Consider the following 72,089-nt stretch of genomic DNA (forward strand, 5'->3'; position numbering starts at 1 on the left):
TTTATAATTTCAAATACATCAAAATAACTCATATTCGACCTTATACAATGTCAAAGTAAAATGACCCATCACTGAAATTTGTACAAACTCAAGCGACTCATAAATAAACATTTATTTGCCAGGAGGTTCTTTTGACATTTTGAACAATAACAGAGCTCTAGCCGGCGAGTGCAGACTTCCAACGACGACGAAAGTTTCTGCAAGGAGGTTCAATGGTGATTACTTCAGTAGGGATTTTCGACAGAGAGGAACAACGTGTGAGAGGACAAGGTTTGAAGAAATAACCAAACCACAATTCGGATAATGAGTTTTATTATAGTTTTGTTTTATATTTGGGTTTAATTAACTTTAAGTTATTTTAGTATATAAATAAAAATTTCAGGCAAATGACTTGACATTTTCTTTGTACGGACCAATATTTTAAAGTATGTAATTAGATAACGTAAGTTTATATAAAATAACGAAAGTATATACTAGACTTTGAAAATAAAGAGGAATTGAATTTAAATGTGTTTTAAATAGAAAGGTTTAAATCCTCCAATTTAAAATTTATATTAGATTAATCTTGATAATTATTTAATAAAGACTCAAAAATAAAAAAATAAAGGGTGACTTTGATTTAAATCCCTGTCAGATAAAATACATTTAAGTTCAGTCCCCACAGGTAATGTTAAGATACTACACTACCTGCTTTTGTAAAATGTTTACAGATAGCTCCCTACTATCCATTTTGCCCCTGAATAATGCGTTTATATAATAAATATATTATATACTTCTGTTTAATTTACGTAAACCTATATTATCTACTTATATACTCTAAAATGGTTGTGCTATATAAATTTAATTGCAAAGTGATGTATCTTGGTTTATTATTTACATACTATAATCATTATAAAATAAATACACAAAAAATATCTGAACCTAAAAATACACATGATCTCAATAACTTTCTTTGTCTTCATAAACCTTTCTCCTCCCACTTTTCGGTCGTCGCCTCCGGCTGTCATTCTTGAAATCATCACCGCCGCTGCATTGAAAGTTTTTTAGATAAAAGACCAACCGAGATGATAAAATAAAAGTGCACAGTTTGTTCAAAATATCGATGAGGGTCTTCTTTCTCAAATGAAGTTCAAGAAATCAGTTAAAATTTTTGTATTTGAAAATATCGATATTTCAGTTTTGTGCTTTCGAATTTGGAATATACTCTAATTTCTTTGTCTTGTGTCTTTAGTTGATTTGTATAAGTTTATGTGTCAGTCGAGCTTACTTCAACATCATAACTCACCATCGTCTCAAATATAGGTTATTTTGATGTATTTTAAATTATAAATAACATTATTGTATATAGAAGTATCTTATTTTCATCTTGCTAAGTTTAATTTTATAGTAAAATACTTACGATATGAGATGGGTAAAGTTCGATTTTTTTTTTTTCAAATACTGTTGGTGCCAATTTCTCATGTGAAGTAACTTTTTAAGTACTTGAGGTGTTTGTTGACATCTGTATCATATTGTTAGTTTTTTATGCATCTATATTTTTATTTATAAAAATTCTGTTTGTTTTAACTAGTGTGTGTTAATACCTCCAAATACTTTTGGTTACAACAAATTGTATAATATGTGCTCTTATTTTCAATTGGCGTTCCTCTATAAGAAAGTTATAGACCTATATATATATCTATGTCATAAACTTGAATTGGTGTTGTATATACTTTTGTAGAATTATGTTTTTATTTTAAATATTGTCAAGCCCAATGTGAGAGACATGATTGTGGGTCGCTAGTGTGTATGTTCCCTGAGAGTTACATTTTATGCAACACGAAACCTACCTGCTTAGCAGATGAGTTAACGAATTCAACGATGTCAAAATATGTCGAGCAAAAATTATTGTGAATATTTTATCAAGAGACCTTAGAGAGGTTGTCTAGTATCATTTATCGGATTTGTATATTGATTTTTATGCATGAATTGGGAACAAATTGAGGTTTAAAGCATATAGTAGTCAAATTAGGGTAGTTAGTCATTGATGTTATGCTTTGTAAAACACTTCTAAGAATTATCATAATTTCTAATTTAACATATGACATATTTGGTTCTCCATAAGTATATATCTTGGTATTGGAGGTACGTACACACAAAATTATGAAATATACTTCGGTGCGCAAAATTTTATGATTGAGTGTGAAGAAACTCCGAAATTTGAACAACATACCCCTAATGAATATATACGTTACTCATTTAACTAACTTATATACTTCTGGCACGAATGCATGTACTTCTATTAAGGAATAAGCTTTATAAATAACAACATAGATATTCGACATGTAATGAAAAGATGTGTACTCACTATATTGTCCTGAAAGCACCGATGAACACGTACAATGTTCACCTCAATGGCAAATGTTTACTTATAGTTTTGATAGTCCTAATATGTCTCATGTATAATCTTTACTTCTTATACCTTCTAACACATTTGTTTGTTGTGGATGTTTTCGGAGTTTACAAAATGTTGATATGGACAAATCTCTTACCATGATCCATAATATCATATGTTAGGTCAAATTTATCGTATGTGACATTATCATTCACCCTTGAATACATGAACAAATAATTTCAATGATCGTTTCAATAGTATTAGTTGATAGACACCAATGTTCAATAAAGTTGCAATAATATATTCAAACTATAGTTGTCTAAACTAGCCACAATCATGGCTAGGTGTCGAGGGACCTCAAAGTAGAAGCCGCATACCCTCAATTATGATATTTGTTCCTCTATTTCACTAAGTTACATATTCCTAAATTGATTAAATGTACTCATATTGAAGAATAGGCTTTAGAAGTAATTTTTACATATTCGATGTATATTGAGAAGATCTGTACTCACCAAATATTCTGAAAGCACTAATGGGTACATTCCATATACACATCGATGACTAATATGTTCACTATAGGATGAGAGAGTCCAATATATCTCATGTGTAACATTCCATATAAACAAAAGTGTATTCTTTCCAATTATATTGACCATCAACGTAAAAAACACAACTTAACCTCTAGTAAAATTATTCCCAAAATTTTATCATTTTCTACATACACTGTTGGAAAACAACAATATTTTAATATTATCCAATATATAAGCACATGAAATTAATATCAAGGTTCATAAATCAGTAATCGTATTATATATCAACAAAAATCAGTGTATTTTCAAACAAATACAGCATACAATATCAGAGAATATGGGTATATTATTAATAAATACAAGTATATTACACCAAAAAAAGATTTTCCATAAAAATAAGCACGCAAACTAGCCTAAAATTGCAACAACCTCCATAAAGTTTTTCATATGTGTACCATTCTATCAAAATATCTTATTGCTGGAAAACCTCACTATTTTGTCTATACCTAAAAAAGAATCTCCAGGAATCAAACAAACAATCGATCACAAAAATTTCTTTTCAAGAGTAAAATTACTTATAATATCAAATAATTGTGAAGATGATCAATCATACGTGATTTTCGGTCTTCATCTTCAACAGAACGAGAGCATATTTGGATTTGACAAAGAATGATCCTCTTCTGTGAAAAAACCCCTAACAACACTTCCATAATCAATGCGCAAAATTATCGCACCAAAATTACATCGCAGTCTAGAATCAAACATTTGTCGTCTTACCTGTTTCTCTCTCGTGCTTGGGATTTGGATTCATTCTCTTTAATCTCGCACGAAAAAAAACTGAACACACAAAAAATTGGAGAACAAAATTGATTTTGGTTTCAGACAAGAGTAATATTGGAAAGAATAGAATGGTAGGGAGTTAATAGCAAATATTTTCATAAAGTGGGGAGTGCAGTGTTCATAAAACATGGGTGGGGAGTGAACTTAAACTTAAAAATAGAGGTAGGTATTTAAATCCAATTGTCCGAAAAATAAATTTGACGGACAATTGGGGATAAATCCCTCTGTCCATTTATCAATTGGGATTCAGTCCCTATTGATAAAATCTTTGTTTGCACTCCCCCGTTCTCATTTTCTTTTTTTTTCCCCCATTTTCTCGATTCTTCTTTTCCTTCCCTTCCAGACAGTTCTTTTCGCACTGAAAAAATCCTCGTCCGTTGAATCTTCTCCCATTAGGTCGGAATCAACCTCTCCTCACCCAATTTCCGGTGTGAAAAACTCCCTCCTCTTCTTCCCACGGCTGGTTCGTTGTTCTTTCTCAGATATTCCATCTGGTCAGCTATCCGTCCTCCCTCTATACACCCGGTTTGACATCGTGTGAGGTCGCACGCTTTGGTGGGAGAAGCTTCTCAGACCGTCGTCCGAGGTCACGCTTTGGTGAGAGAATTTTCGAAGACCATCGTCCGAGGTCGCGCAATTTTTTAACATTTGGATTAGTAAGAAAATTGTTATTTTAAGGTTTTGGGGAAAGTGTTGATGCTTGTTGAACTAGTAGAAATTTATACATGAAGTATGAGATTTGTGTAGTGGGTAATTTTTTGGTGATTTTGATAATAAATTTTGTTGGTAGCTAGTTTGTAAATGCTATATTTGTGAATTGGGTAATTTATTGTTATTTGAGAATCAGTATATCCATAGAATTCTAGGTTAACATATGATTTTAGTCTATTTTGTGTAAGATTGTCGAATCGCCGATATGACCTAATATAGTTCATACATACATTGGTTGGATCGTAGTTCCGATGGACATGGAGCAAAGTAGTCTGAAATTATTAATTATTTGTTCGTACGAGGTGAGCATCATGTAATTGATTTAGAAGAGGGCACCATGCTGGAGGATCTTTACCAGAATCTACTGAAAAGATGGAATAAGGTGAGTGTTGAGGCGGTAAAACTCTAATATATTGCACCTATTCAAAAAAGCTACGTGACGTTATTGTGTGACGATGATGTCGCCAATATGTGGAGAATGCATATCTTGTTAAAGGTAATGTTTGTGGATATGATTGCACGGTGTAAGAGCGAGCACCAGAGCGTGCCTCTCCAAAGCACGGTTGTACATTACTCATCTTTCGTAATTAAGTAGTCTTTATTCAACTTTGTTATAGAATGCAGTCACAACTGTGCCTTATGAAAGAATGCATCCGTAAGCGCTTATATATATTCATGTTCAACACATTTGAAAGCATGTTGTTTATACACAAACTTATGCATATACCTTGAATTTTGATATATTGGTAAGAAGCTACCTACCTTTTATTTATCGGTTACATTAGTAATAATTCTTTTATGATATTGGCATACAACAATACCCTCGTATTTTGTTGCGATGTTGTCTGTAAGTAGAAAGTATTTGCCTCCGCGATTTTGTACTAGCACGGTGCCGAACAAACCACTGAAGAGATTGTAAATATATGTAGTGGGGATATGACGTCTTGAAGGTATTTAAAGATGTTCACTCATTCTTTACATGCGACTATCAGTATCCTCTAACAATCCGGTGTAGGTAGGTGTACCATAATCAATATGTTGAAATTTTCGTAGCCTGTGGCATTTACTGCATCATGTAGCTTGCTGCGGTGAATAGATGCAATTGTTCTTTTGAGTACCCTGGATGACATGATAGGTAACCATATACACCGTGGACATACTCGGTTGAGTAAGATGGGTACCCATGTTTTTTTATTTACGAATAAAAGATTTATTATCATATAGAATTAGAATTATTTACATCTGATAGAATTTCCATTCTTATTATTGTATTTGTAATGCAGTGGTGAGGCTGAATGTTCAGGATTGAACGAAGATGGAACATGTGGTATCTTTATTCCCAACGAAAGTACTAGTCTAATTGCAATGCATAGATGCATTGTAGGGGAAGGTCAGACATTTGAGGGACTACAGGAGTTTAGAAAGTTATTGAAAAATTATTCTATTGCCATTCAGAAACACTTCAAGTACCAAAATAATGATTCGAGCAAATTACATCACACGTGTACTATGAGTTCATTGCAATCAAGAGATCATCCAGCAGCCGATGCGAACTGGATTTCTGAAGTCTACAAATATAAGAGACGCTCTAAGCCAGCGTATAAGGCATCCGACATCCGGGAGCATATCCAAACAGATTATGGGATTGACGTGAAATATCATAAAGGATAGTGTGGCAAGGAGAATGCGATAAGGGCAATTAATGGTGAAGGTAGAGACAGTTTCTCACAACTTCCGTGGTACTGTCATGCACTTCGGGAGTCAAATCCATGAAGTATTATAGACTGTGAGTTGAGCAGGCAACCAAACGTTTCCAGAGTCTTTTTGTTTGTTTAGGTGCATGCCGGCTGGGTTTTTTTAGGGGTTGTAGGCCCCTACTCTTTCTTGATGGGACGCATATAAAAAAACAAACACAATGGGTGTCTGCTAAGTGCAATCGTAGTGGATGGGGATGATGGGATGTTTACTTTAGCATTTTCTGGTACATAATTTGATATTAGCTACGGTTGTCATTTTGTTAAAATGTTGGGTATAGTTGTTCGTGTGTGTTGTTTTCCATGCGATCTCTTGTTTGTTAAATATTTACCTGCAATATTGTTTCGAATACCCTTAGAGCATTCCGATATGCTCTCTTTAGTCACATATGTACCTTTATACGCTGGAAAAATTTGTAGTTATTTGTGTTCTTATTTGTTGACTTGCAACGGTGTCTACGGAAAATGATGAAGATTGGGAGTGGTTTTGCTGGAAGCTGCGAACTGTTTTAGAATGTGAGAGACGAACGGATTGGAAACAGTACACATTCTTCTCGGATCAGCACTCGGGTTTACTAAAGTCAATCCCGTGCGTCTTTCCCGGAGCACATCATGCATACTGTCTTCGACACTTAGTGGACAACTTCCGTACCCAGGTATATGTACGCCAATATTAATTTGTGATGAACATCACTGGTTATGATCAACCAACAAATGTCTTTTTTTAGGTTATGCGGAGATAACCAATGCATAATAAGAAATGATCGACTGCTGTCTTCAACAAGGCCGCCTATGCTCCGTTGAGGAGAGATTTTGAAAACCACATTAGTTTTGTGGTCGAATCGATGCCATTGGCCTGGGACTTCATTACCTAATCACACCCATAATGTTGGGCAAATTCACTATTCAGAGGCACTCGTTGGGGAATAATAAATAATAACATTGCTGAGTCATGGAATAGTTGGGTGAGATCTGCGAGGTCAATGCCATTCGTTGGGATGTTGGATACCATTAGAAGGCAAGTGATGGTAATGATGAATGAACGCTGCAAAAAGTCGGAGATAATGCACGGGAGGCTCTGCCCAAAACAGGAGAGCAAGTTGGCACTGTCGTAGATGGTGTCTCAACGGCTACAGTGCAGTTCATCCTCTAGAACTATATTCGAGGTAACAGATCGTAATGAAAGACACGCAGTCGATTTGGAGGCGCGAAAATGCTCGTGTCGAGAATGGCAAATGTTTAGACTACCCTGAAAGCATGCCTGCACTTGCATTGAAAAATGCAATATGTCAATTTATGATTTTTGCTATCTTTACTATAGCATTGAATGCTACAGAAAAACGTACCAGGAACCAATAAATCCCGTACTGACGCATGATATGAATGTGATTGTTGAAATTTAGACGGACCAAAATCACCCTCTTCGGTCGTCCGTCCAACCAGGCCGACAAAAGAAGCGAAGGTTCGAGTCCCAGCAGGTAAAGAATCCACAAAAATGTGGTCGTTGTGGGCGTCTCGGACATCATAGAAGAAGTTGCAAGCAACGAATAGATTAGTGAACCTCTTTTTCATTGTATATCTTTTTGGCTTCCAAGAGTATATATTAAGACAATATGTATGTATTCAATAGGTATATTGTAATTGTTTTTTGTGTATCTAGGATGTAACTGTTGGATCCACCGACTTATTTGCAGTAGTAAGTGGTATGTAGCCCTCTCATACAGGTATATAATGAAGTTGTGGAGGTTCGTAGTTATATTTTGCAGGAATATTTTTCATGTACTGAGGCATTTGATGATGTAGCTCTGTAGGGACGGATGGTCAATGTAATATCTAGTTGTTTCGAAGGTACATGCTATTCTATTTTTTGGTTATTACTAGGAGTTATGGTTGTTGATTAAATCTCGTCGTTGTTGCTATGTGCAACCAGTTCTTACACATCGTAACCACGTACCCGAATAGGATTGAGCCATGTATAAAATAGTCTGGCTTGTATTAAACTCGTCATACTAACTAACTGCATATGTCATACAACTTAAGTATTTGTTGATGCCTTCTTTAACCATCAGTAGTAAATACATGCTATTTCAAATAAAAAAAAAAAAGACCGTTTCCCCAGCCACAGGTAACCAGGGCATACATAATCGCAACTGAAGTATAATGTCACAGTTATTGTAAATACGCAGTAGCTTACGGAGGGTATATACGTTAATGATTCCAACATATAAGGTTGTGGTCCGAGTACAAACCAGATCTCATGTTGTTTCTACGGTATTTCAATTGTATTACCGTGTAATAACTTGGAGGTGTAGTATTGATTAAAATTCGGCACATAGCTAAGTATCAGACTTCCACGTGCCACACAACTATATTGTGGTTATATTACCATGTCTATTCCAATGCGTTCTAATTCAATTAATGGGTAAGCGTTGTAAGTTTTATCTGTGGCCTAAAACACGCCATTCAAGATTATGGGGTTGACGAGAAACACTACCATAGTTTAGCTAATACACTCCTAGCATCATTTGGTGAATATTTCAAGAGAAAAGGCCGAGTCCCCACCCACAGAATACTAGAGCATTTGAAATGGTAACGAAAGTATAAAAGCTATTGTCATAGGTACATGATAGATAATATAAGGTATTTGTATTAATGACTTCATCACGTATGCATCTGAGCCGAGTACCGGACTCGCTGAACGAGGTACACAGATTGCGTACGTAGGTATCTGTGTTGTAGTTGTAGGTATAGTAGCACTTATCTATAACCACGTGTTGTTTAGCACTCTGCAGGAAATAGTTTAGTGTAATATGGACTTACAATTGTTGATTAGACGTTGGCACACACGCAATTACCAGACACCCATGTCCCACACAAATATTTTGTTGTTATATTATCATGTTGTTCTCATAGTGTTTGATTTCAATTAACAGGCAAACCCTTGCAGTTTCACCGGTCGATTAAAACATGACGTCTAGTAGGGTTTCACGAGAAACGCCTACACGGTTGAACTGATTCAAAGTGAACGCTATTTCATTGATCAATGCAAAAGAAAAGGCCGGTCCCACAAACGCAGGTGACTGGAGCATGTAATATATAAATTGAAGTACATACTAGTTTAACGTAGGCACATAAAAGCTATCAACGGGTATCGCCACACAACGCAGGTATATAATGAAGATGCCAAATCAATCCACATAAAAGAGATTTACCAATTCCATTACCTCGACACACAACGCAATAACTTCACAGATCAATCCAAATTGAAGACATTAAACAAATCCATCACCTCACCACACAACGCAAGAACTTCCCAAAATCAATCCAAATTCATTACATGTGTTAACCTGCCCTGTTTTTCCATCGGGGTCTACGCCTCAGAGGGGGGACCTTTCAATATCCTCGCTGCAATCGTGCCTCGGTAGCTCTTGGCATTGCCGAAGTCCTCACCGAGGAAGCCCACGAGATTGACATCTGGACCCGCCCGCGCATAACACTCTGCAAACATGCATACTAAAGGTCCACAGTCCAGCGTTTCACCCTGGTGTCGGCATCTAATGTACTCAGGCATGTCGCTGACCATAGGCCATAGTTGTGACGCGTTCATGTACAACGATAAAAATCGCGTATGAACAAATAACGTTACTCTTTCGTTAAGGAATTCAGCCTACCCATAGGCAATTAATTATAATCATTCCATAGACGTACCAATTTTTTTGCATTCCCCTGGCCGAAGTGGTCGTGCATTGAGTTACACTCCAGCACAACGCGTTTGACGCTATCCAATATGCAGAGATGTCAGTGGAACCGGGTGTGTACTAGTAGAAATATATACCGGCACCCAGACCGGATTTTTTTCATGATTCCGGCGATCTCTTGGCCTACGGTCACTTCCAGCGAGTTTGCAAATGCGAGCACATTACCCCTATTGATGATCGGCTTTTTCGCTCATCTGCTTGGTCGTGATAGCGCGTCGTTCACGGCTTTTTGAAAATCAAACAAAGCAATAATAACAGTGTGATTTGTAATATTAACCGTATAAATTCCAAATAGGATACTCACCGCTACGAACCATGGCACACAACCACACCGCACCTGCGGATTATGTTGGAGCTGATATTTATTGTTGCATAGATAATGTAGGTATGCGTCGATGACTTCGCCTTTCACAGCTTCATCAGATAGTAGTTCTAGAACAACATCGGACGAGATGGACACGATGCCCTGCTGCCATACAGTGTCCCTACAAGATGATAGCCGCAAATAGATAAAAACATCAATTGAGAAAAATATATAAAGCCTTAATAGTGAATAGCAATACCGGACGGCGAATGACGCGAGAAATTGTTCAATGGTGTTCGTCTCATCCTCAGATAAGGTACCCTTCCCACAGTAGCTGTCGTTATTGCGATATTCCTCCCACTTTTGTACTTCAGGGTCTGCTCCAACAGTAGCATCCGAGTCCTCATCTGCGAGCTCTAGCTAGTCACGAACCGTTCTCTTTACAACTTCGTGGCCTAAGCCTTTGAAGAATCGTCCTCGGGCTTGCAATAATTGTATTCGCCAACGACAAATGGTTCCTGAACCAACAATGAAGACAATCATGTTTCCATAGGTATTTGTATTTATTGTACAAGTATTGACTCAGAAACACTGGGTATTTAAGAATCTATCCGAAGTATTTTAAGCCAAACGACTGATATTTGTATCAAACTACGTACTTGCTCATTATTGACGTCGGCCGCTGACTTTCCTTTCGCCCTCCGTGATTTTCTTACTTTCTTAATTCGCGGTGTCGACACAGGTGTCATGAATTTAGGCTTCTTCTTTCTCTTCCGATCCTTACGTGCCATTACAACACGTACGATCGATGAATCTACGGCCCTGCTACAAGTCTCACCGCCGGACTCATCGGCCGGCTACGATTTCAACAGAGCAAACAATCATTCAACAGATAGACAACTATGACCTACAAAATGTACTTACTATATTAATTAACTTACCTTGACATCTATCGGTGCAATATACGGAACAATGTCCATCAGTTGGTTAAACTCTTGCAGGCTACCAACCCCTTCATCATCCGACTCGTTTATCGGATCAATTTCGGCCAAAAGGATGTCCATTTTGTTTTTTGCTTCGTCGCTCGGTATTCACTCGCTCTTCCGCTGCCTCATCGGGATGCTCCTCAGCCTGACTCTCCTCCTCCTCAGTTTGCTTCTCCTCCTCCTGACCCTGTTTCTCTTCCCCGTCGGCCTGCTTTTCTTCTTCCTTACCATGCTTCTCTTCTTCCTGACCCTGTTTCTCCTCCCCGTCGGCCTGCTTCTCTTCCTCCTCACCATGTTTCTCTTCCCCCGAGTCCTCATTGGTCTAATCTTCCTCATCCTCGTGCAGTTGTTTCCTCTCTGACTCCATATCCATCCTATCTGTTGTCTTCTCCCCATAGTTTGCGTCACCCTCCTCGTCCCCATCACTCTCATCCTCACTCACCTTCATTGTCATCATCGACAATACCAGCTCTAGCTCTTTGCAATTTTTGAACAAGTCTGGCAATTGCAGCGTCTTCCTTCCACAGCTCCACCTTCAATACCGCAATTTGCTGAGTTGCTTTCTGCAACATATGTTAATAATGTCATATAAGAAATTATTTTATCCAGTTACAATGGTAGCAATATTGAATAATGCATTTACCTTCGAAGCATAGCAAATTGCACGAACAAACTTCTCTTCGGTGCCTATTCGATAAAATTCTTGAATATCTGACCGCTTCAGGGATGACAATTCAGTCACTGCATGAACCTTGGACATCGGACCAAGGCTGTTCAGCCACCGAAAGAGCCGCGGTACCTTTGGAAGGCACCGTGCCTTGTCCAAAGTTAGGACTCTTTCATTGAACCAAGCCTGTACATAATAATAATCTCATTATTGCTAACAATAATAGTAATAGACATATTGTGCAATATACCAAAATAAGTAGAAAAAATTAACAAATCTGCTATTACATTGCTTACCAACAAACCGACTGTGCAGCCTGTCAAATATTTCTTTCCGAACTTAAAGTCTCTTATAGACTTCAAGAGATATCGGTGACTTGCGGATCCCCACGCATAGTCACCAATCGCAATCAGGTCACCACATACGGTAACAAAAAAAGGGTACATAATAATTCGCAGAACAAAATAAAATGTTTGCAAAAATAGGCAAAATAAAGAGACGGGCAACGTCCGCAACAGATACAGGCTCCAGCCTCTGCAATAGAGCCTTACGCAGCTTCTGCAACACCTCGCCACGGGTTATAGAACGCGGCTTGCTCCCAAAAATCCGAACAAACCATTCGCTTTCAACTGATGTGTTGTCGGTCACGTAGACTCCTTTCGCATGTAATCCTAAGACTACATAATATTCCTCAACTTCAAACGGAAACTTAATGTCACTTCCGATCTTGAACGACATAGACTCCGAACTAAAGTTATTAACGAGGGCAAGAAGGCGGTGCCACGGAAACTTCATTTTCGGGCAATCCAAAAAATGCCCGAATAGAGTCATTTTTATGGCTGTGATGTGTTCGTCCATCATGTGTTGCTTGAGTTTTCCCACCTCATTGTGAAAAAATGGTAATGAAAATTGGCTGATTACCGATTTGTACTCTTTCCCTGGCTTATAAGTAAATACCATCAGTCCACATTATCCAAATATCTAATTTAGTTAAAAATTTATCACAATTTATCAGGAGTACGTAAAAACATATTCCGAGTATACAATAAGTATATTACTTAGCAAATTAGACCAAACAAATGAAACTCTTGGTACTTAATAATACCGCATTTGTCAACACACAAATATGACTAATTACCGAACAATCCAACAATAAAACTAAAATATGCAACTTCGAGTAACTAAACAAAATATACATCTCCAAAATTAACAAAATCAAAGATAAAACAAATAAAATCACCCAAAATCGGTGCCAAAATAGAGCACCGAACCGGGTTTCCTGGCTAAAAATTTCGAACAATTTCAAACCCGTTGAACAAACACAACACCGAACACCCAGGGCTCCTCATCACCGAATTGAGGCATACAAATACGGGACCAAGACTTCTACCCCAAACAATCGAATAAACTACGGTATAAAATTCGATTGTCAACAAAATCATAAATCGAAAAGGGCTTCGACCAGACATTTACTTCTTTGAACTTGTCTTGGGGGATTGCGGCGGATTGGCTATTTTCCTCACCATTTCGCTGAACGAATACTTTATTGCTTGATCGTCAAGAGATTCGCGAGGGTCGATTAGCTTGAAGAACTAGGGCTTGGACGGAAAGTGAGGAAAATTAGGAGAGGTTTCAGCCTTTAAATCGTGTGTCTTTTTTTTTAAAAAAATCAAAAAGTAAAGTACGCGGTATTTAAATGAAAGTATCTAATCGTAATACAGGGGTAGAGCAGAAGGTAATATATGTATATATTATAAAGTTGGAAGTATTTATTAAATAATCGTAAATATACGTTGCATATACAACTGTGATTGAGTAAAAAATACAAAACAAAAGTTATAATATATCTAATTAATAAAGTAAGAATCGCAGACCAATTAATTTAAAATGGAGACTGAACTTGAACTAAATTGACATAATTTTAGTCTAACTCTCCCTAAATTTGATTGAGAATATTAGTTTTGATCGCCATATTTCTACCCGCCCTCTATACTTCAGTTTTTGACATAAAACCCTACGCCCTTCCCTCTCCCTCTCTTCTGCCATTTGTATCTCCAATCCATGGAAACCCTTTTGCTCTGATTGCACAAATTGGTGCAACGCGCTTCTTCCGTCGGCACGACCTTCATTAGTTGAGAAAAAAACAACGGAAAAGCTTGAGGAGAAGGTACAGGATGAGTACGGTCGATAAAATGTTGATAAAGGGCATCCGGAGCTTCGACCCGGAGAACAAGAACGTCATAACTTTTTTCAAGCCATTGACTCTCATCGTTGGCCCAAACGGTGCTGGAAAAACGGTAAGGATTTACATGTCCATGTGTATGTGTATCTATGACTTCGAACTTGGAAAGGAGATAATGGCTGAAAATTTGTTTGTGCGCGGGGACGGAGGGAAGTGTGATCTTGTTTGGGCGTTTTTTTATGTTGCTACGTGTGTTTTGAAGGAGAGTAGCCTAACGAAGTGAATGATTTCTTTAAGCTAATTATGTTTCGTCAGGAATTATAAACCAGTATTTGATGGTGCTTTCTTTTCTCAAATGTTTTTTAGACTATTATCGAGTGCTTGAAAGTGGCCTGCACAGGGGAATTGCCTCCAAATGCACGTTCTGGTCATAGCTTCATTCATGATCCCAAGGTCTGTACAATATTTCTTTCTGTATGTGTTTCGGGTTAGAGAAATGGGTGTAAGTATGCGTTTTCATTTTGCTGGAAATGGAGCTATTAGGTGGCTGGAGAGACAGAGACAAAGGGTCAGATAAAGCTGAGATTTAAGACAGCTGCCAGGAAAGATGTGGTCTGCATTCGGTCCTTTCAGCTCACTCAAAAGGCTACCAAGATGGAGTACAAAGCAATTGAGTCTGTTCTCCAGACTATAAATCCGCAGACTGGAGAGGTAAATCACTAGGCATTATGACTAATTGAAAGTGCCACTAACACCCACTTTTCTGTGATATCCTTTTAATATTTGATCTCTCTATTGTTTAATGGAGTTTTATACATGTGATCATATCTATAGATCTGGTTTATGTTTGCAAAACCTATGTAGTCGAGCAACTTCCTTTTTATTTTTTCATTGTAAAAAAAGTTAGCGTTGGTCGAGGGATTTTGTCTATGCATGCATTGCTTGTTTCTATGCTTTTAGCCGGTTTAACGCCATGCTGATCTTTAAATTGCTTGGATTTTGGATTATTGTGCTATTTTTAAACGTTAATTTTCTGAAATAAATTCTCCCACATGCCTTGAGATGTGGCATCTCCGACTATGCATTAAAATTTGAACTTTATTTTAATTTTTTGATTGTTATTTTGCATAAGACGACGTATTGGGTTGATAGACTATGAAAGGGGGAGAGTTCTTCAACAATTAATAAATCGAACTATGGGAACCCATAGCATAGTGGACAACCAAGACAATTTGGATGTTGTAATCTGTTACTGGTTTTGGAGTGCTTTTACTGTTTTGAGTTCAGCCTGTTTGCGAATCCACATTTTTACGAAGTAAAACTTTGTAGAAAGCTGGCAATAGTGTAAGGTAGGCATTGAAATATTGCTGAGATATGGACATTGATCTGATGTTAAAATAAGCTACGGTGACAAAACTCTGGTAGCACCTTTTATTAACAACAAAAAAAAAGTAATATCCTATTCCATTTGGAGAAAAAGCAATTTATTTTTTACCAAGGGTACAAGAAAGTGATACGAAGTTTCCATAATGCTACCTGGTTAGCTTGCTTTAGGTGGATAATTGTGACCACTATTAACTTCTGAAGCAAACTGCGATGGTGTTCTGAAGAAATTAAGCAATTAAATGCATCTTTAAATTTTAGATGGGGATGAGAAAGATATTGTTTTGGCAAGGGGAATTTAAGTTAATGTGCCATTAGAGATTGCAAAATTTCAAGATGACCAGACAATTAAAAATAGGAAGTTTTATATATTGTACATTATAGAACATTCCTTTTCTTTTGTGAAGCTGGTGTTGGTTCTAAGTTGTAACTTACTGAAACTGTATTTCTGGTTAAACTGTTGCCTCTTTGAACATTCAAACATTTGGACATTGTTGAGCGCTTATTGTGGACATCTAGATGGATCCATATATTATCTTTGAACATCAGGTTAATAAATAAAATTTTGAAATATTGACTTGTCTGTCAATGGAGCTGGACTAGTGAATTTTAGGAAGTCTGTTGTTTGGTTTCTTATCTTTCTAGCTGGAAATGGGTATTAATAACTATCACTAAAGCAGCTTATAACCTATGAATGGACTTTAATAGATATGAAATATGCCTTGACTTGTTTTTCTCTATGTTTAGAGGTTAAAACATACCTTAAAAAAGGAAATGAATCTAAACTATGGGATGATCAAATTATGTGCTTCAGATGTCCTTTCAGAGTGGTAAGTGACAGACGTGAGGAAAACCTGGTACTGTTCAGCAGTAATTGGAGGTTCAGCAGTGGACGACATACACTTCATCATCTAAGACCACAAAATTATGTTATCGGTAATTTATGTTGTGTGTAATAAAAATTCAAACCTCGAGGCTAGTAAACATGCCAGGATTTTAACGTTAGTTAAATCTGCTAAGGTCAAACTAAATGGTAACTTCAAGGCATTACATCTTGTTGATTGGTTATAGAGCATATAAGATGTTAGAACTTTAAGGAAACATCATAGAATGTGATAAAAACTGGTATTGGATGTAATGTACTTTAACCTAATTTTTGTTGTCATTGTTCATGTGGCATTTCCTCAAGATATCCATTCCAGTGTATCTATCTGTTATATTTGCCTTTTCACTACACAAGTGATTTTTCTCCCCATTTTTTATTTTTTAAATTATTATTAAACTACTTTATCTTCAATGTCCTCAAAGTAGTTCATCTTTTTGTTGACCTGATGAATTGTATCCCAAAGCTTAGAGTGGTTGAAATTGTATCTTATGGCATTTATAATATTTGCAAGTGACAGAAAGTTTGTCTAAGTTATCGTTGTGCTGATATGGATCGAGAAATACCTTCTTTGATGGGTGTATCTAAGTCTATTTTGGAGAATGTTATATTTGTTCATCAAGATGAGGCAAATTGGCCGTTGCAAGATCCATCAACATTGAAAAAGAAATTTGATGATATATTCTCCGCAACTAGGTATGTGGCGTTCTATGATAAAGCAAATAGTTTTTCTTTAGATGATCGTTATGATTATTATAGCTGGAGTCTTTATTGAAGCTAAAAAAAAAAAAATCATTCTTAAATGATGAGTGATCTTCCTAATACTAGAGATAAATGTAGATATCAGGGTAAGCAAAATAAATTTAAGGCTGTGTTTACTAGTGTTTCTATGTCCATGTTTGACACCATTTAATCTACAGTAACTTTCATTTTCATTCCAAGCCATTGCATCCAACATCTATTTTTATTCAAAACATCATATCCAACACCCATGTTCACCTCAATATTTTCAAAACTAAGAAAAAAAGGGGATTAAAAAAAAAACAGAAAACCATATCACAAGTCATACAGATCCCTATTAACAGCAAATCCATTTTCTCAGATAGCTCAAGTCCCTATGCTCAGCTCCTGTACTTAGTATCAGTTCTTATTATTTCAGTCCCTCTATGTGTCTCTATCTATCAGGAGTTCCTACCTCCTCATATTGTAATGTTCATACTTTATTATGGCTTTGTTGTTATTGTTGTTGTTGTTGTTGTTGTTGTTGTTATTACTATTATTATAGGAAATACACAGGGTTTGTTCACCCATTCTATTTTTGAGTGGCACAATTTTTCATAAATATTATAAAAAATAGTTATATACATATTAACACAATATATATATATAATATATATACTCTATTTACCCACAAAAAATCAAACAATTCAACACAAATATTATTTTTTATATTATCTGTTGAGATATTTTAGATATTCGGTTTTAGATTTAGTAAATTTATATTTAGAGTTGGTCTTCTCTATATATTAGATTACTTAGATTTGAGTTTATCGAGTCCGTTTTGTATTGCCTATATATAGACCTCTTATTTTGACAATAAATAAGACAATTTCATTATTTTTTCCCAAAAATTTCTAACATGGTATCAAAGCCTATTTTTCTCATGCCATAGATATAGCCTACCAACCCATGTTTCTCTAGGTACATTCAGCCTACATTGTATCGGAGGTCTTGTGATTTTGAGATCATGCTATCTGCCATCTATCCGTTGCCTGCGTGCAATCTAAAATCTATATGCTATCTACCATCTGTCCGTTGTCTGTCTGTTGCCTGCGTGCGATCTGAAATCTATCTGCTATTTGTATGTTGCCTGCGTACGATCTGAAACCTGTCTGCCATCTGTCCGCTGCTTGTCTGTTGTCTGCGTGCGATTTGAAACGTGTCTGCCATCTGCCATTTGTCCGTTGCTTGTCTGTTGCTTGTGTGCGATCTGAAATTTGTCTGCGATCTGCCATTTGTCCGTTGCTTTGTTGTTTGCGTGCCATTTGTTTAGTGTTTGCGATCTATCTATTTTCGGCTCCGGTGGACAGTCATGATGTTTTCAGCTCCGGTAGAGAGTCATCTCGTTTTCGGCTCTGGTGGACAGTCATCTCGTTTTCGGCTCTGGTGGAGAGTCATCTCATTTTTAGCTCCGGTGGAGAGTCGTCTCGTTTTTTGCTCCGGTGGAGAGTCATCTCGTTTTTAACTCTGGCGAAGATTAATCTCGTTTTCGACTCCGGTGGAGAGTCATCTAGTTTTCAATTCCGGTGGGGAGTCATCTAGTTTTCGACTCCGGTGGAAAGTTATTTCGTTTCCGGCTCCGATGGAGAGTCATGTCGTTTTTGCTCCGGGTGGAAAGTCATCTCGTTTTCGGCTCCGGTGGAGAGTCAATTGTTATTTTTATTTGTATTTTTTTGCGTTTATATTCAACTTTCTCAGTAAACTCAAGTTGGTTTTTGTTATACCACTTGATTTTGAGGGGGAAATGTTGATATTTAGATATTCGGTTTTAGATTTAGTAGATTTATATTTAGAGTTGGTTCTCCATATATTGGATTACTTAGATTTGAGTTTATCGAGCCTGTTTTGTATTATTGCCTATATATAGGCCATTTTATTTTGATGATCAAGAAGACAATCTCATTATTTTCCTCCAAAATTTCTAACATTATCGAACGAGTTCCCATTTTTTAAACATAGAAAACACATTCATCCAAAACCACAAAGTGAACACACATAAATATCAGACAACGGTCTCAAATCCAAACAATCGAAAATCAAAATTTAAAATTTGGAAACTAATATTTTGTTATTATTATTATTATTATTATTATTATTATTATTAATATTATTATTATTATTATTATTATGCGTTTGTGTTTTGGTTTTGATGTTTTTCAAATGAAATAGTTGTGATGTTTGTATGGAAAATAGGGTTGGATGGGATGTTTTTGAAGGAGAATTGTGAGATGGCATTGAAAAAAATATTTAAAGAGAACAAATCCTAAGAAAATACAATACCAACGGTGTTACATTTTGCAGAGTTTTAGAGTTTATTAATAATGAAATTATGGTCTATTTATAGAGTTTGATTGGTTGTTGTTTGAATATGGATGGATTTCATAACTGGGTATCAATTTTGAATAATTCCAATAGATTTCTCTACTGTAGTGGCGGTGCAAAATCCTATGAAAGTAGGGTTTTGGCCAAATTAAAGTTAATCCTCTGTCGCAAACAGTGGCACCTGCGATCCTATGTCATAACAGCCGCTCAAAACCCCAAGAAATTGAGATTTGGGTCAAACTAGGATTTTTGATGGTGGCAATCATTTGTCACCGTTGTGGCAGCGGTAATCCTTTTCACGTTAGTGGCATCAAATTAGGGTGTCTAGTGGCGGCAATCCTCTATTGCTGCGGCACCGGCACCTGCAATCCTCAGTCGCTGTGGCGGTGCTAAACCTTAATAAGTAGAAACTCTCTTGAAATGATTGAATACTAAACCAAAAAACTTATTTAAAAATGAAAACAACTTGAACGATTGGTCGGAGGTATCCAAGGAAGATGTCACTAGAACAATTATAGCTAATCTCATATTTGGGAGGCTAGGATTCGAGTGGCAAAAGTGTGATATTTGAGGATCTCTAGGTATATTCCTAGGTTATGGGGATGTACCAGGAGAGAAGTAGCTTTGATACCATGTACATTTTGGGAGAATTTATGGTTGTTCATTAATAATGAAATTAAGGGTGTGTTGGTTTGGGGGATTGGATTAGATTTCCACTATTCATCCCATTTTTTTCCCCCAAAAACATCAAATCAAACACCTATTTTTTATTTTTTATATTATACTAAAAATCAATTTTACATTCAAAACATCACATCAACACCTATTTATATCACATCATACAACTATTCAAATTCAAAATTTTTACTATTCAAATCCCAACTCAAAATCCAAACCCCCAAAACACACCCTTAGAGTATTTATAGGTACAAGACAAAAAGATACACTAAATAATAACACCCTTATATAGTAGTCACTATGTATGCTTAACTAATAACTATCAAATTTAAATATTAATCAAAATATCTATTTAAAATATATTTTAACAACCAGAATCAAAATTAGAAATACATTTGCTGTGTAAGCTGAAATCAACTGAAATTGAAAAGCATGGAACGGTAGTTCAGATCATAACGGTTTTGAATTGAAACTATTGGAACCGGAACTGTTCCCCCAAATTGGCCAAACTGAAACTTTGACTTAGAAGGTTGAAGGTCCAATTGTGATTTCACTGATTTGACATTTTGAAAAACCAAAATTGGCTGTTTGAATCGGATGGGGAAGCCTAGTCCAAGCACCTGCAATGTATATGTATGCCCTGTTTGTAAAGCATGTTTCAAGGTACTCTAGTTTTGGAAAGGGGCATGCTTTGCAAAACACCCTTCTTACCATTACTCCATCTTGAAAACACCCCAAAAGTCTGGGTGAAGGATATGCCTAAATTTTTCTAAAGTTACCATGTAATTTAAAGGGTGTGTTACTTTGTGGGTTTGGGAGTTGGATTTTAGGTTTTGAATAATATATATATATATTGAATTGAAATAGTTAATTGATGTGATATAAATAAGTATTGATTGACGTTTTGAAGTAAAATCAAGGGTGTGTTTGCACAACAAAAGAAACCAACTCGATTCCGTCCCAATTCAAAGTACTTTTCTTACTATTTTCGTCTTTCCCACTTCAAAGTATCTTTTTCCTATTTTAGAAAAGTAATTATACACTAATTACCAAAATACCCTTAACTCGAAAAAAGATCAAAAATTCTTACACACTTCCACTAACTAATAAAATATTATTATTCTTTAATCTACTACAAAATTTCAAAAGGCCCCGTTGAATTGGGACAGGGAGTATAAAATAATACAATAATTACACACAATAATATAAAATAATCAAAATATTCAACAGTTCCTTACACGAGTATTATTTTTTATATCTCGACATATTTTTTCATACCTCACATAGAAAGTAAAAAGTTTCCCATACTTAGCACCAAAAATAACTTTATTTAAAAACATACCCTAATTTTTAGTGTAAAGTAAAAAAATAAAAAATAAATATTTGACTTGATTTTTTTAGGGGAAAATTTTATGAATAGTGAAAATCTGGTTCAAAACCCTCAAACAAACATAACCAAAGTTTTACCCGTATTTTCCTGAGTTTTTTTTTTTAATCACAATTTCTCCAAATCATGTATCATCACACTTCCGTGGATTTAAATGAACACTAGTGTTTTATTTAATCACAATTTCTCCAAAAGTGATGTGCCTCTTTGGAAAAAATTTGCGAAGATGTTCGGACATAGCCAAAGCAAAATGAAATAGATTAATATCTTCTAACCTAACATGGTCATGGTTATGTTCATTTTTTTTTTTTTATTCAAATATTTTATTTTATTTGTTCCTAATAGTATGTCATTGTTGAATCTTCTAAGGTACACAAAGGCATTGGAGGTTATAAAAAAGCTGCACAAGGATCAGGGGCAGGAGATAAAGGCGTATAAATTAAAAGTGGAGCATCTGCAAACACTAAAAGATGCAGCCTTTAAGGTTTGTTTTTATTGTCCAGTACATTAGCCGATAATTTTCTCTAACTTTCAGTGTAATTCTTACTTAAAATTCATTCGCTTTAGTTTTACTAGGTGAAATTATTTCATGGTTAATTGGTTATCTAACCATGTTATATTATTTAAAATTTATTTTAATAGAAAAACTGCAAAAGGGCAGATATGTGATTTGTCTCATTTCTATCTTTAAATTATTTTAAAACAATCTATATTCAAACCCTAAAAAAACAAGGACATAATAAAGCCTCACCTTGTACAGATATGTATCACATATTCTTATGAATTGAACCTAACTGAGTATAGTAGGAGTATTAGAGCAGTTTAATATTAATAAAATAATAATTGATAAGTTTCCTATCAGCTTTACCTTTTAGGTGTGGTGAACATGTAATATGGTCTCAAAGCAAAATGTGTTGTTTGTTTCAACTTATCAACATACCAGCTGTATCATTTTTATGACAACGGATGATTGATTACTTTATTGTGATACTATTACTAAAACATAAGTATACATGACGTCAGTGTTAGATTTACATAATTTTTAGGGATGAATAAGTTCATATTGATAGTTTTGTCTGGCTATGCTTATATAGTGTAGTGGTCTATAATGTGTTCCCAATGTCAATAAATAAAAAGTTAAACATAATAGCACCCTTTTCTGGAATATTGATATGTTAAGAACCTAAACTTTCTCTATTAGGGGGTGTTTGGTACAGAGAAATTGGGATAGAGAAATAGAAATGTCCTAATTTCCCTTGTTTGTTTGAGACGAAGAATTGAGAGTTGGGATATAAATCATTTCCTATTCCTTGATTTCATTTCTCTCCTGTATGCGGAGAAATAGAGAGAAATGAAATGGGGAGAGTTAATTATGTGTTTATTTTTTACATTTAATTTTTACGATTTAATTTGTATTTATTTGTTATGTATTTCTTACTATTATTTATTCTTTTACAATATTTATATTATACAAATCTCATGAAATTTCATATTTAAATTATTATTAAAATAAATTATCAAACTAAAAATATAATTAAAAAATACAATAATATTTTTTTTATCTAATTTATTAATTTTTGAAGATCGTTTTTTTTTTTTTTTTTTTTTTCCAATTAGCAATATAGCGTATTCTCTTTAAGCATTGTATTTTTTTTACATTTCTCAACTTGAATTCTCTGTTTTACCAAATAAAAGAATCAATTCTCATTCTCTACTCAATTCTTTTTCTCTACAATTCTATTCTCTACTGTCATTTCTCTGCAATTCCATTATGTGTGCCAAGCGCACCCTTAGCGCTTTGGTTTATTCTTTTTCTTGATATACTCCAATCCTGTAAACAATATATTTTGTTATGAATGCCATTGAAATTGATATTTAAGTAACATCAGTTAACATTTTGTATTTTCATATAGCTCCGACAAAGCATCACGCAAGATCAAGAGAAATCAGAGGTATTAAACAGTCAGATGCAGGAGCTTGACTTAAAAATTCAGAACATGGACAGGGAAATCAATCAAACTGAATCAGTGCTGAAGGACCTACAGAAATTACAAGGTCAGATAGCTACAAAGTCAGGGGAAAGAAAATCCAAGTTTGACGAACTACAGAGACGTCATGAAGCACTTACTGAGGAAAATGAAGGCATATCAAACTATACCATGATCTTGTTATTCATTGTCCTTGATTTGATGTTTCTGATTTTCCTTGTCTGGGAATAAGAGTTATTGATTCTCCTGTGTGTTATAATATATTTTTCTTCAGACACTGATGAACAACTATTTGAGTGGAACTCCAAATTTGAAGAAAAGATTGGACTTCTAGAATCCAAAATCAGGAAGTTGGAGAGAGAAAAAGATGATATAGAGGATAAAAATCGAGTTCTCGCTGATGTAATTAAAAAAAACATGGAGGAGATTGTGAAGCTTCAAGCTGCTGCTGATGTAATATTTAGGGTTCAATGGAATTAGATATTTTATTTTGATATGCACTATTGTCTTCTGTTTTGGAAACTGTCACCTTTCTTATATGATGTTCAGGCTCACACATCTTTGAAGAATGAAAGAGACTCTACAATTAAAAGTCTATTCAGAAAGTATAACATAGGTTCTCCCCCTGGTGGACCTTTTAGTGATGAGGTTGCTTTTGACCTTACTGGACGAATTCAATCCAAGTTAAAGGATCTTAACAAGGACTTGCAAGAAAAAAAGGTGCTGTTGTTTTTCTCATTCTTCAAAACGTGCTTATAAGTTAGTATTTTCTTCTGCCTTTTATTTCTGGCCTCTTTACCCTCTCAGTGATATTTTCATGCTGCTACTTTGGAGCAATATATTACCAATAACTAAAACTAGAAGACAAAGATAGCTTGATATCACTCTTTTCTTTTGAACCTGCAAAGGTAGTTCATATATGAAAGATAAAATTGCTCATAACTCTCCTGTTATTTTGAAATTCAGCGTAAAATCTTTGTATACTTTAAAAATTGCATAGCACCCCCTTATGCTTTCAGAAACGTTGCATAAAATTTCACCTCCATTAAGTCTCTCTTGTGTGATAAGAAGATGATTTCCTGTCTATAGTTTTTTTCATGGTGGACGGTTTCATGCAACATTTTTTAAAGTATAAGGTAGCGCTATGCATAGTTGTCAATCACGGATAGCGGTGCGTAGCGGTCAATATTTAAAATGCTATAGCGGGATAGCAAATAGCGGTATGACCGCTATTTAAATATTTAAGAATATATATATATATATATATAAAATTATTATATATACAAAGTTATAACAAAAATACATAAGAAGAACCTATAAATTAATTTAATAATTATCACCCAAACCAATAAAATATCAAAATATATATATATATATGATCATAACTATTAGAGAGTTATATAAGCAAAAAAATAAATTTGATCACTATAGTGTAATAGAGATATATCAAAGCTATTCAGATTCAAAATCTAATAAAATTTTATTCCTCATTTTCATTGTCTTCACTGTTTAATTACTTTTGTCTATATATTTTTTTCTTCTTCATTTTTATCAATTTATTCAATTGTATGTTCGTCACCTTGTATAATATCATTTCCCTTTTTAGAGCTAGAAGTACCTATAGCTTTCTTTCTCATTGATGTATTGATGTTTGTATCTTAGTGTAGATAGCAGACCTATTAGCATCAACAACTACTCCCCTAGTCAAATTATCATTGTCAAAGACTAACTTATCCTCCGCAATTATCAACTTCTTTAGTTAATCACTCATTGGAATCATTCAAAACAATAGGACCAATCATATCATTGCTACCATAATGATCTAACAAATTTTGGTTATACTTTATATAAATTAAATTTTGTAATTTTTGGCTTTCTAATTTGTTTATTTTCTCGAAATGAATTTAAAAATTTAGTTAAGATTTAAGATGAATGTTTTTTTTTTTGTTTATATTATAATAAAAAAGTACATTTTATAAGTTAAAGTTAGATTTCAATTATTTACTTGTTAAAGAATAATCCAATAAGCTACAATAGCGGTATAGCGTAACATAGCGGAGTGCTGCTACAGGCTGCTACACCGCTATTGCGTAAATGCGGAATTGCGGAACGGTCATAGTAGCAGAGTGCCTTTCCGCTACGCTACACCGCTATTGCGCCGCTATAGTGCACTATTGACAACTATGGCACCATACAATTTTTAAAGTTATATGGGAATTTACGCTGAGTTTCGAAACCATAGAGGGGTGTTATGCAACATTTTTGAAAATATAACGGGGCGCCACACAAATTTTAAAGTAAAAGAGGGATTTATGTTGAGTTTCGAAACCACAAGGGAGTTATGGACAATTTTGCCTATATAAAACTATGAAGGCAGTGTGGTAGAACATCACTCATGTCCATAGTTAATATGAGAAGTCTTTAGGAGCATGACTTTCTGTAGGCACTTTGAATAAATAAAAATTCATTTCCAAATTCTGTGATTATATAATGCATTAGATTGAGCAATGAGCATTATAGCATGCATAAAATTTCTATGTGGATTGTGGAACAGTTTGTGCTGAGATACACCTATAATGATGTTGTAAATGAGAGAGAGATACACCTTAAAGACTCTTGATTAACATGGGATTTGTTCTATCTTTTCGCTATCGCGAGATTTTTGCTAGTACTCTTCAGTCTCTTTTTCTCTTGCATGATATAGATACTTTTCTAGGCACAGGAGAATTGTTCCCTGTAAGATTTTCCTTGAAGTTAGGAATGGCATGGAGTCTGCATAAAAATCTCTTTTGGTAGCATTTTCCTTTTCCATCATCATAATCATTATGTGCTGCCTCTCTAACCACTTGCTTTCAATTAAGCGTCCCACTTGTGAAGGGATTGTAGGTCAAGTGGTTGAGCTACTCAGTTCACATCCTAGAGGATTGGGGTTCAATCTCAATAGAGCACAATGGTGAAAAAAAAAAAAGAAAAAAAAGAGCGTCCTCACTTCTTTATATAATTGTTTGAGAATGGTGGATTTGGCCCTAATGTTGTACTTATACTCATTCATCAGAGTGATGTGTGGGTTTTCTCTTAGTGATTCGCAGTATGCACCCTCTCCTGGAGCCCAAAATATAGCTAAGATTTCTTCACTTCCACCGTCTGTTTCATTGAAAATTCACTTCCACCTCCATTGCATTGATTTGCTTCAATGTTCAACATCATTGGATTTAAGCAGTTATTCCGACTTCTAATTGAAAAGGATTTCAGCAAGGATATATTAGTAAGTCTAACTTGGGACCATCTGATTAGGATTTTTGTCTTGTACCATGTGTATTCTCGAGGTTTAGAAATTCTACCAGGTTGTCATCGTTGTTTACGTAGCGTGCACTTTTTTCTGCCATTCTCTTGGGAATCTGTTGTTCTAAATCCATTTCAGAGACCATCATCTGATTCTTGTTAACAATCTGGGATTTCCATTGCCCTACTAAATAGATATGAAATGCTGCTTGTTGAGAGACTCTGGGAAGTTGAGTACAAGTAAACTCATACTATACCTGGTTTTGCTATGTTTCATCTACCATTATCTATTAGATTCATAGATTCAACAGTTCAGTTTAATTGATTAAATAGAAAACTCTATGCCATAGAAATGAACTAGTAGAATCCTAAAATTTCAATGCAATTTGCATCAACATATTGGTGAGATTTTAAGAATATAAAGATTCAATGTTTAAAACATAATAATTATTTTATAGAAAGGATATTGGATTAATAACAAATTAAATGGTGATGTGAAATTTATATTGCCAAAATTGTGTTTAAATATAGAATAGTGATATGCAGGCAAACATGTATACTGGAAATGTGATGACTTATATGTAGGAAACCCAAGCAAGATGTGGATTATAGAGTGCCAGCAACTATGTTATATCTTATAATACTTTAAACCTGAAATTGGGAAAGTTTAGTTATTTAATTGGGTAACCTTTTTCCCTAATTTCATTGGAGATAACTTCCAAATGAAATAATATTCATTTGTTTTTCCCACTTCATGATTGTATCTGATATTTGGTTGGCAAGATAATGATATGTTGAAATCCTGATTCTTGGAGCTGTATGACTAGTTTGACTTGGTGCTTTACAACCCTGTTTTCAGTCTTGTGGGCTTCATTAGGTTGTTCATCTTTTGGCTATGATTTCAATATGATGGGTAGTTGTCTGACATCTTGTGTTATACAGAAATCTAATGATGTAAAACTTGAAATATCGTGGGATCAATACATGCATGCAAATGACCGTTGGAAGGAGATTGAGGCTCAAAAGGAGGCTAAAGCAGATGTGAAGGTTTGAGTTTGAGATAGATTCCTTTTTTTTTTTTTTGCATGCCTTTACTTGTAATTATTATGTCATCTGATTTGTCAGGCTGGCATTTTGAAACGAATTCAAGAGAAAGCAATTGAGCATGACACTTATGAAGCCCAGATTTCTTCCGTGGATGTTGCTATGCTTGATGAGAGAGAAAGGAACCTGGTAAAATCAGTGCTTATCAACCTTTAGGAAGTTTCATCGTTCTTTGCATAAATTAACATCTTCATCTTAGTCATGCAGCAAATTGAGGTAGAAAGGAAATCTAATCAAGTTGCTGCTAAAGATTTTGATTTGCTTATAAGACAAAAGCAGCGTGAATGTTTTACTGTGGATCAAGAAATCAAGGCTCTTAGTCAGGAAAGGGATGCCATGAATGCTGATTCCCATGACCGAGTCGTTATTTCTCTTAAGAGATCTGAGTTGGAAAACCACAAAAAAAAACACAAAAGAATGCAAGTTTCATAAACTTAAATCTGAGATCTTTCAATTTGCTAATTGGTTTATACAATAACTGTTTGATCTTGCAACTGCTTTGTTTACATTATGCAGAGTGGATGAATACAAGGACAAAATTCGACGTGTGCTGAAGGGTAGAATGCCTCCGGAAAAGGATTTGAAGAATGAAATTGTTCAGGTCGAAAGGTTGTGAATTTCTCTTTCATCTTTTCTTCAGTAGGTTGGATTTACTTTCTGACGTTTAATAACACACTTATAACTTCCTTGATGTCATAAAAGGCTCTATCTCATATCTTTCCAGTAGATGCTTTTTAACTATTATCGAATATTTAGCTTTTGATCTATTTGTCATCTCTTACATAGTTTGTGTATATGGGAGTTACATGAAGGCTCCTCCTGTTTTTGGTCTCTGATGTAATTCATCTTATTTATATCTTAGAGATTTCTTCCTTCCACTGACCTAGACGTATTTTTAACGAATCTCCTTGGCCATTTAATTTCTTGTTTGTTTTTTAAAAATAGTTTATGTTGACATCTATAAGAGTGAAAAACGGTTTACCTGTTTTTGAGATTTTCTAATATCCAATGTTTGGTGCCCAACCACCCAAAACTTAAGAGGAAAATTTCAAGGTTGATATAATTTATTGAGGTGTACTAGTACTGTGCTCTAATCATATTTCTTGAGACCTTTGCACTAAGAGTCACTGTTACCTCAAAGTGTAAAAGAAAAACTTGGAAATCTCAATATTCTTGCTATTCTGGACTTTTTTTTTTTTTTTAATTTTTTATCTTCATGTGGATTCAGTTCTCTCCGGAGAGAGTATGATGATTTAGACAAGAAGGCTGGTGAAGCTAGGAATGAGGTCACTACGGTGAAGTTAAAAGTAGATGAAGTGAACAGTAATTTGTCCAAATTCCACAAGGACCTGGAATGTAAGTTATATTCGGTTTTGTTTTTTTTTTTTTTTTATTTATTTATTTAATTTTCAAGTTCTTGGACTGCAAATGTTCTTACTTCTCTTCAAGTTTTCAATGTGAAAAATTTGTGCTTTAGGTGCTTGTAATACTTATGCAAACTATTTGTATCTAATACAAAAATTCCTTTATTCTGGAGAGGCAGCACCTAGGTTGTTCACTTTTCTGTTTTGTTTTGTTTAAATTTCTGAACTATAGTATTGTGCATTCTTAGGCTCTTTACCTTGCAACGATTCTACTCTTAAAAAAAATTTTAATTATGGATTGTTCTGACTTCTGAATATGCTACAGCAAGACAGAGATTTATCGAATCTAAACTTCACTCATTGGGCCTCCAGCCTGCTAGTATTGACTCCTATCTTAAAATATTAGAGGCTGCCAGAGAAAAGACCGATGTCCAGAAAAGGTTGTGCTTGCTCATTCATTTGTGATAGTCTTCTTTGTGGATTGTTTCTATATGCTCAGAGATTGCAAATCAATGCAGTAAATATAACATTGCTGATGGCATGAGCCAAATGTTCGATGCGTTTGAAACCGTTGCTCGGGCTCATCATATGTGCCCTTGTTGTGAGAGATCCTTTTCTGCAAACGAGGAAGATGAATTTGTTAAAAAGGTTATGTTACTGGATCTTTTTTGGCAATGAGGTGCCATTCACTTTATAATGTTTAACCGATGATGTACTAAATCCAATTTAACATCTCACAGCAAAGAGTGAAAGCAGCCGGTTCTGCTGAGCGATTAAAAGCACTGTTAACAGACTCTTCAAATACTGATTTTCAATTTCAACAACTAGACAAGCTTCGAGTGGTCTATGAAGAGTATGTCAAAATTGGCCAGGAATCAATTCCTCTTGCCGAGAAAAGCTTGAATCAATTAAATGAAGAAATGGACCAAAAGAATCAGGCTCTTGATGATGTAATTATTAACTTCGGTATTTTTCTTTTAGTTGTGTACTTGACGACCATATTTTTGGAACTTTTTTTTTCAAGATTTTCTATGAGAGTTCCCCTTCTAAACGATTGCCTTTGTTTTACTATTACTTGCTACTTTTTCTAAGTTATTGATTGCAGATAAAAATTATGAATATACCCAATCTACTTGGGTGTTTTCAGTTTTCAATATATATTTTTTTTCTTTTAATATGTTTTGTGTTTGTGTTTTTGTTTAAATAGTAGTTTGATGTGATGTTTTGTGAAAGGATATAATTTATTTTAATTGGAGTAGAGAGCATGGGGAATTAATAGTAAAAAGACAGAAAAAAAGTTGCAAAAAGAACAAAGCCATTGTGATGTGACTGGAGTTATACTAACCTATTGATCCTGTTTTACTTATAATGAATCATTGTGGTTGTATCGAGATATTTAAGATTTGTAGTTTTTGTGTATGTTATTAGGTAAATGAGTGGTTATTACTCTCAGAAGTATGGGATCAGCGTAATATTAGCATGAGGTGCCTTAACTAGAAGCATACACGAACATACCTTATCTTAACATTTTACTTCTTCATGATCAGTACCCAACCACATCTTACCTAGTAGGCTACTATCCATGAGACTGATCCAGATCATTTATTTTAGTAATTATGGAAAGGCCAAGGTATCATCACGAGCTCTTATTATTTGCCATATTCATTCAAATAGGTTGACAAGTAATCTCACAAGCTTGGGTCGCTAGAAAAGCTTCATTTTTGCTAGTTTTTCAATAAATTACGATCAAACCCAGTTTTTTGTAGTAACATAATATACCTTTCTGTTCTCACTAGTTTATGCTGTTAGCAGTTCACAATCGTGATAGTGGGGCCTTTCTGCAGTATCTTCTGTTGTATAACAGAACCTCCTGTGGTAATCTTGATTAAAAAGAATCTTCTAATTGTAACAATTTCTAAAGATTATTATAATTGAGGCAGAATCATTATTTTTTTTTTATACTGGTCTATCTGTTGGCGTACATAAGTTTGAATATGGTGATTGCTTGAGATCTCTTTATAAGCAGCTGTCTCTCTCTCTCGCTCTCTCTCTCTATATATATATGTATAGTTTATACGCAGGCCTATAGTCTTAATGATCCTTTGTTTTTTGAAATTTTGGAATGCCATGAGTGAGAATTCAAAGTGAGCGTCTAGTATCTTCTGTTGTGAACCACAGTTAGCTCTTAGTTTCTTACAAGCAATTTAATACAGGTTGTGGGTGTTTTAGCTCAAATAAAGGCTGAAAAGGATTCTGTTGATGAGTTAATGCAACCAGTAGAAACTGCTGATAGGCTGTTCCAGGAAATACAAGCTTTGCAAAAACAAGTAGGTGAGTTGGAATGCAAACTTGATATTCAAGCTCGGGGTGCCAAATCTCTTGAAGATATAACGTCAGAGCTGAAAATGTTGGAAAGAACTAGGTCGGTTGGCTCCTTTCCCTGGAATAATAATAATTATGTTTTAATATTTTATGAATCTGAGTTTTCTCTCTTTTTTATTTTATTTACTGCCTTGTGACCATCATATTTAGATTGATGAAGTCATCAACCATGGCCATATAATATTTGGTTCTATGCAGTAATCTGTATATTTTTGTGTTAATCTGATGCAGGAATTCCTTGGTTGATGATGTGGACAAATTAAGAACTGATCAAATGGCCATGGGCAATGAATTGACAACCCTTCAACTACGGTGGAGTAGTGTGAGAGAAGAGAAAATTAAGGTTGCGAATACTTTATCCAATGTTAAGAGAGCAGAGGAAGAGCTGGATCGTCTTACTGAAGAGAGAAATCAGATTGACCTTGATTTAAAGGTAGTTCTTGGAGTGGCAGAATCACACCCCCGTTTGCTACAGAATGCATGTTAGATCAAAACTTTCTAAGATTTTCTCTAATTTTTCTATCAATTCTCTCTACCCATGCCACCTCTGTCCCCGATCATGAAACTTTGCCATGACCCTCGCTTTGGTAATTTAAAAAGAGGATGTTAATTTTTTCCTGTGAAAATTATTGTTTAGAATCTGTTTGGTTTGAGTCATAAGCAGCCGATCTGCATTATCATAATTAAAAACTAGAGGTCTTTTTGTATTCTCTTGTATATCTACATAGTGCCTTTGGCTCTCATTTACTTTGTTGACAAACATTTGGACTGTGTTTGCTTTCTATTCTGCAATTATTTTAACCATGTAAAAGCGCACACCGCGTGACTATAATGTCCAAAGTGACTTTGTCTTACACGCATTTGTAAGTGTGCTACAATAATTATTAAATAACTATCTCACCTAGAAGCTTAAGGTGAGATAGTTGTTTGACATGGTATCGGAGCAGGAGATAGTTTAAGCTCTTAGGTGAGATAGTTATTTAATAATAATTAGAACTTAAAAAGTATTCACTCTCAAGGACTGGAAAATGTTAAAAAAAACAAATATTGTAGAATGGTAGGATTATGCAATTATTTGATGGATTAGTTTTTACCCACTAATATTTGGAGCTAAAATGAAATAATCAATATAGATTTGATTACTCTTGTCATATAAACTTAATCTAGAGGATTTAGTATGTGCTGATGATAGGACTGCCTATCACCATCACAAAATTTTATACTTATTATTATTCAATTGAAGGAAATAAGAGACTTCAGATCTCGCGTACATATCCATTTCTAATTGAAAGATACAGAATAAACTTTACTAGGAAACGCTTGTACAGGGAATACTTGAAAAATAATTCCTATTCAAGTTGGAGACATTTGAATTGTGTTTCACTTCTTATGTTTCTATATGAATTGAGTTACTCTCATGCCTTAGTGAGCACATTGATTACTTTGTTATATAAGAATGGCTGATAGAAGTGATTCTTCTGTTTTGTTGCTATCTCCATGACTACATCTAATATTTCAACATGACATTTGTTTCTGTTAGTTAAAATTTCGAAAGTGACAAGCAGGCCATGACCACTACACCATTAGTCTTACTTTTTGATATTTTTATGAGATTAAGACCTGCTGTGGCCTATCTTCCTAGGAATTGGAATATGTTATATGTTTTGAATTGTAGTATTGGGCTATGCCCATTAGCCTAGCCCATTAGATTTCGTATTGGCGTTTTTGTTGTACTTCAATTTGTGGTTGGGAAAGAATTAGGGTGTGTTCTTTTTGTGAAAACAAACCAATACATTTCCCCCCAAAAATTAATATATTACCCACTCATTACTTTCCTATTACCTACAGAATTCCATTTACGTTACATAAAAAAATATCCCTTCAAACTATTTCACAAAACAAACACACCCTTATTCTTCACATGGTATTACAATATTCATATGAATACATAAATATAGTCTCTGTTCACCATTTCTGATTTCCTTCATATTGTTTTTCTTTTATTTTGGTCAATATGCAGCATTTGGCGGAAGCTGTTGATCCTTTATTAAAGGAGAAAAAGAAACTGCTTGATGACTACAACAATTTGGAAGTCAAGCTTAATCATGAATATGAATTGCAGGCCGATCACTGCAGAAAGTGCCAAACGGAAGTTGACACACTGCTTAAGATGTATTCTACAATTAAGGAGTATGTTTTCTTGGACATAAGATCTAATATTGGTTTTCTTTTGTTAATATCTTCCATAATTAGGTCTATTTGTCAGATATGATAGCCAGAATAAGGGGGAAAGATTAAGAACTTTACAAGAAAAGCAAACTGCAACCGAATCTGAGATACAAAGTTGCGGGATGAGAATGAATGAACTTTTGAAAGAACTAGAAAAGAGCAGAGACCTGATACGCAAGCAGTCAGACTTAAAGCGTAATATTGAGGAGAACATAGAATACAGGAAGTTGAAGTCTCAAGTGGAACAGCTCACTCATGAGATTGAATCACTTGAAGAGAATGTATTGAAAATTGGTGGGGTTTCCAAAATTGAAGCTGTTCTTCGCAAGCTATCGCAAGATCGGGAAAGTCTCCTTACTGAGGTTTGAGCAATTCTATAATATAATATAATTTTATATTTATTTTTATTTTTATTTTTTTAGTTTTTATTAATGTTGCATTGTGATACACCATCAGATAGCCAAGTAAATGTAATTGAGGAATTGAAGCTGATTTTGGTGGGTCATTATGGTGATGATCTAATGAATTGAATTCAGAGTAATTTCTTTGTTGGTGGTTATGGCACATAGAAGATCATATGCTGTAGAGATAATGGCCATCTTACATGTCCTTGGGTGGTAAAATGTAGGATGAAATGAAGATTATAAACATTATTCTGAATCCAAATAATTAATCTGCAAAGGAAAACTGATTCACCTATTTGCTAAGCCGAAGCTATCACCAGCCAAAAACTCACTTGTTTCCTTTGACTTAGATGAAACCTTTATCCGTGGCCTTTGCCTCTAGTTGAATTGGCTGGTGGTGTGATCCTAGATGGCGCCGCTGTTGGGTTTGAGGCCGTAGATTCAATATTCACCGCGGCTGCGTCGGTGCATACTGTCACTGACAATCTTCACGCATCATCACCATTTGAGTCATCAGAATGGCAATTTGTTCTCGATAAGTTTCAAACTTTGTTGTGCTGTCACAACAGATATAAGTCTTCGGCTCCCTCAAAATCCCAACTGATTCTTCCAAGTCATCTAGGGATTGTACTACTCAGGTAGTGGTAGGTATAAATCTGTCAAAAGGTGATCTGACAAGTCCGACTAATTAATAGAATGTAGGATAGAACGAAAAATAATGTACTTTATTCTGAATTCGAAGAATTAACTTGAAGAGGAAAACCAATTCTCCCTTTTACCAAGCTGAAGCCTTCACTCAACCAAACGCTTAATAATCCGCTTTGACTTAGGTAAATCCCTTATATTCGAGCCCATTTACGTGGATTCAAGAAACTAAATAAAAGACTAAAAGGGTAAGTTCAAATTAAATAAAACTATTACATTTTGAGAGAATTTATGAGTTGTTTATTAATAATAAAAATTAAGATCTATTTATAGACTTGGTACAAAAATAACCAACTCAAATAATGACCTAATCTAGTAGATATGACTAAATAATAACCCAAGTAACTTTAGGCATATCTAGATTTGAGTTGGACATGAGTTTTAATGAATATATTATTATTTTGGTTGATTATGATATAAAGTAAGTGTATTTTTTAAAGTATATGGTTAAGTTGATGACGTGAGAGAACTTTTGATAAATTGAGTGTGCAAGTAGTAGTAACTGTCAAAGAATAGCTGAGTTATAATGTTGTTGAGATATTTTAGATATTTAGTTTTAGATTTAGTAGATTTATATCTAGATTTGATCTTATTCATAGATTAGATTACTTAGATTTGAGTCTATCGAGTATATTTTGTATTGCCTATATATAGGCTCTTTATTTTGATTATCAAGAAAACAAGCTTTAGAGTTTATGCAAAATATTTTAACATGGTATCAGAGCTTTATGAATTTTTCTAGGATTTTGTAGTCTTCTTCAAGCAGCCTTCATCGCTGTGTTTTGTTTTGGCCTTAATTGCTGTGAATTTTTCTTCTTTACTAAGTCATGTCTGAAACCATCTCCAACCCTTTCGAAGAATTTAACTCTATTCAGAAAATTGGAGAACTGCAGAATATCCGGGCATCCAATGGGTTCAATAGCGAAGAAATTGAGAGATTGAGAAGTTTGTTGGGGACTCTTGAGAAGCCTTCTGGAACATATTCAATAGCTCTTTTAGGTAATCTTGTGTGCATGAATGTCTTAGACAAATTATGTACCAACTCTTGGATCATGGACTCCGGTGCTGCAGACCATATGACCCCCACATCTCAACTCTTCCACACCTATACCCCATGTCCAATGGTTCCTTAGCCAATGTTGCAGGGATTGGACATATACATATCACACTTAGCCTTATCCTTAAAAATGTTCTCCATGTGCCCAAATTGTCAACAAGCCTTGTTTCCATTCAAAAGTTGACTCATGATCTTAAATGCTATGCTGTTTTTTGCTCTTCTTATTGTGTTTTTCAAGACCAGGACTCGGGGAAGAGGATTGGACTTGCTAAGGAAAGGAACGGTCTTTACCACCTTGAACCATCTAAAAAACCTAAGAGTAACTTGTCTTCTTCTATCCTTAGTTCCTCGAATAAAGATGCCATTTGGCTATATCACCTACGTTTTGGTCATCCTTCTTTTAGGACTTTAAAAATAATGTTTCCTCATATGTTCCAAGGATTAGATATTTCTGAATTTCATTGTGACATCTGTGAATTGGCAAAACATACCAGTGCATCTTTTCCTATTAGCAATAAAAGAAGTTCTCATCCTTTTCAGTTGATTCATAGTGACATATGGGGTCCTTCCACTATACCTAATGTTTCTGGGGCTCGTTGGTTTGTGTCCTTAATTGATGATTGCACTCGGGTCACATGGCTCTTTCTTCTTAAACAAAAATCTGATGTTAGCACTGTTATACCTAATTTTCATTCAATGTTTCAAAATCAATTTGGGGTCAAAATAAAAAGATTTAGAACAGACAATTCTAAAGATTATTTCAATCAGATTCTGTCACCTTACTTTCAATCACGGGATTATCCATGATTCATCATGTGTGGAGACACTTCAACAAAATGGGGTAGCTAAAAGAAAGAATAGGCATTTACTCAACACCACCCGAGCCTTACTGTTTCAAGGGAATGTTCCTAAGTCCTATTGGGGAGAAGCCGTTCTTACTGCCACGTATATGATAAATAGATTTCCCCCCATGGGTTAGAAAACAAAAGCCCCGTAGCGGCCCTTCATAGCTTTTACCCTCACTTTAAAACCTCAAATGGCATCACTCCTAGGGTATTTGGGTGTACCGCCTTTGAGGGTCATGTCCACAAACAACATAGAGGGAAGCTAGACCCTAGAGCCATCAAATGTGTTTTCCTCGGTTACTCATCTACTCAAAAGGGATACAAATTTTACAACTCCTTGGCCAAAAAATTTTACATCTCTGCGGATGTCATTTTCATAGAAAATAGACCTTTTTTGTAGTCCTCTCTTCAGGGGGAGATTTCAATGATGGAAGATAGTACTTGTGAGTCTTTCGAATCACTTAAAACCCTTGACCTTCCGCATGTGCCACCCCGCAGTCACTCAGAACAAAACCCTCCTCATGTTCCGGTTGAACTTGAATCCTCTGAACTAGTCACATCTGAGTCACCCGATCCTGTCACTGAACCCATATCATCTCCTTCTCCAACCAACATCACTCACAATTTTCCAAAGTTTCCTCAAGTGTATTCAAGGAGAAAGATCGTTCCTGAACTGACACAAGTCCAAGAATCCAATCCAAATTCTGAGAAAGAAATCACGGTAAGATCATATCCACCTTTACACACAATCTGTTGAATAGTCCACTGATTCAACTACTATTCTGGATCTTCCCATTGCTGTTAGAAAAGAAACCAGAGAATGCACTAAACGACCACTCTATCCTCTATCTCACTATGTCTCTTTTAAGCGCCTATCGCCATCCCAAAAGGGATTCATTATGAGTTTGAACACCATTGCCATCCCTCACAATGTGTCTAAGGCATTGTCAAAAAGGGAATGGAGGGATGCAATGAGAAAAGAGATGAATGCATTAGAGAAGAATAAAACATGGAAGATCGTTGATAAACCAAAGGAAAAAAATATTGTTGATTGCAAATGGATTTTTATATTGAAGTACAAGGCTGATGGATCCCTTGAAAGATATAAAGCAAGGTTAGTAACCAAAGGATACACTCAAACTTATGGGGTGGATTATCAAGAAACATTTGCTCCAATTGCAAAAATGAACACAGTAAGAATTTTGTTATCATTGGCTGCCCACTTTAATTGGCAACTGCTACAATATGATGTTAAGAACGCATTCCTCTATGGTGACTTAAATGAGGAAATCTACATGAACATTCCACCAGGATTTTAAGGGGACACTGGTAACAAGGTGAGCAAACTAAAAAAAGCCCTTTATGGGTTAAAACAATCTTTTAGAGCATGGTTTGGCAGATTTGCAAAAGTCATGAAGGAATTTGGGTACAAACAAAGCCAAGGTGACCACACGCTTTTCATTAAGCATTCAACTGTAGGGGGAGTGACTGCTCTTTTAGTTTATGTGGACGACGTCATAATGACTGGAAATGATGAGAAAGAGAAGCATGAATTAAAGCTGAGACTAATGAAAGAATTTGAAATAAAAGAACTAGGGAAATTGAAGTATTTCCTCGGTATTGAGGTGGCATATTCCAGAAAGGAATCTTCATATCTCAACAAAAGTACGTGCTTGATTTATTGGCAGAAACAGGGAAGATTGGGTGTAAGCCGATTTCTACTCCAATAGATCCAAACTATAAATTGGGAGAAGCTAAACAAGAACCAGTTGTGGATAAAAGAATGTACCAGATGTTGGTTGGCAGACTTATATACCTTGCTCACACTCGACCAGGCATAGCATATTCTGTAAGTTTGATCAGCCAATTCATGCATGATCCAAGAGAACCTCATCTTCAAGCTGCTTACAAGGTACTGCACTACTTGAAAGGCAATCCAGGGAAAGGAATCTTGTTCAAAAGGAATGACACTCTTAATTTGGAAGCCTACACCGATGCTAACTATGCTGGCTCCCTAGTGGATAGAAGATCAACTGCAGGGTATTGTACTTTTCTTGGAGGTAACCTAGTGACATGGAGGAGCAAGAAGCAGAATGTAGTGGGCAAGGTCATCAACAGAATCAGAATTTAGGGCAATTGCTTGAGGATTATGCGAATTACTTTGGCTGAGGATCATTTTGGATGATTTGAGAGTCAAAAGGGAGGGTCCTATGAAGCTTTACTGTGACAATAAGTCAACTATTAATATAGCTCATAATCCTATACAACATGATAGGACAAAGCATATTGAAATTGATAGACATTTCATCAAAGAAAAACTAGATGAAGGGTTAGTATGTATGTCCTATGTTTCATCAGAGAGACAATTAGTCGATGTTCTAACAAAAGGGATGAACAGTCCGAGTTTCCATGATCTTGTATCCAAGCTGGGAATGGAAGACATCTATTCCTCAGCTTGAGGAGGAGTGTCAAAGAATAGCTGAGTTATAATGTTGTTGACATATTTTAGATATTTAGTTTTAGATTTAGTAGATTTACACCTAGATTTGATCTTAATCATAGATTAGATTACTTAGATTTGAGTCTATCGAGTATATTCTGTATTGCCTATATATAGGCTCTTTATTTTGATTATCAAGAAAACAAGCTTTAGAGTTTATGCAAAATATTTTAACAGTAACATATTTGTAAATAAGTTTGTTATTGAAGGGTATAGATTAAGAAGTGTGTAAGAGTTATTTGCTATTAATGGAAAGTGTATACTTTTTGTGGACAAACAAAAAAGGAAAACAAGCATAGATTTGGTGGACAGAAAGAGGAATTATCTGATCTAATATATATGTCGAAATAATAACTATCAAATCTAAATAGTATTAACCAAAATATCTAACTTAAATATATCTCAACATAAAGAAAAGCCCACCATTGATACATTAACCTTGTGCCACGATCAAGCCTACATGAATTCGGTCCTTTCCTCATTTGGCATAAACCTTAATATGGTCTGAGCTTATATCATTGAGCATGTTCTCCTTGGATTCACAGTGCTCCATTCCCCTCGAAATTGAACTCAAAACATCAATAATCCTGGCATCACTTTTCACCACATCTCTCGCTTGGAAAATGAATTGGTTGACTTCATTGCAAAATGTGGAGAGGTTTCAGTTATCTCTCAATTTGACTGTAGCTTCAGAAATTCCAGTTTTGTTCAGATCTTTTTGATGGAGCCCCTGTCTCAGCTCCTTTGCCCCATATTAACTTCAGGCCCCTACTATCTTAGTCCCTCCTTGTGTCTCCTTATGCCTCTTATCTATCAGGAGCTCCTTCTCCTCATGTTGCAGTCTAACTCATCTCTAATTTTGTGTACTATATTTTTTGAAAAGAAATTATTTTGTAATTTTCTTCTATGATGCTATTCTGGTTGTTTGAATGTAGGACTTTGTGCTTTATCACCGTTTTGAATTTTGATTGTTGGTTTCCGTAGCTAAGAGTATAATTGTTCCTTTCAGCTGAACAGGTGCCGTGGAACCTTGTCTGTATACAGGAGCAACATTGATGGGAACAAAGCTGATCTTAAGCAGGCACAATACAAAGACATTGACAAACGTTATTTTGATCAGCTAATTCAGCTGAAGGTGATTTCAAATTAAGATTCTTAGCCTTCTCTTTCTAGAAAAGATAAACAAATGGCAACCTATGTGATTCTCTGTTGTAAATCTGAATTTTTTCTTAACAGACAACTGAAATGGCGAACAAGGATCTAGACAAGTATTACAAAGCACTTGACAAGTAAGTGCATCGGTATTTATTAGTCATCTGCAGATGTGTGCTTTTTGATTCCTAAAATTATTCTGAAATCTTTCCTCTTTGGTGACATAAGAAAATTATGAGTTTAAGTGTGAATGTTGGTATGAGCAGTAGAGGTATACTTCATTGATTGAAGGTTTTCGTATTGTACTTCTGCTTTTGGCTGATAAATATACTGTGGATACACTTGGCGATACAAATCACACTTGTGCACTAATGTTGTTTCAAGTGTTCTAGAGTTTTCATTGTTCAGTCTTTTGTGCAGTCCTTGCTGTGCTTGTACATTGCACTTCTGTTTTATGCCTTGATCTTATACTTCACATACAGTACTTCCTGTAATTGAATAGGACTCAAGATTTCTTGAGATATTTTAGATGTTTAATTTATGGTTCAGATTAGATTTTTATTATCTAGATTGTCATTATTTGGTTATTTCTATTTGATTAAATTGTTATTATTTGAGTCTATCGCATTTGCGTGTCTATTTATAGGCTACTTGTTTTATTTTAATAATATGCAATTCTAAATATTCTACAAAAGGTAATATAGTATCATAATCATGTTTCTCCGGATACACTCAACCTGGAATGTGTCCGGAGGTTTCCTGATTTTGAAATCTGCCTGCAATTTCTCGTTTGTTAAGTTTATTTTTCGTCAAATTGGGTGTATTTGTTTACTATTTTGGTTTAAGATATTTTTTATGTGAGTATAGAGAATCGTATCGGTAATGTAAAAAATAATATTTTGTATTTAATGTTGACATTTTGTGTGATGATATAATATATATTATATAAATTCGAAATCATGTCGGGTAAAAAAATGGTCGGGCAAACAAACCCTTTGTTTTTCGGTTTCAATAAATTTTATGCTCGGCCATTGATTGTTTTCGTGATTCTACTCAGAGCCTTGTTTTCGACTATATTGAGGTCTCGTTTCTGATTCTAACTCCGTTATAAGTGAGTCTTGACTCTGTTGTGAGCGAGTTCCGTTTTCAACTCTAACTTAGTTGATAGTGTTGTTTATGAGTATGAAACACCCCAGCCCGCAAGCGACGCTGGCCGAGCGTGTCGGGATTAAGCTAGCCCCACAGGTCAAAACGAGTCTTTCCAGTGAGCTTTTGTCTTCACTCATGCATACTTTGGAGACTTCCCAATGTCACCCTTCTTGAAATTACTCTAGAGCAAACACGTTTAATTTTAGAGTTCCTTCAAGTGGAATTCCGAAAAAAAATGTGCACATTATTGACATGAGTAGTGTATTTAAGCCACTTAATCTCTATTTAATTTTGGATGAATCTCGGATACCCTAGCACCGTCTCATCTAAACACGAGAATTGACCTAGCACTAGCCCAACTCGAGGTATCACACTGACATAATGAACAAGTTTTGATCTTTCTTAGCAAACTCTAATTGTTTGCTCGTCACCACTTGAGCTTGAGAGGATGTTGAGATATTTTATATATTTAATTTATGGTTTAAATGAAATTTCTATTATTTAGATTAGATCGATATTATTTGGTTATTTATATTAGATTAGGTTATTATTTAGTCCATTGAGTTATCGCCCTATTTATAGGCTAATGATTTTATTATACTACTTGTAAATTTTGCTAACAGTTTGTGGAGGATTTCAAAGACTATTTTTATGGCACACTTATCTTGCATAATACATGCACCGGGTGATAATACTTACACAAACCATTTTATTTCATGTTAGAGCACTGATGCGTTTCCACTCAATGAAAATGGAGGAGATTAATAAGATCATACGAGAACTGTGGCAGCAGACTTACAGGGGACAGGATATAGACTATATCAGTATTCACTCAGATTCTGAAGGTGCTGGTACTCGATCTTACAGTTATAAGGTAATTTAAGCAGCTTCTTATCTGATCATGTGCCTTTCAATTTATCGAAAAATGGCTACTATGTTACTTCTGCAGTTCTGCTCGGACATATTCAATCAAATGCCAGCATTTGTTCCTTGACTCATTCCAAGCTATACTACCTTAGCCTTAAATGTTAATTTTAGCCTATAACTGAGGATATTTCTGTACTTCATGATATTTATAGTGAGAAGTTACTGTGTCACGGTTATTTCCCATGATGAAAGTACTTCATTTCTATTTTCTTCTTGTCAAAACCTTTTCATAGATAGCAGCTGGAATAGTTTACTAGCAAAATTCATAAAATCTAATTCAATCTCATCTATTCTCTTTGTTATGCTTGATTCTGCCTTGACCAATTTATATGTGATGCAGGATAACATTTTACTTCTGCTTTCTAAAGAATGCACTTGTGTAATTAAAAATGAACATTGTTATGAAACACCAAGTATAAAATAAATCTCAACTTTTATGTGCGACCACAATTTTAAATTTTGTGACCTTGCATGACTAGGTTATTAATGCTCTATACCTTTCTATCTTTCACCATGGTGTTTTTCTATTGATTTTTTACTGTCATTTTCATTTTCTTTATTTACTATAATTGGCCTGAAAACATAATAAGTCCCTATAGGATAACATGTGAAGACTTGCTTGTTATATGAGTAAATTGCAAAAAATACCCACACTTATACTCTATTATCACTTTTGTCCATTTATCTCCCTGACAAAATATATCTCACATGTTTACAAAAGTCGTTATTTATGTCCTTTTCTCGCGTGTGAAATTCACACCACGCGCCCTTACGCGCAATCACGCGCAGTCAAATGATAGAAATAGCGATTTTTGAAAACATGTATTATATATTTTTTGCCAGAGATAAATACAGGATAAAAGTGATAATGAGGTATACGTGTGGGATATTTTTGCAATTTTCCCCTTGTTATATACTACTCCGTTCGTCCACAAAATATGCATGTTTCCCTTATATGTTTGTCCAAAATGACTCTTACCCTATAGGATTATATGTGAAAGGCTTGCTTGTTATATGCTACTCCATTCGTCCACAAAATTTATGCATGTTTTCCTTATTTGCTTGTCCAAAATAACTCTTACGTTTCTTAATTTATACTGTCAACATTATATTTATATACAAATATGCCACAACTATTTGCACACTCAATTTATCAATTTTTGTTTTTCATCTCATTAATTACTTTTGAAAGTACTTTTATTTTCTTATCACAATCAACCAATATAATACTATATTCATTAAAAACTCGTGTTCAGCTCAAAAGATCATAAATTTTATAGACGGAGGGAGAGCTAGACTTGCTTTTTATATACTTGCCATGCCTGGCATCACATTTCAAGGAGTTTGCATTGGTCGCATATTTTTTTCATCTACTTAAATATATGGTTCTACTCAAGTCATTCGATGCCTTTTTTCAGTTATCAAGCTTGTTAAGGGTTTGTTCACTTTGTGATTATGGATGAATGTATTTTTTATGTAAAGTATGGAGAATTGTGTCAATAATATAAAAGATAATATTTTGTGTTGAATTGTTAACTTTTCGTGGGTGAATAGAATATATATTATATATATTTTGCAATATGCGTTTATATTATACTTTTTGTAATATTAATAAAAAATTGTGCCACCTAAAAAGTATTGGATGAACAAACCCTAAAGTTTTGAAACGCATACATTTTTCGAGTTTAAGGTTTTTTTTTTAAAAATCAATTTTTTAATTTGTGTGGATTCATGTGCCAACTCACTGTTCAATTTCAGGTCTTAATGCAAACTGGAGATGCTGAACTAGAAATGAGAGGAAGATGCAGTGCTGGTCAAAAGGTAAATGACTTTCAAAACCTTTTCATCAAATTAGTTATATATTTATGATTAAGAACAGTCACTGTATATTGTCCCATTTTCCCATTTTTTGTCTCCTCAATCCTTAAGTGTGGGTTTATTTGTTCCCTGGATTATTTTGGATTTGAAATTTTATTATTTTACTTAGGGTAAATTGATTTTTTTAGTCCTGTAATTGAACTTTTTCATCACTTTAGTCTCATAATTAGAGTTTGTCGCAAACTAGTCCCGTAAATAAAAACATTTAGCAATTTTAGTCATCCGGCACCAGAAATGTCTGCGTGGCACCCGCGTGGCTCGCTAGAGGACACGTGTCCGCCAGGTTGGCGACACCAGGTGGACCCGTTGATTTTTATTCTTTTTTTAAATTTTTTTCTAAATTTTTATTTTTCAATATTTTTTTTTTAAAATTTCTAATTTTTACAAAAATGAAAAAATAAATAAATAAAAATTCACGTGTCCTTCAAAGTGTCGCTCTGGCGGACATGTGTTCTCCGGCGCGCCACGCGAGTTTCAGTATTCGTCTCCGGCGTCAAAGGACTAAGTGTGAAAATTTCAACTTACGAGACTAATTTGCGAAAAGCTTCAGTTATGAGACTAAAATGATAAAAAGGTCAACTTACGGACTAAAAAATAAGTTTACCCTTTTATTTATTTATTTAGACTGGATAATAGGTCTTCAATGTTGATATAAGAGTAAAAAATTACACAAGTGAAGATGGAGATGAAAACATAAGTGAACATACCCTAACCAACTAAAATATAAATTTCTATCTGGATTAAATAGATGAGGGTTGATATGTTACTCTTTTGGTTGTCTGGGAATTTAATAGTTACATGTATTTTTATTGAGGGACCAAAAATGGACGAATGCCATACTGCAGGAGCTTTACTGGGAGTATATACAAATAATGAAAAGTACATAGAAGAAATTGCTCCTCTTTGCAATGGAACAGGCTAAATTGGGTCATATTTGTTTCTTGGAAATTTGATGGTTACATTGACTATAATATTCTCTGGGTTGTTGCTCTCACTCTGAGTTGTGTTTTGTGTTTTTCTCTAAATTCAGGTACTTGCATCACTCATAATAAGGTTGGCTTTAGCTGAAACTTTTTGCCTCAATTGTGGAATACTAGCACTTGATGAACCTACAACAAATTTGGATGTCCCTAATTCTGAAAGCCTGGCAGCAGCGCTGCATAGGTATGCATGCCTTACGTAATGGAAGATAGGAAGTGAGATAGTTAGCTTGAAATGACATACATAGTTGGCTTGACGCCTGCAGAATAATGGAAGATAGGAAAGGGCAAGAGAATTTTCAGCTTATTGTCATCACTCACGATGAACGATTTGCTCAACTCATTGGGCAGCGACAACATGCCGAGAAGTACTACCGCATCACTAAAGATGATTAGTAATCTCCTCCTATTTCTTTTCCTTTTCTGCCTTCTTTTTTTATTTCTTAATTATATCTATCTTTCCGATATTGACTCTCAAGTGTGTTTCTTCCCTCCTTTTCAGCCAGCACAGCATTATTGAAGCTCAACAGATATTTGATTGACATCACTCAGGTAGTCATCAATATATATATGTATGTACGTCTTGTCTGCCAAATTATGTATGGATAGTAGTCCCCAGTGTTAAGATTATGGTTTAAGCAAGTATTATGATCCATATGTATTTCTTAACTTTACATTGGGGTGGGAATGATTTTTGGTTCATGATTATGTTGGTGGTTCTTATAACTTATTTGGATGCTTAGATTGTGTGTGTGTTTGCTATTTCACCTTATAAATTCTGGAGTCCTTCCTAGGCTATATTCTTTATGTATGAGAGTAGGAGTTTTTTCCTTTAGGTCTTGTCTGTCATATCTGTCATACATGTATCATTTGCCTTATGGAGACTAGTTTGCATGTCAATTTAGTCAGAATGCACTCGTAAAGTAGCCGTAGCAGACATCATTAAAAAAAAAGAATAAAATAATATGGTGCACATTTTATAACTATTCTTATTACTGTGAGTCAGAAAGTAGAGCAGAGAGTGTGGTTTCGAGGGTATATGTATGTAACAAATGCAGAAGAAGAGAAGTGATGGATAATGTATGTGGGGTGGGTCAAGAGGATTTGATTAACCAAAACAAAACTATAAGAAAGCAATTTTATTTTATTAAAGTGTTTTTCTTTTAAAAAAGAAGTTAAATGTAATAAATTTAAATTATTTTTAAATTGTCAATTATCATGGCATGGTATGGCATGTTAAATAAAGTAAATATATTTTACCTTGAGTCCTTATAATTTAATTTGAAGTCTTGTCAACACTATGGAGGTGTTCTTTCGTTTTACAATAAATAAAAAAAAAAATTAAATATTTTATTTGGATTAATACTATAAAGGATACAATATATATTTACATAAAATATATAATATATATTCTTTTCATTTAAAGAAATTAGCAATTAAGATAATTTACTAGTATTAAAGATGTAGATTATATTTTGATTTTGTTACTCTCAAATAATTTGGGCATAATTAAATAGCCCAACTTGAGGAGGTGATAGACCGACCCAAGTGGCCTGATCTGGTACAAGAATTGCGCACGGATGAAGATGTCGGATCCGAATAAGGGAGCATGAGAGAAGTTCGAAAATAATTTCTAAAATAATAAAGAAGTGGAAAGTTGAGAGGTTGAGAAAAATATAAATACGGACAAAGAGAAAGAGGGATGTCCAACACCTCACAAAAAGATTCCACAATTTTCTTCCTATTTTGTTCTTTATTTTTTCTCTTTTTTGTTCTTTATTTTTTTCTCTATATTTTTATTGTATTGTATTCTATTTTCTATATTTTAGGCAAAATTTTCCGTAACTTCCCCGTGGTTTCGAAACTCAGCGTAAATACCCCCTCTACTTTAAAAATTGCATGACGCTCCCTTATACTTTAAAAAATATTGCATGAAATTACTTTGTGGTGTCAAAATTCAGTATAAATTCTCATTTTATTTTAAAAAATTGCATGACGCTCACTTATACTTTCAAAAATATTGCATAAAACCTCTCTGTCATGCAAAACATATAGATAGGAAATCATCTTTTTATTACACGAGAAAAGTTTCATGGTTGTGGGGTTTGATGCAACGTTTTTTGAAATATAAGGGGATACCATGCAATTTTTAAAGTACAGAGATTTTACGCTGAATTTTGAAACCATGGGGGAATTATACCTATATTTTATCTATTCTTTCTATATTCATGCCGTTACTTTTTCAAAGTAATTAAAGTATATTTTCGGTCCTATTTTTACATTGTTTTTCACCCTTAGCATTAATTTGCTCAAATTCATCAAAGCCAATCAGTTCCAGATTCATCAGTCACTACGAGTTAGGAGGATCCCGATTGGCCTAAATCCATTAGGCCATCCACATTGATGGAGAAACCCACGTAGGATAAAATAAAATAAAATAAAAATAAAAAAATTAATTTTTTTTATTGCCAGCGTGTAGACCTGGTTGCTTCTGTAGCACCTCCACGAAACCTTGACATAGGTGTATTCTATGACAAAAAATATATTTCTCTTTAGTTATTTTTTATATATTATATTTTTATTATATATATATTTATTAGTAATTTTTATATTTTTATATTTTATAAAATTTTATTCTTTACAAAATGATATCAATATTGATATATTTTTGTGTAATAAAATTTTAATTAAATATAATTAATTAATAATAATAACAATTTAATTTTCTAATTATCTTATAATTTATTCATTAAATTACACAAATAATTAATATATATATATAATTACTTAATATATAATTGAATTTTCACATCACATTAATTTTCTTAAATTGATTATTGTACAAGTTTCTTACTCAATTCTTATATTTATCATTGCAGTATCAAATCAATAAAATTTATTTTATTTTTTTAAAGAGACGTAAATACAAAAAATTGTATCATAAAATTAAATTTTCACATCACATTAATAATAAATATTTTTTATTTATTATAAATTAAATTATTGAATAAATAAATACTAATAAATATGTATATTAGATAAAAATTATTATTATTTAAAGTATTTTAAAAATAGATAATTTATAATATGGAGGAAAGAGAAATTAAAATTTGTGTAAATAAGTTTCTTTGATGAAAGTATAAAATGAAATGAGTTTCTCCGATGACGTGGTAGAGAGAGAATATGACGTGGAAGAGAAGAGAGAAGAAAGAAACCCATGTTGGGTTTCATTTATGCGGATGGCCTTAGGCAGTCATCAACGAATTTTCAAGATAACAAATTTAATACTTCGTTTTATATTTTTAATTTTAAATTTATCGTAACATATAAATTTAAAATCAACATTAGTTTTATTTTAAATTAATTGTATATATATATTTTTAACTGTATGTAATTTATCTAATATAAATTGTATATACATTACAAAAAAGTAAGACTTTTGTATCATCTTTTTTTTTTATCCCTAAATCATCTTTTTTTGTTACGAAATTCATTAAATTTCATCTTCTAAAGTTCACGTAATGTCACCCATTCCTAATTTTTGTTATAAATGTGTTATTTTTTTGTAGTAATATTTTAATATATTTAATTCATTTTTTTTAAAGGTTGTAAAAATCAAAACAAAGGAATAGGCGAGACAAAAGATAATGTGCATGAAGTTACATCTACACATCCAATATCACAAGTAATGATTCTATAATTATTGAATTTGAAAAATAATTGACCGTAGGACAGACTATAAGTGATCCTAAAAATGTATATTTAATATATTGTGAATATTAACATTGTAAGGATTTTAGTGTTCAAAAGGGAAAACAAATTTTTTTTGTCATGATAATAGTAGAGAACTATACATAAAAGAATTTATTTGTCTTTGTAGTGAAAAAAAAAAAAAAAAAAAAAAAAAAAGATATTGGTAAAAATAATCAATCTAAGTATCGAAAATTTGATATCCAAACCAGATGTACTACGTGTCTTAGAATTGGTTGTAAAAGAGAGAGAGAATGGAGGATGACTATTTTTACCATTGAACATAATCACCAATTAGATTTACCTGATTAAATTATACGTTGAAAACAACTCCTAGTATTTCTAAGCATGGATCAACTGAAATGGATACACTTAGCACCATGCTAAGACTTAAAAGTTAAATATTTTAATTGTATAATTAATTTTTATTATTAATATAATTATGATAATTAATTGTAAGGCATTTCAACATGTGTTGAATTATTGTTATTTTTATTCTTTTTTTTTTTAAGTATATGATCCTTAAAGTTAATTCATTGTTTTAAACAAAAATTAAATGAAGATAAAAAATTTTATTAGGATTTTCAAGTCAATATCAATGGTAGAATATATTACTAATATTATTTTTTTGATGACGTGAGAACTCACAGCCGCTACCCGAAAATACGCACTGGGTGAACCCCTGGTCGAACCTAATACCCTGAAAACTAGGCCCGACTAGGGAAGTCACACTAGGCGAACCATTTGTGGCAGATGACCTGAGGCGTCGGGGGTTTGAATCCATGACCTCACGGTCACAAGTCCAACCCCACACCACCAAGTTATCCCTTAAGAGACTATTATTATTATTAGAGATTGTGGCCACGACAAAATTGAAAAAACTACCTGATCATCTTAAACATCTATATCTTCGCAAAGTTGAATCATTCATGTTATTATCCTTGGTGCACTTCAAAAGGATTATGATAAACAACATATCACAATCTTGAGAAAGTATAAGGAGGCCATTGCATGGAAGATTAGGGACATTGTAACATGTCCGGTGCTAGGTCAACTTCCACGTATGGATGAGTCGGTGCTAGGCCATCCAAGATTGAATAGAGACTAAGTAGATTGAATAGACTACTCATATAAACTATGTGTATATTGCTTTTCGGGAGTCTTACTAAAAGAACTCTAGAGTTAATTTGCTTACTCTATGGTAATTTAAAGATGTGTGACCTCCTAGGAAGACTCTCGGGGTGCACATCAGGACAAAATCGCGCTGGAAAGACTCATGTTGGCCTGTGAAGCTAGTCAAATCCCGACACGTTCGGTCTGCATGGCTTGCGGGTTAGGGTGTTACAATTGGTATGATGTGATTCCATTGGAGTTGGATTAGTTCTAGGCCAACTCTCGTATATGGATGAGCCGGTGCTAGGTCATCCGATATTGAATAGAGATTAAGTAGATTGAATAGACTACTCATGTAAATAATGTGCATTTTTTTTTTCAGAAGTCCTACTGAAAGAATTCAAGAATTACGCGTGCTAGCTCTACGGTAATTTCGGGATGGGTGATCTCATGGGAAGTCTCTCAATGTGCACATGAGTGAGGATAAAATCGCGTTAGAATAACTCGTGTTGACCTCATCTCTGGGGCCAGTCTAATCCCGACACGTCCGGTTTGCATGACTTGCGGGCCTGGATGTTATAGTCATTAAGGGTATTAGTCTTGTGATATGCAAATATAATACTCACTTCGTCCAACTTACCATGTCCACCTTTCAAATTCTGTTTATTCCACTTATTTTGTCATTTTCTTTTTTAGAAAAGAATTATATATTTTCATCTCATTTTAATTTTTAAAATCTATAAATTTTTAATTTTAATTAGACTAATTATTTATCTTAATCTTAATCTATAATTAATTTTGTTATACGATAATTATTTTCACTAATATATTCTTATTATTTATTAATTATACCCCTTTTAAATTCATGTGTCTACAGTAAAGTGGACGACACCATAGCCGGGACAGAGGAAGTATCTACTAGGAAGACAATGTCAAATCTTGATGTCAACCACAAAAAAGATTGAATAAAGACATTAAATAAGTTGGCAAGAAAGATGTGCTCAAGTTATTAATGTTGGTACCCAAGAAATGAGGCTTATGAAGAAGGCTAAAGAGAATGGCAAATTTTTTCTTATGACTTGACCAACCATTGGTTAAAAAGTTTGCATAGAGTATCGGAATTTAATGTTGTGACCTGCAAAGATCACTTTCCACTACCTTCCATTTATCAGTGCTTGGAGAAAAACAGTTGGACATGAACTTTTCTATTTTTTCTGAACGGAGTTTTTTTGGCTACCATACAAAATTAATAAATCCTAAAGACATAAAACTAATTTCGCTTGCCTATGTCATACTTTCACCAACAAAAGAATGTGACTTGGCCTTTGCAATGTCCATACAACCTCCGTCGATGCATATACCATATCGTTAGATATATTCTCGACTCCTATATTGAAATCTTTATGGATAATTTTTAGGTGTTTGGCAAGATATTCTCCATGTGTCTCTCAAATTTGGGAAAAATATTTACTTCGCTACATAGAGTTGCATATGATGCTTAATTAGAAATAATTAAAAAGTAGCTTCTATCCCGCTATACATATAAATATTCATTTATATTTATTAACCACCAATCTTCTCTATTGCAAGCCTCCCTGTTTCACCTCATTGAATCCTGCAATACTCACTTCATTATACTTCGTTTGCTGCTTTCTAAATTGTTCGTTTATATAACATAAAATTAAATAATCAATATTAATTTTACTTTCATCTTCGCTAGACTGAAGTGAAATTTCTATAGGAATATTATTGAACTTAATTTTTATTTGTTTGACCTAGATACTTACCAGTAAAAAAATGTATAAATCTATTATTTGAAGTAAAGTTTTTGGATTACAAGACTAACATAACTATTTGATATCTAATACAATCAAGCACACTTTATTATATTTTTATTTTTTCACAACTGAAACTTCTCACATAAAATTTTTGGTACCGTTTATGATAAATTTAAATTATGGTTTATATTTCTATAGAAATAGTTTGAGTTCTGCAAGCTTGTTATTATCTTAGCTTTAATTTATATTTATATATTACTTACTAACTTTCTTAGATGCATGTGGTTAATATACACAAGAGGTTCGTGAAACAAGTTAGCTCAAAAGAACCAAGTTCTGCACTATCATCTCGAACTAAAATATATTTGATGCAAAATCAAGCAAAGGAAAAAATATGACTACTCAAATAGAAATCTTGACTTATGCCAACATTATTGCATCCATATCGAGTGAATTTATTGGAAACCCACCTATGTTCGTTGGTAATGAGAACCAACTTATTAGAATTATTCTCTCCATCCAAACATGAATGGATAATATGTAGCAACACATTCAAAAAGTAAAGTAGACTTAAGTACTTAAACTCAACTAATCCAAGAGAGAGTTACTTTCATTTAAGAATGCCTTGGAAACAATATCTTACCACCCACTTGCTACTGACCCTCAACTAAGGTGCAATTGGAATCATAATAAACACATGGAGAACGAGACTCCAACTCTTTATAAATTTTCATTATGAGGCCCTACTAGAACCTATCCTTATCAATGATGTTATTCCAAGAGTAGATGAATTATATGAACTCAAATTTGCATTAGTCTCACTTATAGGGGACTACAGACGAAAGCCCATACAACCATTTATGAAACTTTTCATAGATATGGTCAACTTTTTAAAGTGAATAAATTGTTTAAAGACACTACTATGAATCACCTTCCTTTTTTTGTTATATGGGAGGAGAAAAGTGGATGAACTCCACCCTCTCACCCTATAATATTTTAGGATCTTACTTAGAAGTTCTTAGCAACTTTTATCATGCAATAATAGTTCAACAAAGGTCAACTTCCAAATTAACCCTTCCCTTAAGTCTACAATAGATACAAATAACTTCTTAAATGATTTTCTTGGAGGTGTACATCTAGCAATCTTGACTCAATTACATTGTAGAGGAAGGACTATACTATTCGTAGTCAGTGTTCTGATGCCAGTTGCATTCAAGAATATGCACTTCGTTCAACATGATCTCCAAAGGGCAGTAGAAATTTTGAAGGAAGAATACATTGGTATCCAAGGTGATGAAGTGTCCAATTTAAGTGTTTTAAGTGATTTAGAAATGACCACAACAAAGCACGAGATCACTAAGTTAGAGGCTGAGAAGAGGTCCGAGAACATGCACGATACATAGGCAAGTGATAGGTCACATATATACATACTCCCTTCATCCCGTCCAACTACGCCACACTTCTTTTTTTTAGTTGTTTCATTCAATTACGTCATTTTTCAAAAAAAAAAAAAAAGCAAAAAATTAACAAATTTTAATCACAATTAAATCTTAACTAATTCATATTAATCTATATAGTTTTTTTTACCTACAATTATTTCAAAATTTTATTTTTAATTACATTTAATTAGAACTGATAACAATAAATATGATCCAAAAATTCATAAAATTTGACTCGAGCATGATATAAAAAATCGGACTCAAGTTGAAAGTAGCTGAGATTTTTAAAAAATAAATATAATTTTAATTTTAATATTTTTTAAAAAATATTTTATAATTAATACGCCATCTATCATTCAAATTTATTTTCACTTTTTTCTATTGTCATTTAAATTTATTATTGTTTCATTTTTTAGTAAAAACTTATCACTTTTTCCATTTTTCTTTACCCTAAAAAGTAGTAAAATTTTCTATCTTTATCTATTTTTTAAAAGCTCGTGCCCCCGTCAAATGAGTAGACAATTGGATGATGGAGGGAGTAAATTTTAACGATGTATTTGCTTTGAAATTTAGATTTTGATTTGCATGAATAATACAATAAAATGATTTGAATAGTTTTTTATTTAATATAAATGTTTATTAATATAATATTTTGAATGTAAAATTAGTTTTTAACATAATATAAAAATGATAAATAGGAGTTTAAGTTGAATATTTTTAAAAGAAAAAATTGGCAAATAGACTCTAGCAAGGTATGTTTGGTTAGGCTTTTAATTTTGAATAATAAAAAATTTTAATTTAAATAAGTTGTTTGATATAATATGTGTTTATTTAATTTAAATACACATATTTTCTCAAAAATATTATTATATCACACACATTCATTATTTTTATATTTCTTGCAGAATTCCTTGTACCTCAAGTTAAAAAACACACATTCAAATTATCTCACAAAGCAAATACACCCACATATTATCCCAAAAAATTAATATATTACACACATTCATTATTTTTATATTTCCTACACAATTTTCTATATCTTACATAAAAAGGTTCCTTCAAACTATTTCACATAACAAACATATCAAATATAAATATGTATTTGGATGATGTCTTGAATGTAAAACTAATTTTTAATATAGTATAAAAATAAAAATGTTATCGGTGAAATTTGTCGATGATGGCTCAACGAATTTAGGCCAGTCAAAATCAACGAGAATTGGGTTCTCCGGCCTACTCAAGAACGTATTCGAGCTTGGTCTCGCAACGAAAGTTAAAGATTGTAATTTTATGGGGAAATTAAACTATTGAAATTGAAAGAATCGAAAAAAAGCAATAGAAACAAAAAGGAATCGGATTATGAAATGGATAATTAGAAAAATAATACGAATTTAGGAGAAAAAATAAGAAAAAGCAACAAGAGAGCAAAATAGATAAAAACTAGATTGTGTGTATTATTATTATTATTATTATTAGGCAAAATTGCCCATAACTTCCTTGTGGTTTCGAAACTCAGCGTAAATTCCCCCTCTACTTTAAAAAATGTATGATGCCCCCTTATACTTTAAAAAATGTTGCATGAAACTACTTTGTGGTTTCGAAACTCAGCATAAATTCTCATTTTACTTTAAAAAATTGCATGACGCTCACTTATACTTTCAAAAATATTGCATAAAACCCCCTGTCATGCAAAACATATAGATAGGAAATCATCTTCTTATCACACGAGGAAAGTTTCATGGTGGTGGGGTTTCATGCAACGTTTTCTGAAGTATAAGGGGGTACCATGCAATTTTTAAAGTACAGGGAGATTTTACGCTGAATTTTTAAACCACATGAGATTTTAAGCAATTTTACCTTATTATTTTTATGGATCTCCCTTCTCATATCTTGGCTCCCCTTTACGCATTTGATGAGTCATGTCTATAATATTCTCACTTTCCCCATTTTTGTTCAACCATTTTCTCCACCTTCTTATTTTTTGTTTAAAAAAGTTCTTTGACTCACTCTCTCATTCTATCCACCATCCAAATTAAGCTTGTCCTTATCCGTACATAAATTTGGGCTGAATTTGGGCTGTTTGGGCCGGATCGACATTGGGTTGCTTTGTCACCTCTTTGGGCTGCGCTGTTAATAATCTTTTGGAGGCCAAAATAATTTAAAAAATGCCCCTCACAAAAAGATTTGGGCAAAAAGTTAGTCGAACTTTGAAGCCCAATATTTATGTAAGAGGTTTCGGCGGTACTTCGGCTCTAGCTTCATATGGCCTCATCCGGCAGTGGCAGAGGGCTGCTCCGGGTTATCTCAGGGTCAAATTCGTTAGGGAATGCGGCGGTTGGGATTAAAACTTCTCGATTTTCTTAGTAAAAATCCAACCGCCTCGGCCTTGAAGTCATTTTTGTACGGTAGGGCTCGTTCCTAGTCTTGATCGTTGGCTATGATGTCGAGACTGGCCTCTAAAATTCTATCATCTTCAAGAGTCCTAATCATAGGTTCGTTCTTCTTATCTGGAGCTTTTGGATCCTCCAGAGAAGGTTGTTCAGTCATTTTGACCTCCACTCTTGTCAGATTCGGCACAGTGTCACCAACCACTCTTGTTTGACATATTTTTATCCTGATCCGTCTATGTATAACATGCTCGGAGCTCACTTCCTTATTGTCCCATCTTCTTTTGACCGGAACTAGTTGTCCAGTGCTGATGTTGCTCCCTCCGTCTTTGCGCTCTCATATTCTTCTTCCTCCGGTCCCATGTCTGATGCTCATCCCTTGAGGGATGCTCGTAACGCCGTGTTGGATGAAAGGTTATTACCACTCAGTCCACCGAGACCACCCTCCATATCTTTCTCTTTTTTGGAAAATGGATTTCTGTAAATGTATCGTTATGGTTCCTTCGGTTTTCGTTGGCCCTTGTTGTCTGCCCGGATCTGGGGTTATTCTGTCCGAATTTGAAAGAGTTTACCTTCTCGGAGCCGGCGGGTCTATCCAAGTTCTTTCCGACACTGATGATGCTTCCAAAGGTAGCGGGGGTGGTAGATCTGCATCCCTTATCGCCCTCGAGGTGGCGTCATCATCAGGGCTGCTTTTCGGATAATTTTCAGAGCTGGATGCGCTTCCGAAGGTGGCAGAGCTATTCTCCGGGTAATGTCTGGGCTGGAAGTTCTTCCGAAAGTGGTAAGGCTGTCCTCCGGGTAATGTTCGGAGCTGGAAGTGCTTCCAAAGGTGGTGGGGTTGTCCTCCGGGCAGCGTTTGGAGTTGGAAGTGTTGCCGGAGGTGGAGGGGCTGTCCTCCGGGCAGTATCTGGAGCTTGAAGTGCTCCCATAGGTGGTAGGGCTGTCATCTGGGCAGTGTCTAGAGCTGGAAGTGCCACCGGATGCACCTCCCAGGTTGTCTGTGGCGCCATCGAGCCTGAAAGTTCCTGAATTGTATCGAAACTCCCTGATTTGGAGATCCGTAGTTTTGAAGTTTCCGGAACGCTTAAGAAAATTCATCCTATGGTATGCTCATTGCCCCCCGTGCGGAGGCAGCGACATTGGAGTCAGTATGTTTGATCCCCACACCATTGCGATGGACGAAGGGGCTAATCCCCAGGGTTCCAAAGGAGGCGGGGCTGCCCCCCAGGGGTACACTCGGAGGTGTTGTGGTTTCCCTCCAAGTGATTTCGGAGGTCGGAGGAATGACTGGAGGTGTCGGGGCCATGTTCGGTCATGCCCCCCAAATGTTGACGGCTGCTCCTTGATTATTGCTATCCAAAATCGATGTATGGGTACTTGCTCCACCAAATAAGGGGTTAGTGTACCATTGAGAAGTTGGTGGCATACCTCTGATACTTCCAGGAAGGCTCTGGAATGGCGGCTGCCCTGTAATAGCCTACCCAGAGAACGTCACTGCTTCAGCCACGAGCTAATCTGAGGCACCCTTGTTGCGGGTCCCTCAAGTCGATACAGTCAGGTTTCTGTAACGGAATGTTGTTGAATGGGATCCAATGCTGCCCCCCCAGTCCCCCCCTTGACAGATGATCGTTTCCGGCAGATCGGTGTTGGTCTTGGGAGTTTCCTCTTTGTGGATCTCTTCTTTCCTCACCGAGTTCATTATGGATCATCAGCTTAATTGTGTCTACAATATAATGGGATAACTCAAGCGTAAACTGCTCATTCCACGCTAGGTCTGCCGACTACTCATCCTGCGCAACTTCTCGAGTATTCTTTTGCGCCGAAATCTTGTCGTCGGCTTTCTCATCCTTCAACATCATTAGCAGCGAATCGAGCTTTCGTTGCGGAGTTGCATAAACGTAGCGAGACTCTTCGGTATTCCACTGGGTGTGTCAATCTGTTATCTCTGAAATTCATCAATGATGACCCAATGGATTTAGGCCAGTCGAAATCGACGAGAAATTGGGTTCCCCGGCCTACCAAGAAAATATCCGGGCTTGGTCTCGCAACGAAAGTTAAAGATTGTAATTGTACGGGGAAATTAAACTACTAAATTGAAAGAATCGAAAGAAAGCAGTACAAACAAAAGGGAATCAAATTATGAAATAGATAATTGGAAAAATAATACTCCCTCCGTCTCATATCATATATCCATTTGTTTTTTGCACGGAGTTTTAGAAATATTAGTATTATATTGGAATGTAATAGAAATAAAGGTAGAAGACTAAATTACCCTTATTAGTATTGTATGATATAAATGTAATGGTATTTGTGTAATATATTGTAAATTGGAAAGATATTTGTAATGTAAAGTAGATAGTACAGTTATGAAAAAATGAAATAGATACTTTGTTATGAAACGGACCAAAATGAAAAAATGGATAGATTGTTAAGAGACGGGGGAAGTATGGATTTAGGAACAAAAATAAGAAAAATCAAACAAGAAAGCAAAATAGATAAAAGATGGATCGTGTGTATTTTTTTTTTTTGGATGGATCCTCCTTCTCATACCTTGGCTCCCGTTTAAATAGCATTTAATTAGTTATCTCCATAATATTTTCACTTTCCCTATTTTTGTTTCACCATTTTTTTCCGCTTTCCTATTTTTTGTTTAGGAAAGTTCTTTGACTCATCCCCTATTATATCAATTATTCAAATTAAGTTTGTCCTTATCCGTATAGAATTTGGGCTAAGTTAGAGTTGTTTGGGCTGGATTGACATTGGGTTGCTCACCTCATTAGGTTGCGCTGTTAATAATCTTTTGAAGGCCAAAATAATTTGAGAGTAACAAAAAAATAAGAGTTTGATTTTATATCATTTAAAAAAAAAAAATTAGTGGATAAAATCGAACAGTATATTTCGTTGCAGGTTTTAAATTTTGGGTTTGGATTTTAAATGGTAAGATTTTTTAATATAAATAAACTTTTATGTTATATAAATAGTTATTAATGTAATATTAATATGAAATTGATTTTTAAAATAATAGTATAAAAAAAAATAATAAGAGTTTGATTTGATATTTTTTTGAAGAAAAAATTTAGTGAATAAACTTAACATTGTTGGGGTTCAAATTTTGGGTTTGAGTATTGATAGTAAAATTTTTTTATTTCAATAATTCTTAGATGATATATAAGTAGGTATTAATATGATATTTTGCTATAAAATTGATTTTTAATATAATATAAAAATAAAAATAAAAGTTTGATTTTATTTTTTGAATATTATTATTTTTAATTTTAATAATTGATTGATATTATGTAAATATGTATTGATGTGATATTTTTAAAGTGATTATTTTTTTAATATAATATAAAAATTATAAAATAAGAATTTCTTTGATATATTTAAGAAAAAAAAATTAGTGAATAGTAAAATTTTTTTGGATAAGTCCAACCTTTAAATTTATATTTTAAGTAATTATAAATAATTTAATTTAATTTTTTTTAAAAAAAATAGAACTATTAAAAATAATTACAAAAATTATTTATTCAAATACAATAATAATTTATGCCAAAATTATTTAATATCTATTTCCTTAATTTGTAATACGTTTTATATAATAATTAATATTCAAATATCAACATGCAAAAAGTAAATTGATACTTAGTTATAGTACGGAGAGAGAATTTCACTTTATTACAACTATCATATCAACTAAACTAAACTAAACTAAATACAACTAATAAGAATATATATTATATAGAAATAAGAATATTTATTTGGGATTTGGTATTTGAATCTGAATAATTGTACGATATGATATAAATAGTGTTGATGTGATATTTTGATGTAAAATTAATTTTTAATATAATATAAAAATAAAAAATAGATATTTAATTTGATATTTTTGAGGAAAAAAAAAATGAGATAAAACAGGAAATTTAAAATCGAATCCCCCTAAACCTTATATAATGTGTTCTATATCGTGTGCTATGCCACTTGAATTGACCAAAGGATTGATAACGCTTTGACATGAAACAAGACATTTTGATTTACATCAGCAATTGACTATTCAATCGAACTGATAGTCATGGAAGCGCTTCCATGACTGTTTTGGGGAGATGAGATGATGCTTCCATGACTATCAAAATGGAAGCGCAACAGGAGGAGGAGGAGAAAAAGATATATCCATCAGATTTCAGATTCAGATTCAAATTCAAATTCATATTGATTCGGATACAAAACAAACAATCCCAACACTTTCACCAAATCGCATAATATAATAATAAATGGAGATTAATTAGATAAAATATTTCAAGCCAAAATTTAATCATGGAACACAACTGAAACGTGAATATATAAGATAAAGATAAAAGATAGCCAAAATAAACACCATCAAGAAATGTGATGGATGCTCATTACTGATCGATCAGCTGCTGCCATCATCACCATCATCATCGTCATGTTCATAGTTTGATCAATCAATCCTTGTACTTCATGTCAGACATCTTGAAGCCCGGCATGTCGAACGAGGAAGAAAACTTCTCGACATCCGCCTTCAGCTCTTCAATGTCCTTGTTGTTGACCAGCCCCTTGTTGAAGTCCTTGAGCAATTTCCCATGCTCCTTCTGGATCTTCTGTGTGATTGAGACAGCCCGGTGGAGGAATTCGCCGATCTGCTCAAAGTCCTTCTCGCCCAAACCCCTCGATGTCATTGCAGGAGTGCCTGCAATGCAATAAAATACACGTGTTCCTTCAAACAAGTTCATACTCTCTCTCACCAACAAATACTGGGAATCCAATTTATGCCCTAAGAGCATAAAGTTTGATGCTCCAATTTCCAACTATATGAAATGTAAACCTAATCAAACAAGTGGAGCTCAAAATCTTATAAATCCTTCACTTCCACATTCACACCAAAAACAAGAAAACAAAATGCAGAGCATCATATATATACCTATGCGAACCCCACCAGGGGCCAAAGCACTACTGTCACCGAACACAGCATTCTTGTTGACCGTAATGTTGCACAGATCGCAGAGCTTCTCGACCTTATTTCCTGCAAAAGCCAATACCGACAGTCAAAATCAAGACTAGAAAAACATTAATAATATACGGCCAAATTTAGAGGTATTACCAGTCAACCCAAGAGGACGAAGATCCCACAGAACCAAGTGGTTCTCGGTACCATCTGTGACAATCTTGTACCCTTTGCTCATCAGAAACTTCCCGAGCGCAACCGCATTGGCCCTGACTTGCTTTGCATATGCCTTAAATCCAGGGGACATAGCCTGTTTGAGGGCAACAGCTAGCGCCCCGATTTGGTGATTGTGAGGACCTCCCTGAAGAGAAGGGAAAACAGCAAAATTGATCTTGTCCTCAAAGTCATACACTGCATCCTCCGGCTGCCCCTTCTTCGGAGGCTTCGGGCCCTTGCGGTAGAAGATCATGCCGGATCTTGGACCCCTCAGGCTCTTGTGAGTTGTCGTCGTCACCAGGTCGCAGTACTCAAACGGATCCGCTGCTTCCTAGAGGTCATGAAATATGCAATATTACGATTAAGAAACCCCTCTTTTCTCATCTCCAAATGCACAAGACATCATGTTAAAAGGGATCCAAATTCCAACATGAAACTACATAAATCAACTTCATTCTGATCCTTAAATCATTCATAACCATCTCTCTACCCAAAAAGATTAGATCTCAAATTGAAATGTTCCTCAATTCCAATCGAAGAAGGAATTTAAATTCTGCTATTGACAACCGAATCAGATCTTGCTTTCACTGAAACTCACTGACATGAAATGTACTCCGATTCAACACCCTAAGACCTTAAAAGGAATTCATCAATTAACTTGAAATCTATGATCCCCCTCCCCCATTTCCAGTGATAATACATACATACATACATATATATACACAACTCCAGAAGAAATCCCCCCACAAAATTTCACCAAAGCTAAATCGTCAAGGCTAATGGCCATAACGAAAGCAAAATTATGCACAAACAAGGAATCCGATTACCGACATGAATGGAAAATCGAAAGCACAGAAAAGGAGGCATTTAAAATCATCGCCATTGATGGGATCGAGCACAGATCTGTAATTATGGATGTACCTGAGCAGCTACGAGGCCGCTAATGTGCGCCATATCGCAGAGCAAAAGGGCACCGCATTTGTCGGCAACCTCCCGGAAGCGCTTGTAATCCCAATCCCTAGGATAAGCGCTTCCGCCGCAGATGATCAATTTAGGCCTGAAATCCATGGCCTTCTCCTCCAGCTTGTCGTAATCGATGTAGCCGGTTTTGGAATCGACCTTGTAGGGCAGGCTCTCGAAATAGATTGAGGTGGCGCTGATCTTCTTCCCGCCGGAGGTGTAGTAGCCGTGGGTGAGGTGGCCGCCGGAGGGCAGATCGAGGCCCATGATGCGGTCATGGGGGTTGAGGACGGCGGTGTAGGCGGCGAAATTGGCAGGGGAGCCGCTGTAGGGCTGGACGTTGACGCCCCACTTGGTAGGGTCGAGACGGTAGACCTGGAGGGCGCGTGAGCGCGTGAGGTTCTCGATCTCGTCGATGAACTCGTTGCCGCCGTAGTAGCGGTTGCCGGGCATCCCCTCGGAGTACTTGTTGGTGAGGGCGCTGCCGAGCGCCTCGATGACGGCGAACGAGGTGAAGTTCTCGGAGGCGATGAGCTCGATCCCCCGGCATTGCCGGCGCTTCTCCTTCTCGATGAGGTCGTGGATCTCCGGGTCGACGGTGACGAGAGGGGTGTTGCCCCACTCCGAGACTGGATCCATGGAGGAAGAGAGAGAGAGAGAGAGAGTGAGAGAAAGGGAGGGAGGCGGTTGGTGGTGGTTGTGGCGGTGGGGAGGGAGGCAGTGCAGTCTGCGATTACTCTGCAGGGGGGCATTTAAGGAAGATGATCGGGGTTGCTCAAATGACGAGAATGCCCCTGGGGTTGTTGTGGCCTCACAAATTTCTTTCGCATTTCTTTGTCATTAGATTTAGATCCACTTTAATTTCCACTTAAGATTAAACCACCACACTAATATAACTAACTCTTAAGGTTAAACATCATCATAATTTACAGTTAATAATTTAGTTTTACATTTAAATTTTTTTACTTTTTTAATAAATTAATATCAACCATAAATAAAATAATATTTTTAATAAAATTAAATTTATAGTATATATATTTTATTAAAATATAATATTTAAAATGTTTTAGCATATGCCTTAAATTTCTTTGAATAATATATATTAATTTTATTTTAAATATACAAAAAACAACAACTCACATAAGGGGATGAACGTGTAATTTAGTGGCAAAACCCCCAACCATTTGAATTTTAGGTTGAGAGTGGTACGGACAAAATATACGTATATATATATTTCTATTTTTTATTATCTATTCTTTATATATTAATTTATAGGAAAAATTCAATTTTGGTTTCAATATAATTAAAATTTATCAATTTTGGTTAGAATATAAAAAATTTATTAATTTTAGTCATAATATAAACAATTTCAATAAATTTTGGTCTCATTATAAACAATTTCAATCAATTTTAGTCTCACCGTTAAAAAACTAACGGAAATTGCTGACGTGGACATATCGAATGTGATGTGGCAGTTAACTTGGAAAATACACGACCATGTACAATTATATACACGCCTACGTTGTTACATGACCATATATATTTCATTATATAATTATAAATGGTCATGTTATTATACATGGTCATATTGTTACACGGCCATGTACAATTATACACGGCCATGTTGTTCTATGACCATGTATATTTCAGTGTATAATTATACATGATCATGTTGGTACACGACGATGTATAAGTCTAGATGGCCGTGTACCTTTCTTTTTCAGTCTAAAATTTTATTTTTTTGTTTTCTTTTTAATTTAAAATAGTTGATATAGTTAAAATGAAAAAAAAATCAATAATAATCATAATATAATTAAAATGTATCAATTTTAGTTCAAATATAAATATTTATCGAGTATGTTTTTTCGGAAGATTTTGTCTAAAATTCTACTACTATTTAGCAAAAAAATTTTGTCTTACAAACATCCAATTACTGTATTGAAATAATAAATTAATTTTTAATACTACTATAATATACAAAATTAAAAAATAGTTGTATAATTGGATGTTTGTAAGAGAATTTTTTTTTTTTTTATGAATAATAAAATTTTAGACAAAATCTTTCAAAAAAATATATCTTATAAATTTTTATATTTGAATTAAAATTGATAAATTTTAATTATATTATAATTACTATTGATTTTGTTCATTTTAACTATATCAACTATTTTAAATTCAAAATATTTTTTTTAAAAAAATATAACAAAAAATAAAATTTTAAACTAAAATAGAAATATACATGACCGTGTAACAACATGATCATGTATAATTATTGTAGACAAAAAAATTTTGTTATATTTTTATAAACACAAAATCGTACAAATTACATATGATTTAAATATATGCGGGTCCTATTTTCTATTCGGATCATTTGATTCTCTCTCCGGGTCAATCCATTTTTCCAATTTGAATTTGGGTGGCTTCTTTGATCCGAAGGGATTTTGGTCTTCAGTTTGACTTCGCCGGCTTTTGAAAGACTTTGGTATCCATGTTGGCGATTTTGATCGTTGACTTTGGATTGATACCTCATTTGGATGATCCGACGGAATTTGATCCTTGAGGGAGGGATTTGGTGCTCCATAACGCTTTTGGCGGCGTGTCCCTTTGACTTTTGGATCGAAGAGGGCCTGGTTTGCGCCTTTTATGAAGAACGCGACGAACATCTTGAAGCTTTGGGAGCGACTTTGGAGGCTCTTCCTTGGCTTTGATGGATTCCTCGATGGCTTTGAGAACTTTGATCCTTCATCCGGCTCGGACATACGACGAAGAACGTTAACTCCATCGATTCGTCAACCAATATTGGATCATTTGTCCAAATCGGTGACTTTTCGACGAAGAACGCTTCGAATGACACGAAAAACAATGAAGAACATTGCAGAGAGTTTAGACAGACTTACCCTTGCGCGAGTCTTCAAATGAACTTCGGTGTCTCAATGAATTGGCTAAGGCTCCTATTTATAGGGGAGGGTGGCCTTGGCTTCCTTTTCGGATGGTGCCACGTGAATGAAAAGATTTTATAATATTTTCTTTTCCACCAGATGCTGTTTTCCATTCTTGACGGATTTGATTGTACACCTTCCTTTCTCGCCAAAATATTTATATCATTATCTTTTTTAGAAGATATTAATTTATATACTTCTTTTATTGACAAGATCTTTATATCATTGCCTTGTTTGGAAGATATTAATTTATATGCTTCCTTTATTGACAAGATTAATTTATTTTCCTGCCAAATTTATTATGGCTCTATTTATGCACGTAATATTTATACGATATCTTCCATTTTAAGCAGATTTTTGCATTAATGGTTGATATTTTTTGTACAAAAATTAACATATGTGCATAATTAAATACCATATATTTATATTATTGGAATTTTATTTTCTTTCAAAATACATGATATTTAATTTAATTTAGACATTTAATTTTTTAATGGCTACAAAATGCCCCATTGAGACTTATTTAAGCCGACGCAAAATGTTTAAGGCGTGAACGAGTCTCGAAACATAGAAAAAGAATTTCTTTTTTGCTTTTTTTTTAATGGCTTTTTTTTGCCATTTTTTTTGCAAAGTTGGCATTTTTTTTGCAAATTTTTTATTTTTTTATTATTTTTTTTAAAATGGCGTTTTTGCCATTTTTTTATGCAAAATTGGCACTTTTTTTTGCAATTTTTTTTTTATATATACATATCATATATATATATATATATGTATATATATTCTTTCCTTGTTCTTTATTTTTATTTTTTATCTTTTTTCCTTTTTTTTTTCTTTCCTTTTCTCTTTATTTCTTTATCTTCTTCTTTCCCTTATGTATGTCATCTCAATTTTTAGACACTATATAAACCCCTCACCATGAGAGAACTTTATCATTCTCAACTTCTCACAACTTTGATTTCTCTCATTCTAGGGTAGGCTTCTTTTTCTTGTGTTGTTCTTTTTTTTTTTTTTTCATCTTTTGATCTTTGCTTATGTTTTTTTTTTTTTGCAGGCGAGATGGCTTACTTCAAGGATGTCTCCTCCCCCTCTGGAAACGCCGAGTTGGTAATTTGAGAGTTTGAAAGTCAACCGCTGGACAAGTCGACTCGTCTATTGGTGCATCCACCACTCATAGGACGCGGAGCTGCTCGCCCTCGCTTGGAGGTCCCAAATTTCCCAAATACGTGGTCTCGGAATGTCGCTGGCGGAAAGCATACTTTGCAATCCTCACTCCATCAACACATGCCAAACGATGTTCTTCCACTTCCAACCTTGGGGCGGCGGATCATGGAGGGAGCGTGCGTTTGGAATGGTCTTCCTTCCTTTCATGGCAACTTTTCGTACGTGGCCTGCTATTGGGAATGGGTGGAGGATGTGCTGGATCGATGCGAGATTCAACTAAAGAGAGGATGCATTTACGATGCGGTCTATGCTTCCTTGTTCTTCTACGACTATTCTCCGGAGATCGTGAAGGCCGTTTGCGAGGCGTGGTGTCCCAAAACCAACACCCTTTTGACTGCCGCCGGTGAAGTGTCGATCTCTCTCCGTGACTTGGCGTCCTTGGCGGGCCTCCCCATACTCGGCTCATTTTACGAAGAGGTGGTACCAAGCGCAAATGAGCTATATGGCAGTAAAGAGGATAGGAAGCTGGTTCCCCGTTCGTGCCGGTACCTGTTGCATGCCTATCACCTTCTTGGGAGTCGTGACAAAGGTCGACGTGGCGTCAGCGCAACCGACTGGATTTTTTTTTTGTGCAAAAAGACCGTCAAATACGAGCGTCCTCAAATTCGTCGCGGCAAGGAGTCTACTCGTTCTTCTCGGCCTGACGCGACTTATAATCCTACCGGAGAGATTGGTGCCCACGAGCCATGGTCGAAGGCGCAAGAGTCATCTTTTGCCAAACTCAAAGTTGGACAGGAGCACCTTGAGGAGACTTTTCTCGCAGCGTTCCTTTCTTGTTGGCTTTGCATCTTTGTGCTTCCATTCGACGATGTTGGTTTGATACGTCCTTCAACTTTCAAGATGGCAAGTGTCCTAGCGTCGGGATTTCGAGTAAGCTTGGCCATTCCAATCTTAACCAGTATTTATAGAGGTCTGAACCAGATCGCAGATTCATCATGTCCTGGGAAAGTTCGGTCGACAATTCCTCTCTACTTTTTGACCGGATGGATCGCTAAGTATTTTCAGACCCACTACGGCGTATGGAAGGGAATCCGTGGTCCGGGGATGGTGAAACACTCCGGAGCTGTTAGTGCTCGTGCGTATAGAGCAGATGTTGCATGCCGAAAAATCTTGCGCGGTGACTACTTTCGTTGGGCTTGCACCATGATCACGAAAGACTTCGATGTACGGTTTGTTGATGACGGGAAGCGCAAAGACTACGAGCTTTCATGGAGCCGTATAGTCCCCACCGTTTTTGCCGTTAAATTAGTTTTTTCCAAGAGATTCTCGGAGTTCTTTTGAAAGACGTCCGTTGCTGCGCTTTTGAGGAAGGCTATCAACATTGGCACCAAAGCACTTACTTGAAATCTTCAGCCGAAGTTATTCTTCCACGCATTCCTGCGATTCCGAGGGGATTTTCTTCCAACGTATACAAGAAGTGGTGGACTCAAGTTTGCGGGTCTTTCTTGGATGAGTATATCCCGCCGGTACAAAAGACCACCGATCAGACCAAGCCATCGGATAAAGCTCGAAAAATGCCGCTACTTATCCCGGGTGTTCCTGAGAGGAATAATGGAAATTCAAGTACTCCTAATGTCGGTTCTTCAAAGCGGGCGGTACCTTCTGTCTCTGAACGAAGCAGTAGTGAGCATGATGTTCATTGGAAGCGAGCTCGTCGAGATCCCCATATCATCAACCCATCAAGTCCTCGTTCGAGCCGACACCATTCTTCGAGCGATTTCGCGAGAGAGATAACTTCTATCTTTTTTTTTTTTCTTTTTCTCTTTTTTTTTTGACATGATTTTTTTTATCCCTTTTTTTTTCAGTTGGAGCAAAGAATCCCGAGTATGGATGAAAAGATGGCGAGCCGAGATTCCATTGTTGAGGTGATTGAGGAAAGCAGAGGTGTTTGCAATGAGCAAGTAAAAGATGCTCCAACCAAGCCCATAGTTGTTCATTCCGTTGTGCCCGCGGTTTCAGAATTCTGTGGCTTGGATTTTTTGAAAGGGATCCAACGCGAATATATAGGAAAAGTATGGTCGGATCTTCAGGGTAAGCTTTTGAGGACACCAGCTCGTTTGCTTTCCTCGATTAAGGACGAGGTTGACGTAGTGCTCAAATCAATGAAAAGCTTTCAGTATTCTGACATTTCTCATATTGAGGACCGAGTCAAGGCCCTTTTTGATGACGCTGCATCTTTTGATGAGGCATGTTCTGACTCGATCGACGCCGTATCCTTGGCGGCTCGTAACCAACATATTTCCGAGATTAGAGATCGCTTGTCGCACATTGAGACGAGGCATGTTGAGGAGTGCGAAGCTATCAAGGAGTTAGAGGGGTGTGTGGAGAATATTGACGTGAAGCTTCGCTCTTTACAAGAACAAAAAAAAAGAGAATATTTCCCTTATTAAGCGACGTCAAGGAGTTAATGAGAATATCACCATTCAAATTGCTGAAGTCAATGATGAACTCGCTGCCGTAGAGAATGTCCCCGCGCAAGACGAAAAATACTTAAAAAGCTTAGAAGAGTTGTTGGATATTAGCAAAGAAGAGTTGTATAATCTTAATGTTTAAGATCAATTTGTACTCTTCATTTTGATTGCTAATCAATAAATTTAAATTCTCTCTTCTTTTTTTTTATTTTTTTTCTCGGGCATTTTTTTTACCCAAATCCTTTATTATTATTTTTTTACTTATTTATTTGACTGAACTTGAAGGTATATCTCAAGCTGCCTACGTACCCGGTAAAGGGATCAAGTCATAACGTAGTTCAAAGCAACTTGAATTTGCTTTTATTATTATTTTTCAGTTTATTCTCATGCTAAGGAGTCTTGATTTGATTTGAAGGACTCACGCATAATATCTTTTGAGGAACCTCCCATTGATTGGCCCTATCCGGAGTCCGTCTTGAGATGTCAACTTGTATGCACCATTTGTGTAGACCTGAGTGACGACGTAGGGTCCATCCCACTTGGATAAAAATTTATTTCCCAAACAAAAGTTGATCACAATGGGCCTTCTCACAGCAAGAACCAAGTCCCCGATTTGAAAGGATCGTGATTTGACTTTTTTATTGTAAGCTCGAGACAATCGTGCTTGATAACACTCCAGTCTTTGTTGAGCTTGTAGTCTTTTCTCGTCGAGAGCCTCTAGCTCTTCGAGTCTTAATTTGACATTTTCTTTGGTCGTCAATCCTTCCTGAAGAGCAATCCTTAGTGAAGGAATTTGTCTTTTCAATGGGAGGACAGCTTCGACCCCATATACAAGTGAGTATGGCGTCGCTTGTGTTGGAGTGCGGAATGTAGTACGATAGGCCCACAAAGCTTCACCAATGCGGTCATGCCAATCTCTTTTTGATTTGGAGACAACCTTTTTCAGCAAGTTACAAAGTATTTTATTGAATGTCTCTGCGAGTCCATTTGCCGGTGCATAATACATCGAGGACTTCTTTTGTTGGAAGCCAAACTTTTCACAAAGCTTGTCAATGTGAGTATTGGCGAAAGATCTTCCATTATTAGTGATGATACACCGAGGAACCCCATAACGGTAAATGATGTTGACTCGTATGAAGTCAGCTACCGTCTCCTTTTTTACTTCTTTCAAAGGAACTGCTTCTGCCCATTTGGAGAAGTAGTCAGTTGCGGCCATGATATAGAGATGTCCAGCGGACGACTTTGTGAGTGGTCCTACGACGTCCATGCCCCAAGTATCGAATGGCCACGAAGCAATAGTTGGGTGCAATGGTTCCGGTGGTTGATTGATAAAGTTAGCATGAAATTGACACGGTTGGCATCTCCGTGCAAACTCTATACAGTCTTTAACCATGGTTGGCCAATAATACCCCGTCCTCTTTATTCGGAAGTGTAACTTTGGGCCAGCTTGATGAGCTCCATAGATTCCGGCATGAGTTTCCTCCATAGCTTGTTTGGCTTGATGATTGCCGAGGCATCGAAGGAACATGTTGTCGAACGACCGACGATAGAGTAGGCATAGCGTGCAGCTCTTCTTCGGATATCTGCTCGTCTGCGCGGGTCACTCGGGAGCTTGTCATATTTTAAGAAATCTAGTATTGGTTGCCGCCAATCTTCTTCTTCTTCTTCAATTTCAAACACCTCGATGAGGTGATTTACCTCATTTTCAACACATTCTTCTTCTTCATACTTGCAGGAATCCACCCAAACTTTGCGTATCAGAATGTACACCTGTTGATCCGGGATGGATAGAGTCGATGCCAGTTTAGCCAGAGCGTCAGCTTGCCTATTCTCTTTCCTTGGGACATATTCAATAGAGACATCCCCGAGCAACTCAATGAGTGCCTTAGCATACTTTAAGTAAGGCATTAGTTCTGGTTTCTTCACTTCGAACTCTCCAGTGATTTGATTTACAACCAACTTGGAGTCCCCGTATACTTGAAGTTGGCGTTGCTTGATGTCTACCGCCATTTTTAGGCCGAGGATGAGTGCTTGATACTCAGCCACATTATTTGAACACTTCTCTTTTTAGGCAAAAGAGTATGGAAGGACTTCTCTTTGTGATGTGACAAATATTACTCCGGCTCCAGCTCCATTTTTGTGTGATGAGCCGTCAAAATACATTTTTCATGGTGGGGTGATTTCGAGAAAAAGCGCGTCTTCATCAGGGAAGTCGTCAGACAACTCCCACTCAACGGGGATGGGATGATCAACAAGGAAGTCAACCAATATTTTTCCTTTTACAGCTTTCTGTGGTACATAAATGATTTCGAATGTTGCAGCTGCAGGTACCACCTCGCGAGTCGATCAGAAAGGACAGGCTTTGACATGACATATTTTAAGGGATTTGCTTTGGACACCAACCGGATAGTGTGCGCTTTGAAGTAATGCTTCAACTTTTTTATGGCGAAGATGAGCGCCAAGCATATCTTTTTCACCGGTGAATAATTTAGTTCATTTGGTGTCATCATTCTACTGAGGTAGTAGAGGGCATTTTCTTTCCTTTTATTGGCTTCCTGTGCTAACAAGGCTCCAACTGAACGTTCTTGTGCAGCGATGTAAAGCGTCAACGGATGTCCAGGAATTGGGGCTGTCAGCACTGGTGGCTTTGTCAAGTAGTCTTTGATACTTTGGAATGCCTTCTTGCACGCTTCATCTTAATGGAAAGGCACTCCCTTCTTCATGATTCGGCTGAAAGGTTGACATCGTCCAGCGAGGTTAGAGATAAATCTTCTTATATATGCTAATTTCCCTTGTAAGCTTTTCAGCTCGTGGATGTTACGAGGCTCAGGCATTTTTGTGATGGCATCTATCTTTGCATGTTCAATCTCAATTCCACGACTATGGACAATGAATCCGAGGAATTTTCCGGAGGTGACTCCAAAAGCGCACTTGAGAGGATTCATTTTTAATTGGTAGCGCCTCAACCTTTCAAAAACTTTTCTTAAGTCTTGCAGGTGATCTTTTTTTCTCTTGGATTTGACAACTAAGTCATCAACATAGCATTCTACATTTTTGTGTAGCATGTCATCAAAGATCTTTTGCATTGCTCTTTGGTAGGTTGCCCCAGTATTTTTCAATCCGAAAGGCATAACTTTGTAACAATAGATACCTTTCGGTGTATAAAAGGCGGTTAACTCTTCGTCTTCAGGTGCCATACGAATTTGGTTATATCCAGATGATCCATCCATAAAAGAAAGCGCTTCATGTCCTGTCGTTGCATTAATCGTCAATTCAGTTATGGGTAAAGGAAAATCATCTTTTGGGCATGCTTCGTTCAAATCCCGGAAATCCACACAAACTCGGATTTGTTCATTCTTCTTCTTTACAAGCACGATGTTGGAAATCCATTTGGGGTATTTGACTTCCCGGTTGAACCCTACTTCAA

At 35.2% G+C, this 72,089-nt stretch overlaps 2 protein-coding genes across 2 annotated transcripts; one reads left to right on the top strand and one right to left on the bottom strand.

The window, feature by feature from the left end:
• Positions 1–13,894: 13,894 nt before the first annotated feature.
• On the top strand, positions 13,895–46,417 carry LOC127249229 (DNA repair protein RAD50). The gene is made up of 27 exons (XM_051271942.1): positions 13,895–14,221; positions 14,473–14,559; positions 14,650–14,817; positions 16,893–17,068; positions 21,909–22,023; positions 23,453–23,681; positions 23,802–23,980; positions 24,077–24,247; positions 27,752–27,856; positions 27,935–28,042; positions 28,121–28,332; positions 28,430–28,522; positions 29,142–29,269; positions 29,603–29,717; positions 29,796–29,925; positions 30,018–30,227; positions 31,491–31,699; positions 31,891–32,092; positions 33,680–33,849; positions 33,926–34,250; positions 40,409–40,534; positions 40,636–40,688; positions 42,424–42,574; positions 44,386–44,448; positions 45,536–45,669; positions 45,752–45,880; positions 45,988–46,417. Exons 1-27 carry the CDS (start codon positions 14,099–14,101, stop codon positions 46,025–46,027), a joined length of 3,951 nt encoding a protein of 1,316 aa, XP_051127899.1. The 5' UTR covers positions 13,895–14,098; the 3' UTR covers positions 46,028–46,417.
• Positions 46,418–60,214: 13,797 nt separating this feature from the next.
• LOC127249197 (serine hydroxymethyltransferase 4) lies at positions 60,215–62,828 on the bottom strand. The gene is made up of 4 exons (XM_051271899.1): positions 62,053–62,828; positions 61,072–61,462; positions 60,892–60,993; positions 60,215–60,660 (listed from the first exon to the last, which is right to left on the bottom strand). The coding sequence occupies exons 1-4, from the start codon at positions 62,728–62,730 to the stop codon at positions 60,416–60,418; spliced, it is 1,416 nt and encodes a 471-aa protein (XP_051127856.1). The 5' UTR covers positions 62,731–62,828; the 3' UTR covers positions 60,215–60,415.
• Positions 62,829–72,089: the final 9,261 nt, after the last annotated feature.

This window comes from Andrographis paniculata, unplaced genomic scaffold (assembly GCF_009805555.1).
Source record: "Andrographis paniculata isolate CXL003 unplaced genomic scaffold, ASM980555v1 Contig35END, whole genome shotgun sequence".
Taxonomy (NCBI): Eukaryota; Viridiplantae; Streptophyta; class Magnoliopsida; order Lamiales; family Acanthaceae; genus Andrographis; species Andrographis paniculata.

Bases quoted from the DNA above. Each gene is read 5' to 3' on its own strand.
- LOC127249229 (XM_051271942.1), top strand. From the start codon at position 14,099: ATGAGTACGGTCGATAAAATGTTGATAAAGGGCATCCGGAGCTTCGAC. The intron at 29,926-30,017 runs GTTATGTTACTG...AACATCTCACAG, and splicing joins AAGATGAATTTGTTAAAAAG to CAAAGAGTGAAAGCAGCCGG. The intron at 31,700-31,890 runs GTCGGTTGGCTC...AATCTGATGCAG, and splicing joins AAAATGTTGGAAAGAACTAG to GAATTCCTTGGTTGATGATG.
- LOC127249197 (XM_051271899.1), bottom strand. From the start codon at position 62,730: ATGGATCCAGTCTCGGAGTGGGGCAACACCCCTCTCGTCACCGTCGAC. The intron at 61,463-62,052 runs GTACATCCATAA...CATGACCTCTAG, and splicing joins GCGGCCTCGTAGCTGCTCAG to GAAGCAGCGGATCCGTTTGA. The intron at 60,994-61,071 runs GTAATACCTCTA...TGGCTTTTGCAG, and splicing joins TCGTCCTCTTGGGTTGACTG to GAAATAAGGTCGAGAAGCTC.